This window comes from Cyprinus carpio, chromosome A10 (assembly GCF_018340385.1).
Source record: "Cyprinus carpio isolate SPL01 chromosome A10, ASM1834038v1, whole genome shotgun sequence".
Lineage (NCBI taxonomy): Eukaryota > Metazoa > Chordata > Actinopteri > Cypriniformes > Cyprinidae > Cyprinus > Cyprinus carpio.
The window spans coordinates 4,882,393-4,935,071 of record NC_056581.1 but is presented as its reverse complement, the minus strand read 5'-3'; the positions used below and the strand labels follow the sequence as shown (position 1 = coordinate 4,935,071).

The 52,679-nt window shown below is 37.7% G+C and overlaps 5 protein-coding genes across 10 annotated transcripts in view; all 5 read right to left on the bottom strand.

The window, feature by feature from the left end:
* The window catches only part of LOC109084164 (solute carrier family 35 member E4-like), a 6,144-nt gene extending 4,986 nt beyond the window's left edge, over positions 1 to 1,158 (bottom strand). The window contains exon 1 of one of the 2 annotated variants that reach the window (XM_042764825.1): positions 918 to 1,158. In XM_042764825.1, the coding sequence (XP_042620759.1) occupies positions 918 to 1,018 (101 nt within the window). In that variant the 5' untranslated portion in view covers positions 1,019 to 1,158. Of the gene's footprint in view, positions 1 to 910 lie in introns of both variants that reach the window. The other variant, XM_042764826.1, reaches the window with a different exon arrangement.
* Positions 1,159 to 2,214: 1,056 nt separating this feature from the next.
* Positions 2,215 to 18,977, bottom strand: LOC109071629 (oxysterol-binding protein 2-like). The gene is made up of 14 exons (XM_042764824.1): positions 18,380 to 18,977; positions 17,064 to 17,269; positions 10,673 to 10,923; positions 10,351 to 10,519; positions 9,265 to 9,388; positions 8,622 to 8,688; positions 8,379 to 8,507; positions 7,391 to 7,636; positions 7,141 to 7,261; positions 6,469 to 6,572; positions 5,338 to 5,433; positions 5,024 to 5,208; positions 4,516 to 4,736; positions 2,215 to 4,405 (listed from the first exon to the last, which is right to left on the bottom strand). Exons 1-14 carry the CDS (start codon positions 18,535 to 18,537, stop codon positions 4,263 to 4,265), a joined length of 2,220 nt encoding a protein of 739 aa, XP_042620758.1. The 5' UTR covers positions 18,538 to 18,977; the 3' UTR covers positions 2,215 to 4,262.
* A 2,913-nt stretch (positions 18,978 to 21,890) lies between these two features.
* Positions 21,891 to 29,763, bottom strand: LOC109061523 (RNA-binding protein EWS-like). 2 transcript variants are annotated; one of them, XM_042764821.1, is made up of 16 exons: positions 29,690 to 29,763; positions 28,760 to 28,796; positions 28,479 to 28,533; positions 28,213 to 28,351; positions 27,899 to 28,100; positions 27,501 to 27,814; positions 27,247 to 27,421; positions 24,688 to 24,725; positions 24,034 to 24,045; positions 23,807 to 23,922; positions 23,497 to 23,626; positions 23,298 to 23,417; positions 23,058 to 23,199; positions 22,877 to 22,974; positions 22,568 to 22,796; positions 21,891 to 22,482 (listed from the first exon to the last, which is right to left on the bottom strand). In XM_042764821.1, exons 1-16 carry the CDS (start codon positions 29,703 to 29,705, stop codon positions 22,443 to 22,445), a joined length of 1,863 nt encoding a protein of 620 aa, XP_042620755.1. In that variant the 5' UTR covers positions 29,706 to 29,763; the 3' UTR covers positions 21,891 to 22,442. The 2 variants fall into 2 exon arrangements, with proteins under 2 accessions (XP_042620755.1, XP_042620756.1); XM_042764822.1 differs by having other exon boundaries at positions 27,501 to 27,811.
* A 136-nt stretch (positions 29,764 to 29,899) lies between these two features.
* On the bottom strand, positions 29,900 to 47,372 carry LOC109061555 (V-type proton ATPase 116 kDa subunit a2-like). Of its 4 annotated transcripts, none has more exons than XM_042764818.1 (21): positions 47,155 to 47,371; positions 46,673 to 46,861; positions 44,916 to 44,994; positions 44,455 to 44,552; positions 42,758 to 42,895; positions 40,733 to 40,830; positions 40,488 to 40,614; positions 40,173 to 40,255; positions 38,939 to 39,032; positions 38,545 to 38,757; positions 37,686 to 37,836; positions 36,093 to 36,232; positions 35,780 to 35,937; positions 35,502 to 35,592; positions 35,256 to 35,374; positions 34,093 to 34,303; positions 33,843 to 33,980; positions 33,279 to 33,377; positions 33,077 to 33,194; positions 32,786 to 32,957; positions 29,952 to 30,910 (listed from the first exon to the last, which is right to left on the bottom strand). In XM_042764818.1, exons 2-21 carry the CDS (start codon positions 46,781 to 46,783, stop codon positions 30,808 to 30,810), a joined length of 2,541 nt encoding a protein of 846 aa, XP_042620752.1. In that variant the 5' UTR covers positions 46,784 to 46,861; positions 47,155 to 47,371; the 3' UTR covers positions 29,952 to 30,807. The 4 variants fall into 4 exon arrangements, with proteins under 4 accessions (XP_042620751.1, XP_042620754.1, XP_042620752.1 ...); XM_042764819.1 differs by having other exon boundaries at positions 29,953 to 30,910; positions 33,861 to 33,980; XM_042764817.1 differs by having other exon boundaries at positions 29,900 to 30,910; positions 33,077 to 33,377; positions 33,861 to 33,980; positions 47,155 to 47,372.
* Positions 47,373 to 49,123: 1,751 nt separating this feature from the next.
* LOC109102046 (NF-kappa-B inhibitor-like protein 1) lies at positions 49,124 to 52,032 on the bottom strand. Its single transcript, XM_042764823.1, has 4 exons — positions 51,474 to 52,032; positions 51,284 to 51,396; positions 51,034 to 51,139; positions 49,124 to 50,001 (listed from the first exon to the last, which is right to left on the bottom strand). The coding sequence occupies exons 1-4, from the start codon at positions 51,745 to 51,747 to the stop codon at positions 49,418 to 49,420; spliced, it is 1,077 nt and encodes a 358-aa protein (XP_042620757.1). The 5' UTR covers positions 51,748 to 52,032; the 3' UTR covers positions 49,124 to 49,417.
* Positions 52,033 to 52,679: the final 647 nt, after the last annotated feature.

The following is a 52,679-nucleotide window of genomic DNA, read 5'->3' as shown; positions in this document are numbered from 1 at the left end:
AAAACAATTATTGTGAGCAAATTATAACATTTTTCATTTTTGGGTAAACTATCCCTTAAACGAATCAGCGAATGAATCATTTGATTCAAAAGATTCGAGTCACTGGAATGAACCCCCTCCACACAGACCGTAGGGAAGTTTAACGAGCCAGCCGACCAATCAGAAATCGGCTTATGTCGCTCTGCCGGTTTTGGATTGGCCGCTCTTAGTTTATTCAAAATACGGTATCAAAATGGTTCGATGTAAGCAAATGCGAAACAAATCACGGACTTTGTTGGTTAAAGAGTCGGGATAGCGAGTCCCTCGAGGTTTTTGTTGCTGACTTCACTGCTGTCGGTGTGTTTTACCCTGACAGTCACAGCACAGCAAACGGTCGTCCATCATAGAGGCTCCGTGACGGGGTGCCCGTACCTGCGACGACTAACCAGCCCAGCTAAACTGACCAAAAACGACACAGATTTGATCCGTTTTAAGAGGCTTGCAAAGGCCAGCACACACTGAGACCGAACATGTGTGCATGTATGACGCTGTCGATGACGTCTACAGTCAACGCAGCTCCAGTGCATTTTCTTCCCCGAATGTAAATCTAATTTCCTTTGGGGTTGTTCAAGCCAAACCGTGTGCATAGTCTGTATATTCCGTGTTATAGTATTATCCGCTGGGTAATACGACTGTCGGATCATATGAAGGATGCACTTGTGTTGATCAGCACATCGCACGCTAATAGTCTCGTCCATTGAATCATGAGAGCAAAACGTTTCCTGATAACGCTCATGAATGACATTATCAGACATCACACGGGCGTTTAGCGGTCTAACAGAGGAAATAAACACATAATGGCGTATTAAACAGAGCAGATTTCAGCAGCACTATGTCCAGTGTGATCAAATGCATTGCCCTGGTCTCTTACCTTGTTCCCGCACGGCTGAAGCTGGACGCGTGTGTTATCTCCCGCGCGCAGATACCGTCGGTCCTGTCGGTGACCGGCCGCTTGTCGCCAGATCAGCTGTGCGATCATCCCCGCGAAGCGTCTGTTCGTTCACTGCGGCCGCTGAGAGGTGCTGCTGGCATCGCTTTTACAAAATATGCTTCAACATCTCTATATAACCATATTCGTTTTACTACTCCCTCATTTAGCCCAATGTAGCTTTTTTTTTGGATGGTTATTAAAGGAATAGTTCACTCAAAAAAAGAAAATTAGCTAAAATTGTACTCACCGTCAGGTCATCCAAGATGTAGATGGATGCTCTGCAGTGAATGGGTGCCGTCAGAATGAGAGTCCAAACAGCTGATAAAAACATCACAATGATCAACACCACTCCAGTCCACCAATTAACGACTTGTGAAGTGAAAAGCTGTGTGTTTGTAACAAATTCATCAAGACATTAACTTATAACAGTTGCTTTTGGCTCAAATAGGAGTCCTCTATTCATAATAACACTTGTTCCAGTGAAAATTTCATCTTGCCTGAATTAGGAGAAAAAAATATAGATCAAGCACTGTTTACAAGCAACAAGTCCAAAACAGTTTTAAACAAATATGTGGGTGGATTTTATGGTCTTTTTTTTATACTGAAGGAAGCAGATTCATATTTTGGCCAGAAGTGACAGATTAACATTAAAAAAGCCTTAATTGATTGTTTCTTTGATTTGTTTCTTACAAACACTTAGATTTTCATTTCACAAGTCATTGATTGATGGACTGGAGTGGTGTGTTTTATTGTGATGTATTTATCAGCTGTTTGGACTCTCATTCTGACGGCACCCATTCGCTGCAGAGGATCCATTGGTGAGCAAGGGATGTAATATTAAATTTCTCCAAATCTGTTCCGATGCAGAAACAAACTCATCTACATCTTGGGTGGCCTGAAGGTGAGTACATTTTCAGCACATTTTCATTTTGGAGTGAACTATTCCTTTAAATGCCTTTGAGCCCAGTTTGATGAGCAGTTTAACCTTAAGTGCTGTACAGGTAAAGTACGGGTGAAATCTGCCCTTCTGAACCAGTGGATCAGGATTGTTCAGTGTGCAACAATAGTACCATCATCAAAAAGAGGATTAAGTGAGAATATTGTCACATATTTACTTTATAGTGTTGATGTGGAATAAAACATCCAGACATTTTATCAATGTTAAATAAAAAATTATTTGAGTGCAACTACAGCTGAACATGTCTGTTTGTAAGATGAATGCAAAACATTGAGAGAAGATGATGTAAAAATAAATAATTAATTTACTTTCATATTCATGTAGATTGCAGCATATTTTTGTTGCCAGGGGACTAAATTGCTCCTGTAAGATTAAAACAGTACTGTGATGTGTTTTACCCACCATGTAGCTTAAAGCAACTCTACGTAGTTTTGTGTATTTTCGCGACTTTGGCGCCTCCTGCAGGCAAGTGAGAGGAATTCATTGTCGTAAAGATACCACTATCATAATTAGCCTACAGTAGAAGACTGTACATCTGCATTTGTTGCACCAAACTTAGATAATCAAGGGAAAGAAGCAAAAACCATTTACCCTATTAAATATCAGTGAAAGATGACTTGAAAGATTTTGAAACTGATATTTCAAGGTAAAAAAAATACTGCATAGAGTTGCTTTAAAGTGAGAAAGTATGATCCACAGCTAGTCCCAAGTACTTTGGTGCCAACTTCTGGCCATGATAAAAACTGAAAGGCTTCAAAATGAACAAACAGACCTGAACGAACCATTGATAAACCTTGAAATATTGCACATGTAATTATTGTCAATATCCTTCTTTTAAATATGATACATTCAGATAATTTTAACAACCAAGACTGCAAATTTACATCATTTTCTAGTGAAAAATTTAGAGAGATGAACTTCAACAAGAGTCCTTGGAATGCAGCATCCTGAAGCACTGAAACTTTCAGCATTACCACATCAGCATCATAATTATTCAATTTATCTAGTTAAAATAGTCAGCTTTTTAAGGTTTCATTATGTCTGGTTAATTTTTGCAGTGTTTCTGGAGCTGATCTCAAAACCATCTCTGAGAGCTTTTGGTTGAAAAACTCAAACAGACAGTAAATATCAGACAGTCCTTTACATTGTATACTGACATAGTTTTGATATGGTGTTCTCTCATTTTAAGTGTTCATAACAGTGGTCTGCTAATTTTCTGAATGTTTTAATGCCAAACATGAGCCTTCAAACTCATTTTGGTTACAGTTTACGGTCAGTATTCCAGACCACTGTTCCTTGCAGCACGAATGGAGTATGTAGTGTAAATATGCTTTAGCAGCTAATACTGGAAACTAGAAAGTATTGCCACCACAAAATGCTAGTTATTGACAATATAGTCAAGGCCAAAGGTTTGCAAAACACCCTAAAATGTAAACTGATACCTGTAAGTGTTAAACAAATATATGAGCATATCGGTTGAAGTGCATGCTTAATTTGCATAATCATTTCAAAAGTCACATGATGGAACAATGTGCAAGTATTATTAATTCATCTATTTAAATAAATAAATAAATGCTTGATAGCTTGATTTTTTTTAGCATGTTTGCAAACATTTAGCCAGGACTCTATATGGAGAATTTCCATTAAGCCGTAATTCATCACCTACACAATGACATTTACATTACAATTGTGCTAAATAACTAAACGGGCAGCTAGAAACGAATTCTCGCATTAAATATCTAAGCCTTGGAAATTATTATTTTGTAGAAGCAACATCAATTCACTGATCTGGATACTATCTAGGTTGTTTATGGAGCATGTTTGCACAATTGAAACTACACAACACCTCATCTATACTACAGCTCAATGGAGGAACACAGTCTTGAGGGCATTCGGTCTCCAAACTGCAAAAGTAGCATGTGCTTTGAATGTCTGTTATCACACAATGGTGTATAATTCATGGATATCATACAGTTGACCTGAAACAGTTAAAAACCAGGGTATAAATCAGCTTTGAGGAAGACTCTTTTCCCTGGTGAAGTGTTACATTCCCCAGATCATCGTCTGTCACTGTCACATTTATAAAGTGCCTCCATCTATTGTGCTTAGAACTGTTTTGCATGCAATGTGAATTATGCCTGCTACAGTACAGGTGTCTCAATGCCCCCATGAATGCACACCAAATTAAGATGCATATATGAACACATATGGGTGCCTTGGAATCTGCATATTCCACATCTTTGAAACTCCTTGGAATGGGAAACACTGGAAAGCAGCTTTCCTAAAACAGAATGACTTGGAATTGCGAGCTGGTCCTGGTATGGAAGAGAGGCTTCAAAAGATGGCAGGGCAATGACTCCAGTCCTGTCTGTCTTTGGCTTCCCAGTAGCCTCCTTTATACACGTAGCTGCTCTCCCCTGTCTCTGTATCAGTCCTTTTCTCAAACCATAAGGGCTGGTAGCTCTCGGTCTCCTTACCTGTCAAATCCAGGACAAAACATCTTCAGTGAGATACTCTGCTACTGTTTGTACTGTTTACTGCCTATTAGGTATATGAAACGATATGAGTGTGTGAGGCTGTGTCTTACCCTCTTCTAGTGCGAGGTTGGCCTGCGCCTCTCTCTTCCTCCTCTCCAGTCTCTGACGCTCCTCCAGACGCTGTTTCTCAGCGTTCGCTTCGTCCCACAAGCCCGCCTCCATCAGCCGTTGGTCGGGCCGGAAGCGGCTGTCAGTAGGGGCCACGCCATCCTCCGGCTCATTCAGAGTCAAAGCCAAAGAAGAGAAGTAATGCATGTTCTCTGCATTTTCACTGGAATTACAGAAGAAAAAAGACAGAGTAGAAATTTTCCAAAAAAAATTTAAAGATACATATATCAGGGCTTGAATTTAAATTGTTTACTTAAACCTCCATCCAACAGGCTTTACAGTGAATGCAGTGCATTGAGCCATTTTCACAGCACAAATGCTCCCAAATATATTTTGAGGTTGCACAGACTAAATTTCCAGAGCATATGGTCGCAATGTCGAGCCTTATATAAATAATAGAAATATGATATAGACAGACAGACATAGATAGATAGATAGATAGATTCTTACGGCAGAGGGTATTTCTTCCACATTAGTTTTGGCGGTAGAGTCTGATAGACAGTTTTCTGTTTTCCTTCAGATCCTCCACAGCCGTGGCTGCTCTCTATGATCTTTGCACTTTCCATTTTATCATCCCACGTTCCAGAGAGAATATAGTGGGTGCAGGCTTCACCATCCATCACAACACCTGTCACCTGTGTACAGGAGGACACACAGCACTGCCTCTTCAGGTTACACTCATTACCCAGCAGAGGGCAGCAGCACACAGCCTCACATTTCACATGCTGGAAAACTGAATAAAGGTGATTGAGACACAGACTGACCTTGCGGGGAACATCCCTGGAGAAATAGCTGTATGGGGAGAATTTGAGGTGGCATTTGTCCTTGTTCCTGTGGTTCATGATTATAATGTCCCCAGACTGCATCAGGACAAAGAGTCATACGTTAATAACAATGACAGAGCTGCAGTGATGAAGAGCAGGTGTTTGGATTAGAGTTAAGTGACATGAAATGAACATTTATTAAGGAGGTTAATATGATCTATTTTGATTTCATGCCTTGATGGTCAATTAATTTTAACTGCATTCCCCACTGATTTAATCCAGAGCTGTAATAATTCTTTCCTGTTTCCTGTCAGTGGTGACTTTTCTCAAACAGATGGAGCGCTGAAGATGAGTAATGCCTCAACACGTGGGAGAACTCGAACCATACAGTTTACTCAAAAATGGAAATTCTGTCATCATTTAATCACCTTCATGTTAGTGCAAACCCATATGACTTTTTTTTCTTCTGTCAAATCTGATGTAACACATCAAATGTTTTTATTTAAGTACCACAATAAAGATTTTAGTAAATAATGATTTCAATTTCAACCAGTTTCTCAAATATATTTATCATACAGCCTCAAAAGTCTTGGAATTTAGCACCAAAACGAAACTTTTTTTTTTCCATTAATTGAAATAGAGCTGAAATAAAATAAAAATATTAAATGAAAAAGTTAAACTTAAAAAAAAATATTAATGTTGATGTGACAACTAACTGAAATAAGTTTACATTGAAGTAAACTAAAATTTAACTGAAAAAATAGCTAAATAGAAATAAAAAAGCACACTATGAAATAAACTTAAACTGAAATTAAAATGGTAACTAAAATATAAAATAAAAGCTAATTCAAATATAAATAAATATAAATATAATGATAATAAAATAACTCTGGTATACAAAGCACAAGCCTTTATATTGCTTTAATGACACCTTTATGTATATTTTTTGTGTCACTTTGGAGTTTGCCAGCACCTCTCCCCATACACATTTATTAAATAAATAACCAGGATATTCTTTAAAAAAAATTCTCCTTTTGTGCCATAAATTTAAAAGAGAGAATGTTATGTGTAATATGAACAGCTAACGAACAAAGAAAAAGGAGAGAAAAGAGAAAGAAGCCAGACACATACTTGATCTATCCATAGTTTGCCCACGATTATATTGTGCACAGTGGAGGTCACCTTACTCCACACATAATGATTCCCACTGGTGTGGAACTTCAGGTGAATGTGTCCTGCAGAGAGCAAAGAGAGGCATTGTGAGCAAACAACGGCAGGAGAAAGAGAAACGTACATGGAAATAAAAGCCAACAAGGTTGATTCGCTCAAAAAATATCTCAAAGCTGCAGGGAGATCTGCAATAAACATCAGTACAAAAGGTTCTATAAAAACAGAAACCATTTCACTAATGAAATTTTCCTTTGAAGTAACTTTTACCTGGAAGCAGCACATGTATACAGACACTACAGGTAACTAGTGTTGTTTTTAATACTAGCCTATGAGTTAAAAAAAAATGTTTTTTTTTTTTTTTACAAATTTTCTGATTTTATGTATTAAAACACTGGTCAGAAATCATGAGATAACATAATAATATATCTATCTATCTCTCTCTCTCTCTCTCTCTATCTATCTTTATATATAAAGTTTATATATTCTAAACTTTGTTCTAGTCAATCAATGTATACTTAATTTATCACTAGAAATTGGTCATTGGTCTAAAGGGAGCCATGACTGATGGATTTCGTTTCTGTGTCTGTGAGTAATGATGTGAATGTGCTCTAAAGGTGACTCATGATGAATCACCTAGTGGCATGATAGAGATGTATTTGCCACGAAATTTGCTGTCGATGGTGATCTCCTGCCACAGGGTCCAGCCTCGCTGTGATATCACATGGTGGGCAGCTGCCGGAGGATGATGACTTATCTGAGAGAGAGGGTGAGAAAGAGCTGATCAATGTGTCACACAATCACTGACAACATTTAATGCATTAACTATAAATAAGTAAGTAAAATATGTTACATATATATTATTTTATACATGTTAATATTTTACCTGTTCACAGATGGAGCGGTAGCCATACTCCTCCACGCGGTCCAGCTCATAGGTCTCTCCCAGCAGGGGGTTGAAGGGTTTCCCTGTGCGGTGGACGGTGGTTGAATAAGACGAGACGGAGAAGGCAGCCACCAGACACATCTGCTCCAGAGAGGAGTCACAGTGTGCTGCCCGGTCCAGGAGCTCGCTGTATTCAAGATCCTCTGTCAAGCGCTGCAGCATCGATAACGGCTCGTTGAAGTTCACCTGGAAGTGAGGATTCAGACACACACAGATATATCTTAAGATTCGGATAAAGAAGATTCTGAGATTTTAAAGGGTCACCCAAAAATTAAAATGTGCTGAGAAAAGCTATGTGGTTATCAAAATGTATAAATAAGCCGTTTCAACATAAAAACTGTAACTTCTGTCCAAAGTACCAGTACATAATCCATAATAACACTTCCTCCAGTGAAAAAGTCCATCCCCTGTTGTCATCTCACATCAAAATCCACCCACATATTAGAACTGTTTTGGACTGTTCTCACTTGCTTGATCTGTGCATATTTATCTCCTGGTTTAGATGAGAGAAAGCAATGTTGTGAATACAGGACTCGCTTTTTACCCAGAAGCAATGGTCTGAAGTTAAAAATATCTTGATGGATTTGGTCATTACAAACATGCAGCTTTTCACTTCACACTATGTTAACTGATGGACTGAAGTCGTGTGGATTACTTGTGATGTATTTATCAGCTGTTTTGACTCTCATGTTTGGACATTCTGATTGAATGCATTTGATGCATTGGTTAGATTTTTGTGTAATTGTTGTTTTCTGTTTGTCTGTTCTGATGAAGAAACAAACTTATCTACATCTTTGATGGTCTGAGGATGAGTACATTTTCAGCCAATCTTATTGTTTGGTCGAACAATTTCTTTAATTATAATCACTGGGCGTTATCTCCCACAGCTCATAACTCTATATAGCTCAAATTCTGAGGCTCCTCTCACAGGCATGGGGATCTTAGAGAGCTCCTTTCCAATGCAATTCTTCATGATGCTCCACAGGTTCAGGGAGTAGTTGGGCTTATCTGGGATGCGACGGCGCCTGCCCCTGCGCAAGTAGCTACCAGAACCGTCCTGTACACAGAGAAAACAGTATAGTGAGCAAAATTAAACATAATCAATATTAACATTATTTGGCATGTGTGGTTCTGTTTGGATAAGTTATGAATAAACACAGCCCAAACTCACATTGTCATCCTGGCTCCAATTACTGGATAAACTTCCACTGGTCACATTCTGATTACTGCTCAAGTGTCTGAGACACACACACACATACAGAAACACACGTAAGGGCTGAAATATCAAATTGCTTCTTACTGTAAATATGTAATGTACTCACAAGCCACACTAGGGGAGGATCATTCATTATTCAGGCATAGAGTAGATAAAAACAATTTGTTCTGCGCAATATTCACAATAAAATTATTCCACTTAGCATCCACTTATTTTGACTAAGAAGTGCCCACAGGAAGAGACTAAATAACTTACATGAAACCCACAATTAATTTCACTTTTAAGCACCACTTAAGGGAAGGTACATCGAAAATCAAGGACACCTAAAAATTATTCAAATAATTGTGCAGCAATCTCAGCACATTAATTATTATTAAGAAAAGTAGCTTAAAAAAAATAGTGTAAATTGAAAAGACTTAGGTCAGCCTAAGTGAGCTAGTAATAACTGGGCACTCTGACTCCCAGAAGCTGAGTACGGACAATCAATCGAATCTGAGCTTGTTACTTTATCAAGCTCTTGTCATTAAATGCATATGTGATATCTGAGCTTGTGACTAAAAGCCAGTTGTTATAAGAAATTATCTTTATATATATAAACCTGTGTTGTGAGTGATCGTCTGCAGGCACTGTGATGAAGGCAGGAGAATCTTCCATGGCATCAAAGAACTCTATGTCTTCATTCTCTTCACTGGATTCTCCCTCCAGGGTTCCCTCTGCACCTTCTGAAGATCAACACATGGAAAGTCTGGATTTAATGATGGGTCAGCATTATCAGAAACCTGTTTTTAAATAAAACTGAGTGTTACATTTTAAGCCTAGCCTGTAATAACATACAGAAAGCATGGATTTACATACTTTGTTATGGTGCTTGCATTGTAAAGCCAGTAAAACTAATATAATTCTCAAAATAAAATAATTCATACATTTAAATTTTAATTTTACTTAATACATTTTAATAATAAAGGGCAAGTAACAATAACACTAGAGTTCAAGAGTTTGTGTTCAGTAAGAATTTTTCATGTTTTCAGGAAGTCTCTTATGCTCACCAGTTTATTGAATTTATCTGATAATAAATACAGTAAAGACAGTAATATTGTGAAATGCTACTTTGATTTAAAATAATTGTTTCTATTTCATTATCTTTTAAAATGTAATTTATTCCTGTGAGTTAAAACTGAGTTTTCAGCATCATTACTCCACTCTTCAGTGTCACATGATCCTTCAGAAATCATTCTAATATGTTGAATGGCTGCTCAATAAACATTTCTAATTATCATCAGTGTTGAAAACAGTTGTACTGTCTAACATTTTTGTGGAAACAAATACTTTTTTTCAGGTTTCTTGGATAAATAGAATTTATTTGAAATTGAATTTTGGTTTATTATTAAAAATATCTTTCCTGTCATTTTGATCAATTTAATACATGCTTGCTAAATAAAACTATTTTCTTTAAAAAACAACAACTTTTGAATGGTAGTGTACATTAAAGCTATTGTATAAATCTTTTAATATAGTTCACATGTGCCAAAAGAACAAATTTTAAGGTGTTTTTATGGTACTTTTTTCCTTTTTAAAGCATGACAGCTCTGTGTACAGCTGTTTGGACATTCAGCAAAACATTGCATTTTGTGCTCCACAGACAAAAAAAAAAAAAAAAAAAAAAAAAACAATCAAAAAGCCTCACTATCGTGTGTGCTGGGCGATTCTCTCCAGGCTCTCTCCAGACTGTTGTGCTGTTTGGCTAGCTGCTCAATAGTCTCCTCCAGGTGGTGGCGCTGTTCCCGCTCATACTGCAGTGCGCGCTGCCACCTCCGGCTGTGTGCCTCCGCTAGATCCACAAAGTCCTGACAGGCCTGTTCCAAAAACCAGCCCAATCATTCACATTCATCATTCATTTTCTGGTACAGATTCAGCCTTTTTTTTTTAAAGATAAAATCTGTATTTTTTATGCTAAAATGTCCGTTTTAATATGCAGAGTCAACTGTAAGTAAGCCACTGAAACTCACATTGATCATAGCATTAGAAGTGATGCGGAGGAGAGTGGCTCGCTCGTTAACGGACTTCAGTTTATCTGCGCCGTCGGTGGGGGCCCGCAGGTCCTCCAGTTCACTGAGGGAGCGCTGGAGGGCGGCGCCGTGCTTCCCGATGAGCTCGTTGCAGGTGCTGAGGTCTTCAAGCTTGCTGGCCAGAGTCTTGAGCGCCCCTTGGATCAGAGCACGATCCGGCTGGGCTAGTGCACCCTCATCACCAGAGTCATCTGCAGAAAGTTAAATGGAGAGATAGATGCCAAATGAGAAGACATACGTAAGATGAATGATGATCAGCTGACTTTCCTGCAGATTCCTGCAGATTTGCTTTATTCAACATTAAGAAGATCAGGCCCTTTCTTTCAGAACATGCTGCACAACTTCTTGTTCAAGCTCTTGTTCTGTCAAGGCTGGACTATTGCAACGCTCTCTTGGCAGGTCTTCCAGCCACTCCTAACAAACCTTTACAATTAATCCAGAACGCTGCATCAAGATTAATTTTTAACGAGCCGGAAAGAATACACGTCACACCTCTGTTCATCAATTTGCACTGGCTACCAATAGCTGCTCGCATAAAATTCAAGGCATTAATGTTTGACTACAAAACCACCACTGGCTCTGCACCCTTTACCTAAATTCATTACTTCAGACTTATGTGGCCTCTAGAAGCTTGCGTTCTGCAAGTGAACGTCACTTTATCGTGCCATCTCAAAGAAGCACAATATCACTTCTCACTTACTGTATGGAGGAAAAACCAACAAAACATTGATGATACCTCTTTCCAAAGACGTTCCAGTAGCTGAACTTTATGGGATATGAAAGAGTGCAAATAATTGAATGTATATCCAGTACAGCCTCATTTCCATTTGGGTCAATTGAAATATGTTGTGTACTCCGAAAAAGGCACATTGACAGCATGTGACATGCTCTCGATCACCACAGAAAATAACTGAACACATCCAGCCCTCAGCGCATATCTAATTTTATTTTAATACTGTGCGAATTATATGAGTGATATTATAAGGATGTATTTGTTTAAAAATGTGTTGATTGCCATTTATGTTATATTGTCATTGCACTAAAGCTAAAAGAAATTACTATAATATTATGTGAAAAACATTATTACATTAATTCACATTTATTTGTATAGCTTTTAAATCACTACTGGTCCAAAGCATCTTTTTTCTTTTCATATGCTATTTTCTAAGGTAGTGATTATCAACCTTTTTGACTCGAAGGCCCCCCAATGTCCAACACAATATTTGAAGGCCCTCTAAATAATACTAACAGAACCATAAAATCTATAAATTATTATTAACAAAGAATGGGAGTGTCTATATAGGTACGTTCATTAACCACATTTCATTTTATGATTCCAGAAGTTTCAAGAACCACAGTTTTAGGAGGTTTGTGGAAATATTTGTTGCTATAGATCACTATTTATTGTGATAAGGATTATGAAAATATATTTGTGTAAGTTTTAATTTGTCAAAATAATTATTGTTAATTATGATCATCATTTTTATTAATAATATTAATAATAATGAATATTTCTTTTTTGAATGTTGTCTTTATAATAATATTTTTATCACAAATATAGAGTAGCTGTATTTTTGGAAAGGGTGTCCTAGCAAGGGGATCATCATATTTGGGGGTCCTTGGCATTCAAAAGTTTTGAAACCCCTGCTACAGACTTCCAACGTAAGCAAATTTCTGAATGTGCACTTTTTATTTGTCAAACTGAATTCAAAATAAATACCTGTGGTAATCAAAAGAATGGTGCATTCCTTCAAATAAGTGAAGTTAATATGTGTTATGATGTTCTGCAGCCAACAAATTTACAGCAGCGCTGCAGGCTGAACTAAAATAACTTTATAAATAGCACAGACGCACACAGTGCTGGAGGGGTCTGACGTGACAGCTGAGAACTAAAACTGTCCTTTTGTGGAGGTCTTTTCAATTGCAAGCATATTTTTCAGCCAGGCTTTAAATGGATGCTGAAAAATGACCACAGAGATGGACAGAAGCTGTAATGGGAGGAGATGGCCATTGGAGAAAGAGAGAGAGAGAGATAACATGCTCAAACAGATCCGGAATTCATTATAGAGCTGAAGGACATCACAATAGAATGTGGGCAATAGGTGACGGAATGAGCGAGTGTGAAAGAGACGCGTCATAATAACCAGCAACCCATTCAAAACACCAGATTTCTGTGAATGAACACCGTTACCATGGAAACAAGGTCCCGCAATTGGGAGGATGGCTATTTTTAGAAGCTACAAGGAGAATGAAAAAAAAACACAGGCTAATGCATCTCGGTTTGCCTGCTCTTACACAACATGACCATCACTCGCTGGAAAATAGATGAGAACAGGCTGTAGATTGCATCTTGTGTACCGAAAGACATTTTTGGAAGCACTTGCTTGTATGAGCCTGAGGCGGCTACACGAGGAGACATGCTGGCACACTATTAACTGAAACTCACTCAATCTGTATATCAGAGACTGGAGATAAAAGGGTAGAAAAGTGACCTTTAAATGACCTGCTGCACCCTGATCAGATCATCAGCTGACCCTGTCTGTGTCATGTGTGAAATATGTTATATCTGAAAAAAATAAAACGCATCACAGTTCCAACAAAAATATGAAGCAGCACAACCATTTTCAACATTGATAATAATAAGAAATGTTTCTTGAGCAGCAAATCAGCATATCAGAATGATTTCTGAAGGATCATGTGACACTGAAGACTGGAGGAATGATGCTGAAAATTCATCTTTGATCACAGGAATAAATTACATTTACAATATATTCAAATTTAAATGTTAAATTGCACTAATAATTCTCATTCTCATGTCTTTCCTGTATTTTTAATCAAATAGATCAAATAAATGCCGCCTAGGTGAGCATATGACAAAATGATAAAACACTTAAACATTGTTTGCATAATTAATAATAAATAATAATTGATAATACTTCAATAATAATGTATTAATATATGCTTAACAGTTAGACATTGCCCCTAAAACAGACACAAAAATTAATTTGCAACCATTTACATAGCAACTTTTCATAATTTATCACTGCATGATAATAATAATAATAATAATAATAATAATAATAATTTCTTTTTTGTTTTCATTGTAGTATTATGATTATTTATTGTGGCTAAAAAAGCATATAAATTAATGTATATACATTTTTTTTTTCATTGTAATATTAATTATCATGTAGCATTACTGTTATTTATGTTTAATTACATCATTTTTATATAGTCTTACTATTATTTATTTTGTCGATCAGAAAAAAAGTCCATTCACTATAATAAAATAATGCCTGCTTTTGCAACATACTACTGTATATACTTACTTTAACTACTTTTTTACATTTGTTAGAACTTTTTGCAAGTAAGATTTTTTTACAGTGAGGATCAATTCAAGCCAAACCCATCAGCTGCAAAGATTACACGATCACTGAGATGCCAGCTTCAGTCTTTCCACCCAAACTGTATCTAAGCTAAAGCGTCTTCAACCTAATCCGAGCAAAAGACTGCAATTTTCTGCTTGCCAAGAAAACAATTGGTGAAAAGTGGATTAGCGTGGATCTCTAGAGAGCAGAATCAAAGAGGAGAGAATGAGAACTCCTCCAGTCTGGTGACCCACATACAGCTACTGTGTGCCTGTGTCTCCTGCCAACATCATCACAGAGCCCCATCTGCAGACAGAGCGAGTCTTGAAGGTGGGATTAAAATAGAGAGAACAAGAGAGGCTCGCTCAACCTCGGCAGGCGCAAGAGGAAAAGCACCAGCGCTCTTCTTCCTCTGACCCTGCTGGAGATACACGAGTGACTCATCTCTGAATAACCACACCTAAACTAACAGCAGATCGCAGAACAGGGAAGATTCCATGTGTGGAGACAAACATAAAAACAAGCGACGGTTAAATTCAATCCAATTTGTCCCATCGGCCTGCTAACTTTGTATCACAGATAATCTGCTCTGCACTGAGTAGTGTTTCTCACACTTATAACACAACTTATGGACCACACTCAAAGAAACCTAAACGTGGAATTTGCTAGCAACCACCTAAAAACACCCTGACAACCAAACACAGGCTCAGAAAATGTTAAAATGTAGCATATTGTTATTAAACATGTAGCATATTATCCAACATTCCAATCCTGAGACTAAGCTGTAAGCACTAAATGTATTTGGCCCATAAAAGAGTAAGTGACCACATGCAAATATAAACAAGTTCTATTAAATGTGAATGGATTGCTAGAGCAGCAAGAATATAATAATACACTTATTCCCTCTCATAACTGAGCTATAAATAGCTACTGCATACAGAACTTTGAAATCAAGGCTGAAATTAAAGCTGATTTGGTATGTACAATCAGACTCATAATACTAAAATAAAACACAGGCTAAAAGCATCTATGAAGTCTGAATTTATTTCCCACAAAGACAAAAGACAAATGCTTTTGCATAAATGGCAATCAAACATATGTATTCATAATGTTTCTTACCTTTTCTCAACAGGATCGAATCATTAATAAATACAAAGCGAGCAAAGCTTATTTAGTGAAGATGATGTTAAAATGTAGCGTCTCCTCCTCAGTCACCTTCCCAGCTTCCCTCCCATCCCTCTCGCTCCTGTTTTCCTTCTCACCCTCCCTCTTTCCCCTCACATTCTCCAAAATGCACAGTGGGCGGAGCTTATATGCTCGTCACTCCATTCAGCAGCACATGATATCATCCGAATGGGAAGGTGTGCAGTGTGCAAATTAATAACGTTTGGTATCAAACTGTACAAGAAAAGAGACTCATGTAAATGCAGTAATACAGAAGGAGTGTAAAATTATCTGTACAATTAAAATATCAAATATGTTGATATATTTTAGCTACAAGACAGTAATGTGTTTTTTCAAGCTACCAGGACTGAGTTTGGTTAAGAAATAACAAAATCCTGAGACGTGAAATAAAAAATAAGACGTGCATTGGATTATTTATTTTCAAGTATCGGTAGAGAAACAATGAAATGTGTTTATTAAATGTAACAAAAAAAAAACACATTTTATGCATAATATTTATGATAAAATAATAATTACTTTGCATATAATTTGCGTGTTTATAAATATATATAAAAATAAAATCATGAACAATGCTACCCCCTAGTGGCATTTGTTTAAACAATGCAATGCTTTTTTTCCCCTTTTCATTTTAGAAAGGGTCTTTTTTCTGAATAAACAGGGGAATTCCTGTTGTTTATTATTTTTATATATATATATATATATATATATATATATATATATATATATATATATATATATATATATATATATATATATATATATATATAAATATATATATATATATATATCTATCTGTTCTATCTTATATATATATATATATAAATATAAATATAAATATATATATATATATATTTAATTTTTCGAAATTGAGATTTATACATCATCTGAAATCTGAATAAATAAGCTTTCCATTGATTTATGGTTTATTAGGATCAGACAATATTTGAGATACAATTATTTTAAAAATCTGGAATCTGAGGGTGCAAAAAAATCTAAATACTGAGAAAATCACCTTTGAAGTTGTCCAAATGAATCCTTATATGCATATTACTAATCAAAAAATAAGTTTTGATATATTTACAGTAGGAAATTTACAAAATATCTTCCATGGGACATGATCTTTACTTAATATCCTAATGATTTCTGGCATAAAATAAAAATCTATAATTTTGACCCATGCAATGTTTTTTTGGCTTTTGCTAAAAATTTACCCCAGTGACTTAAGACTGGTTTTGTGGTCCAGGGTCACATATATTATTCAAGACATTGGAACAAATGTTTTAAGTAGGATATCATTTTACTGTACATTCATGTTCTCCGCCTTTACATGTGAGATCAGATTAAACTGGTTGGTAAATCTGCAATAAATAATATGGAACATGCACTGATTTAAGAGCTTTTAAGAAAGAAAAGGAAATTCCTGTTTAGTTCTAGTACAATGCAATAAAAGGTACGAGAAGGTAAAAATGCAGACCTGTTTAAAAATAATGTATATGGTTGAGATAAATGTATTATTAAAGCCTGAATATCAAGACAGCTTACTTAATAACAAACACGTCGACATCACTTATCATTCTTTATTATGACCATTATACTGTAAATGATAGTAATGTCTATCTAGTGAGTTATCTAGTGAGCAAACATTTTAAACAAATCTATCATATATTTTATTACATTCATTCAAAGTACCCCACCCCACCCCCCACCCCCCAACTACAGCTCTGCACACCAGCTGCATTCTGGGATACTTTTGATTGGCACTGTGACCCGTCACTCACCTGAATGGGGCATCATTTGAGTGGCGTTTGCTTTGGCCTGCTGAAGAGCAGAAACCCAGCGCTGACACTCCCCCTCTGAATACGCCTTCAGGTGGTAGCTCCGCCCCCCACTCGTCAGCACAAAGTGACAGGTGTCACCCACCTCTATGTGCACCGTCGCCAAGGTAATCGTGCCTCGGCAGGTGTGTGCCATTTCTGCTTGAGTCCTACAGACAAGTTTACATATACACATGGGTTTAAGAAGCACAGATCCACAGGATCACAAACATCTGGAGATGCTCAAAATCCACCAGCAGTCTTGTCAATAGTTAATGCACATTTTCTGTGCAAATACTTATGAGTGAATTTATAATTGAGAGTAATTATTGTACTAAAGATCATTTTTATGTTATTATTATGAGTGAATTTACTTTTATGAGTGATTGACCCTGCATCGGGTCATATTTTCATCTCATTTGCAATAACCTAGCATTCTACCATATTTATTTACATTTTATTGGTACCCTCCTCACTAGATCTCAGCACTGAAAAATGCCGGTCAAATACATCAAGCAGGCCGCAATAAAATGTCTGCAGGACTTCTGAGTCCAAGAGTGCTGAATCAGAGCATCATTAATATCAAATCCATACTAAATCCACACTGCAGCATAGCAAGCTAACATTGACAGCTGCAAAGATTTAAAGGCCTCTGAAGGGTACAAGAGCAATTATCACGTGAGAGTAATAACCTTAAAATATTTAAAATAGAACATACAAAACACACATTAAAATCAGGCCTTATTATTTCAGGGAAACAGAGTGCCCCAAAGGTCTGTAATGAAATCAAGGCAAATGTATAACACTGAGCATTTAACTTCTTTATACAGACTGAACTGAAGCACACCAGGTTTTACACAAATGCAGCTAAAAAGACATTCATGTTTGTTTGTTTTCACTCAAAACAGAAAAAATGTTCCAGAAATATAAATACACTTTATACCATATGCATATTAAATAGTGTTTCTCACTAAGGCCCTTGAAGAAGGGTGCAAACTTGATCTACTAGGCTAGATGCCTCAGATGTCCCCATTAACGTTACTAATTATAAACAGGAGAGGCATTGTTGCAGCATGGATAGCTAAGAAATGACCAGTGCTTAAATATGTCAGCGGTGCCCACACGAGCAAGAAGCCTTTTAATTAAAACTTCTGAGCAACTCCTATTCCAAATAAGGTCAAATAATGTGCCGCGGGTGAAAAGGGTGACACAGCAAAGTCACGCGCACCGAGAGACCCCAGCGCTCCTCGTGCGCATCAAACCGAACGCACTGCGCGTACCTGTAGTACGACAGGAGGCCGTTGCTCAGGACGAACCACCGGCGCTGGTAACCCTTCAGGTAGTTAGTCCATTTAAAGAGCCATCCTTTATAAGTGTCCGGCCCGGGACCCTGCACACCTGAAGGAGACGGAAGGGTCCGCACCACCAGCTCGGTCATGTCGCTGCTGTCTGCCTCACCGATGCCCTCCTCCCATTAACCGCGCGCGTCCCTTCGCATGAATGCAACACGTTTAGGGCACGAGCGAGGAGTCAAATTTGCGGTCACCGCGAGGAGAGGCGGCGCTTCTGCGGGACGCGCTGGAAGACCGATGCTGCTGAGGGGAACACAGTGTGTGACGTAGATGCATCGCGGACGCACAGATCGCTCAGAATCTGCCTTATGACGTAAAGACATTAGAGAGGAGGACGGATGCGAGGATGCACAGGCTTCTAAGAGCTGAAGTATGCATCCCGAGATAAGCTTGGCTTGAATGCAGCAGGGCTGCATCCGATATCGAACAGATTCTTGGTCCTTGCTTTATGGCATTTGGTGCTGCAAAGTCATGCTGCGTTCTCCCTCTCCGCTTTATATTTGTATTTCTGAACTGATGTCTTCAAACCAGTGCGATGTACTATCCACGAGAGGGCGCCACCGTTAACAATGAACTCGTTTCGTTACTTCTGTGGAAAACAGGAGGTGAATTTTCAAGGATCTTTTATATAGAATTACTCGAGTAACCAAAAAACAGCTAAAACACCATACAATTAGCTCACTAACCATGAAGTCATATTGTGTGAAGAACATGAAGAAAATTCAAATGTTATTCAAGTGTTCACTGCCTACATCACTTTCATTTAAAGAAATGACGTTCCGCTCGCCCTCATCCATAATGGCAGTAGATTTTTAAATAATAATTAAAAAGAAAACAAGTAGAACAGAAATAGCATCGAGAGTTCTAGTGTTAGAGGGTCAAGCGTAAATTATTAAATCTTATTTAAAATAAACTTGATTCATAATCTATAAAAATACCTACTGTATGAGACCAGGCCTAGATAACAAATGGACTGCCCCACTGACAGTGTCAAAAATGAACTTCTTTTAATTGTAAAATTATAGAGCAGTATTTGCCTGAAATTGATTTTAAGGGGCATTTGAGAGCATTATGTTGGCCCTTCAGGACTGAGTTTGGTGACCCCTGCTCTAGTAGATGCTCTTATGGAAAAGCAGAAACACACTTGTTACAAAGCACTGCATTACTTTCCATTTCTCTTCACGATCCACTGAGAAAAAGATTTGTGTATTTGCTAAGTTTTACCAAATAAAAGCAAATTCAATACAGTGATGAGAGCCAGGGCCCGTATTCATAAAGAATCTTTATGCAAAAAGTAGCTCCTAGTGACAAAATTCTAAGAAAATTCTTAGAAATGTGGGCGTTTATTCTTAAAATTAAAGAAAAAATCCTAGTAAAGAAAAAAGTAATTCAGAAAGCATCTTAACCCTTAAAAGAGGTCTTAATGTCAAACTTGTTAGGAGCACGGACGAGGAATTTTAAGAGGCTTAAGAGTTTCTTTAGCAGAGGAGAAAATGGCAGAAAGACGAAGAGGGAGAAGAAATGTGTTGCAGACAATGGATGACAGGGAGTTAATAAGACGCTATAGATTAGATCGTGCAGGGATCGTGTTTGTGACTGATCTTATTAGAGACATGCTAACATCTCTGACACAGCGCAGAAATGCCATAGTGCCAGAACTGAAAGTAATCAATTTGGCAACTGGGAAAATGCAACAATGCAGTAGTGATGATTTGGGTCTGTCACAACCTTCTGTAAGCAGAGTGATCACACAAACAATTACAGCACTTTCAGAACCTCTTATTGTGTCGCAGTTCATTACTTGTTTCTGAGTGACCTAAGATGTTGAACACGGTTTGGGCTACTTGGGACAAGTACCCCCCCCCCCCCGCCCCCCCCCCCCCCCCCCCCCCCCCCCCCCCCCCCCCCCCCTCCCCCCCCCCCCCCCCCCCCCCCCCCCCCCCCCCCCCCCCCCCCCCCCCCCCCCCCCCCCCCCCCCCCAATATAGTGGACCACATGTACAGTATACATATAATTGTTTGAGATAAGTTTGCCAGCGGTTTAAAAAAAGTGTTATAGCACTCACCTGTGCGTGATGACTCCTGCTTGTGTGCTGCAATTTCCTCTCTGGTATTTGATTGCAGCACATACCAGCGTTTCTCGCAGTCTTCACTGGTGCGCACAAGCAGGGGGATGAACCGTTAATAGTTTGTGCTATACGCTCCCATGTCTGCTTCTTGTCCCGTGCTGTGACACCCGGCCCAAATTTTCCTTTAAGAATGGCCTTGTGTTCATCCACTAACTGGGCTAACAGTAAACACTGCTCCTCTGTCCAGTTGTGCTTTCTCGCCCTTCTTGGTTTTGATTCCATGTTTGATACATTAAAACCAACATTCAAACCACCACTTAAATAGACAGCAATCAGTGTAACTGGAATGAGTGGAACAATTTTTTATCATTCTAAGCCAATCAAATACCTTAAAGGAAATTAAAAGCATGGTAAATAAAATAAAAAAGGATTTATATACACACATATAATGTGTGTGTGTGAGAGAGAGAGAGAGAGAGAGAGAGAGAGAGAGAGAGAGAGAGAGGTCAAATAGGAAAAATTATGCATGTAAATACAAAGTGAAGGATTGGAATAGACCCTATACTTAAAATCACTCTTTTTTCCTTCTTGGAACACCAGCCAATCACAGTCTTCAAAAGACTGTGTCATACATAGCAACGGGGTCAACCCCGCCTCCTCACTAAGATTAAAGTTTTTGTCTTTTCCTTACTCAGAGTTGCTCTCAGATCGGTCCCGAATCGCTCTTAAGCTAAGACTCCTACGGAAAAGTTTTTAAGCTAAATTAAGAGTTTTCTGAGAGGATTCTTAGAATCTTTATGAATACGGGCCCAGGTGCGGATTCTTGCTCTGCTCTTCAATGTTTCCAAAGAGTCTGCTGTCCTTAGCAAGTAACATAACACAAATCTTACTGGTTGGCCAGTTTTCATCACAGTACGATGGAAAAGATTATATCATGTCTCCATTAAAAAAAAAAAAAAAATTCTGCCTTGTTGACGGAATGCTAATGTTTGTGTCCATCTGAACAGCATTAACACTCGCATTAAAATGTTTGTCACACCAAATAAAAAAATGCACTAAAGAAGCGAGGTTATTGCTTTAGCATTGAGGCCAAACGTCACTGGTTCCTGTGTGTGACGTGACCGCTAGAACATGTGCAACGGAGAACAACCTCCTGAAGGAAAAGTTTTCTGTGAATTCACACATTTAGGTCTGTTCACACAAAAGCTCCTCATAAGACTCTTTTTCACCATATAAAGTGTTAACAACTTCTTTGTACTTTTAAAAGCTCAACCACAGCCACAAGATGCTCAAAAAAAGTCTCTTTTTGATCAACACCAGGAATAAAAAAGAAATAAATAAATAACAGCATAGAACATGAACGAAAGCAAGTAAAAAAAAATTCCAGAAGTTTATTTTTTAGGTGAATTCTTGTAACACTGTTTGAAATGACATAAGGGGCTGAACAGCATCAGCTATTTACATTACTCAGTCAAACTGAAGATGCTACACTGTTTAGGTGAAGTGATGACAGTAAATGCAGAAAACAAGTACATGGCATAAGTATTTACAGCCATGCATTTAAAACACCCACAAAATGTTTTTGTTTAGTTTTTTTTTTACACGGAAAGCAGAGTAAAGGGGGTAAGGAAATAAAAAAGAAAACCTCACATTGTTCCACAAATATATTTCTGACAAATCCAAATGGCACACTGAACACCCTGCATTTACATGTGCATCTGGTTTCAATTACATTTCTGGACCAGAAAAGCAAGCACAAAACACAAAAGTAAAAAAAAAATAAAGAAAATAAAACATTCACTGAGGACTAACGGCAAAGCAGTAACGAGTTCCATACTAACCATTTATAAATATGGAATTGCAACTTTAAAATCATGTGAAAAACAAACAGGTGTGGGGAGATGTTGACCAGCGAGGCATCCCTCAATATGGTCTTTCTCTCCGTTCCTGACGATGGTCTCCCCTGCAAAAAAAATAAAAAAAAATCATTCATTTCTGTTCCTTTTTGTGGCTACAAAACCTTCACACTTCCACAGAAACATACTCACTTCATATCCATTTTGCCAGGTGGTCCCATTCCTCGCCCCCTTCTTCCCATGTCATCCATAGGAGGCCCGCCACGACCCCTTCCTCCAAAGCCGCCTCTGTCCATGCCACGCCCTCCTCTAAAACCTCCACGATCCACACCTCTGCCTCCACGGAATCCACCGGGTCCCCCACGGTCCATTCCACGGCCGCCACGCATCCCACCCGGTCCACCACGCCCACGGTCGCCACCTGAACCCCAAAAGACAGTTAGTGAATACTAGCAATGCAAATATCTGAAGCACCGTTGTTTGAATACAAAAGACAGTAACCTGGAGGAGGGAAGGGAGGAGGTCCAAAGCCTTCAGGTTTGGGTGCCTTGCACTGGTTACACTCCATTCTCCAGGCAAAGTTTTGGTTTCCACATCCCCTAGAAAAACAAAGACTCAGATCAGAGGCTGAAGGCAATACACGGAATATTGAGCAACACTGCGCTACTACTGAAAAACATACGCATTTGGACACTGCCAATCTCCTGCCCTCTGTTGCATGTTTCCTCCAGTAGGTCCTCCGCGGCCCATTCCCCGGGGACCTCCACGTGGCATGAATCCTCCTCGATCACCACCTCTGCCCATACCACCACGACCCATCATTCCTGCAGGAAAAGAGCCAATTCCAACTTAATGGTTAGACATTTCAGTAAAGAAAAACAGAAACTTAAAGAGGTTTTCTGTTGCTTCCAAATCAGTGTACCTCCTCGTCCCATCATGCCACCTCGGTCTCCTCTCATTGGCATGCCCCCTCGCATCATTCCCATCATGGGCTTGCGTCGGGCCATGGATACCTTCAGCTTCTTCCCCTGGAAATCTTTTCCTAATTGGAAAACATTATCTTGAGAACTCGTGATGAAAGGACAGACACTGTGGAATGATTTCAGTTAAGTTCAACACACCATCAAACCACTCGACTGCTGCCTTTGCAGATGGAGGCTCTTCGTAGGATAAGGTGGCATCACCTTTAGGTTTCCCAGTATCTTTATCTGTATATATGTTGACAGCAGGCAGGCCCGTCCGTTTGTTTATTTAGAAAGAAAAATGAAACCATATTCAATCATAACTTTCACGAAATTCAGGACCATTTGACGCATGTTGTAACCCAACCCTTTACATGTTTCAGTATTAGACCAATAGTTACATGGATAAACAACAAGCCATCCATCTTTCCGAAGCCATTTCATCTTACTGAAAAAGACCATCAAGTACCCTAATGATTCCACTGTGCTTGAAAAAGTCAGCAACTTCATCTAAGGTAGCGTTCTCAGTCAGCCCAGTGATGTAGATAGTGCTGTTTTCAGAGTCATCCTGCTCCTCTGGACGTCCTGCAGAGAACAGACAGTGTTAAAAGCAGAAGTTGTTGATAAAAATAGATTAAAAGGACAAATAATAATAATAATAATAAAAAAAAAAAAAAAAAAAAAATCCAAACTTACCCGTGTCACCATCTGTTTCAGGTGTTCATCAAGTAGGACACCAGGAGAGAAAGAAAGTGAGAAATAAGTTAGTTTACAAGCTGAGCTTCTCAAGCACCGACAAAATTATACTACCATTTTTTGGTCAAGACTGCCCCGGCACACTCTTTCTGACCATTCAAAGACATAAAATGACAAAATACCATCATGCTGTTGAACCAAGAATGGTTTGATTATTGTGAAAAAGTATTAAGAGGAAACTATTCCGAAACTACCTAGTTTTTATTCCAGTGTGCCTTAAATAGAAAACTAGATTTGCAAAAACCCTTGAAAACCAAGGACCCAAATTGGACTCCATACCTGATATCATATAAAATTGAATAAAATAGTAAAACACTGAAACGGTGATACTATACATGGCTGGGTCGGCCAGTTACCATTAACTCCTGATTATAAGGGCAAAGGTAACCTTTCATTGGAGTCCACACTCAGGATTTTTAACCAATAAAAATAGATGTGAATACCATTCCTCTACAAACCAATGGAAAAAGTTGAAAACTCTTAATTCTAGCCGGCAATGTAGTTCTGCAAGGCATTAATTATTTCCCTTCTGAAAAACACCCATAAAAGGTAGAGAATTCTAGTGTATGGTCTTGTGATTCTCATTAAACTTACCACCAGGCTTAATGAAGCCACCTCTGTCTCCAGCGATGCTGGGGGGAATAAGCGAAGATATGAAGGCGATATCCCTTAAAACAGCCACTTCGGTACCACAAAAAGGGTAATGGGGGCATTTTTCACAGTTCTAACTGACTCAACCCTCAACAAGCTCCCATTATAAAACAATATTGCTGAGAGTAACACTCAGCTGGGGTGTTGTAGCATTACAATGTCTGTGCACTGCGCCTGACTTGCTGGACTTACAATTGTAAGACATTAGTGGCTGAACAGTATTGGGGTTGTATAGAGCAGAAGTGAGGGTTGATCTTTATTACTACTGTAGGTGGAAAACCCCAGCAATTTGTACACTGTAACTGAGATGTAATTGTTTCAGACACAGCCCTGCTACCAACGCTAAATGAAAATGAGATTATGCAATATTTCAAACAAATTCATTCTTCACTAAGGATCTAATCGCATGTTGGTGGCAGCTGAACCAAAATAAAGGAGTAGCATGTGTGTGGCTGTATCTGAAACAATCTGCTTACATAAAGCTGGTACATGCATTTTAGTCAAATAAAAAAGAAAAAGCAGGTAAACCATAACACCACTTTTCTCTTTACAGAAATGTTTCTGATATAATTACACATCACACAAAAAAAGCTATCAAAACACTTTTATAAAAAGCGTAAACTTGTATGTTTAGGTCATTATTACAGTTTTTCTTTGGTTGTGAAACAAGATTTTCTCATTCCTGTGGGAAAAACACTTTTGGAACACCTCTTGACACCACCAACTTTAAGTCCCCATTTCAAAAGGCTGCCGGCCCAGACTCAGAACTGAGTAGTGGTACTGTAAAAGTATTGATGTGTTTACATGGCTCTCACTTTGTTACCTGTAGCGTATAAATGCGACAAAGCATGTTAAAGAAAAGGTTTCATAATGCACAAGACAATTGCAATCCAAATGTGTTACAAATAAAGAAAACATACCCTTTTTTAATAGGGAAAGTGAATGCAGTGTATTTTAACTGCTTGGAGCTTACCTTCATAACCAAAATACTTGACTTTAAAAGTAGTATTGCACAAGCTCAGTTAAATAAGTCTAGTAATACAACATATTTTAATATGCAGTGCAGGGGACACGTGCAAGATAATAACGAAGGGGCAAGCAGTTCTGTTGTAACAGTTTTGTGTCAAGCACCACTGCATTCACTTTCATATTTATTTTGTGTTAGCTTCCTGCTTTTGGCACTATTGCAAGTCTCTTTGGGAACCAATATCGTTTATTATAAAACAATGGTAATTTTATGCAATACTACACCTACAAGAAACATTTTCTAAACCTGCACTGATATTTATGGTCAATGCTTGTAAATGTTACCCATTTTAACACCTTTGTGTCTTTCTAAAATAACCAAAAATTGCACTTACAATTGAGAGTAAATGAGTAAAAGACTTAATGAGACTAATTAAAAATAATTCTATCTGCAGATCTGTGATTTGCAGGCAGACCTACAGAATCCCATTTGGAGTGATTTATCCACCTTTTGGATTTATCCTAAAGAATCACTCTATGCACTGACAATCTTATTACAGCCATTTGGAGCACAGATGTAATGAACTGTGCCTTCCCACGGTTTAATTATTTAGCTTTGTACTCTATCATCTTAGTTAGGGATACACCAAAATGAGCCGAAAATATACGGCTTGCCGCACCGGCCGGCAGTGTTCAGTGTGCAGGTTTCACTCTCCCTCTATCCGTCATCACTGTGCTCATGTACCACTCATGCTCACTGGAAAAGCAAAGTCCTATCGACGTGCCGGCAGGAAATTTCTATGTAGTAAACTTGTTCCTGTTTGCAATAGGACTACTGTGCTGTAGCATGGTGCAATACAGCTGTTCTGGGAAACACTGGTAAAGGACGCTACCCTCTCATTCACTGATCTGCTCCCCGATATGTTCTGCTCAATAAAATAATCAATAACATTTCAATAAAAGTGTGGTTGTTTCAATGGCTTGTTTTTTTTAAATCTGGTATCATTTAAAAAGTCTAACAAAATTACTTTATATTATTTAATAAATGCATTAAAATAATAATAAAAGCATTTTTCGGTTTTCAGCCAAGTGCATCCAGAATTTTTGGTTTTGGCCCAGAATGTTCATTTCGGTGCATCCCTAAACTTAATAAATCCTGCTTGTGAATTAAGATCCCTCAAATATATTTAATGATAAAGGGAATATGAGAGACTGAAATTATTATATAACTTTTCCCAATCATCTTACCTTAGGCCATAATGAGGCAGAGCTGAGAGCAGCAGCACTTTAGGATTTGAAATCAGTTTGGCATCTCTTCAAAACAATTGCGTGGATTTATCATCAAACTAAATTTTTAAAAGCTTCGATACTCAAGATTCTGATACATTAATTCAAACACAATTTTTGATAACAAAAAAAGTGCAATTTCTGTTGATCTAAGCATATAGAGCAGCTCTCAGCCCTGTATGGCTTCTTTCAGCTCCTGTCTGAGGGAAAGAAAGGTGGTGAGGTGAGACTGCACAAACGCACACTTACCCCATGCCTCCACGGCTCATGCCCCCTCGCATGCCACCACCTCCTCGCATCATCCCCCGGTCAAACCCACCCCGGCCACGCCCGCGGTTCTCCCCCCCTCCCATTCCTCGGCCCTCTCCAGGGCCAGAGTAACCACCTCCGCCCATGCCGTTTTGATGGTCCTGTCTGTAATTACCTGTGAAAGAAAATGATCTCACTAAAGCTTTCACATTTGGATACGATAGTCTCTGCCAAATCACTAGCAGCAGACTTACCATACTGGTTGGGTGGTTTATAGTCTGTCTGGGCATAGCCTCCTCCAGTACTGCCCTGCTGTCCGTATTGGCTAGCAGGGGGCTGTCCATAAGACCCAGAAGGTGGTGCGTAGCTGGTAGGCGGAGCCTGTTGCTGCTGGGAAGGAGTTTGTTGATATCCTCCCTGCTGGCTGTAGGAGCTCTGCTGTCCGTAGCTTCCTTGTTGGCCCTGGTATCCTCCCTGCTGCTGCTGAGAATAGGAGTTTTGCTGAGGCTGCTGGGAATACGAGCTCTGCTCATATCCAGAGGCCTGCTGGCTGCCAGAACTGTAGCTGTAAGGACACAAATTACAATTAGAGACCAACTCAAATATATTGTCAATCTTTAGAGGGCTACGAAGAACAGAGTAAGCCCAATACCTAGGGGGTGCAGCAGAAGCAGGCTGTTGTCCGTATCCAGGATATGCAGACTGGGCACCGTAACTGGCCTGCCCACCATAAGAGGCCTGGCTATTGCTGGTCGATGAGGCGGCAGCTGTGGAGGAATCGTAGCTGCTGGCTCCATATCCCTGCACAGGCTGACTGTAACCCTGCGGAGCGGCCGGAGTGGCATTATAACCACCTACAAAGAGTAAAAATAAAGTTACTGAATAAACACGGACCTTGGAGATACTGGAGAAATTGACTTTGGTTTGAATTCCACAAAAATGGATTAAAGGTAAAAAATAACATACCACTGGCAGGTGGTTGCTGTCCATAGGATGATCCATATGCCTGCTGGCCGTAGCTGCTCGAGGAGCTGCCGGTCTGGGAGTAGGTCGAGTCAGCTGGTTGGCTGTATGAACCGTAGCCTTGCTGTTGACCATACGACTGCTACACAACAAGAAGCAAGCATATATAGTAAGTCACTTGCATCAGACTGCACCATTAACAGCTATGGTTTCGTAATCATCTCGACAAAAAGCATTGAAAAAAGAAAAGAATTTAGGATGACGTTTACCTGAGTGCCCTGTGCATAACCCTGTTGAGAGGGCTGGGCCGCATAGGAGCTGTACCTGATAATATAAGATGGTTATCTCAGTTTATTCATGATAAACACACACAACTGTTACATACAGGATTGCCTCATATTTTGACCAGCACATTTCCAAGACTAAACATGAATGCTCCAGGTGTCCATTATTAGTGAATAAGGATAAACCTTCTTTATAAAGACCGCAAAAAAACAACAAAAAAAACCATGAGGAGTTATCATAGGAACCCTGTATCTGTTATACATACCCCTGTTGGCTTCCAGCCTGTCCGAAACTGCTGTAATCTGCGAGAAAAACACAAACATTTATTTAAAATATCAATTTCATTCACAAAAACAACGACTTTGAGTAACAGTCAAATAAACGTACGGTCATATACACTTTAAACGCTTATCTTGGCTCATTCAAAACACAAACGAATAATGTAAGAAAGAAAATATAGTAAACAAGTATATATATATATATATATATATATATATATATATATATATATATATATATATATATATATATATATATATATACACACACATACATATAGTAGTGTATGAATGTGTGATAGGTTTCAATGAGCAAGCGCCACACAAATAAACACGACAAAAATGAAAGAAGAACCGTTTTGATTCTAGTGACTCGTATTGTACTGATGTTGAAACAGAGGCATTTTGTGATTGATAATTACAGTATTATGAATAGCAGCGGATTATTACGATACAGCACATCTGAACATCATTGATAACAGACATACGAGCTGAGCTTCCGCGCTAATAACAATTAACCCGCCTTTCAGCTCGAGCGTTGCCAAGCAACAGACCGGCGCGCGTAAATTGGTGCTCAAAATGAAATAAGCTGGGTATAAAATAATTAAGGTAAACCCGTGTGCTATCAGCTAAAGAGGTGACTTGGCTGTGTGTGAAGCTAAGCAAAATGTAACGTAAAGTGCCGCAGTTTTCGACCCCCTCCCCCATTTTCACACACAGACAAACGGAACCGGTTCGAACCACACCGGCGAACTCGATAACATAAACATTTAACAGATCCATCGCCTTTCATGAAACATATAACTTAGTCTACATAACTATAACTGGCAAAAATATATATATATCCACGTTTATACATTCATAAAAAATCTCTTATGTGCTATTAAACGGCACAAAAGATTTAACGGCGCTCTTACCTGCAGGAGACGCCATTTCGTGTGCCGTTAGTTACGCAAACTGCGCATGCGTGGATGACACTCTTCAGGCGCTACCATTTAATCAAACGGGGGTGGACATTTATTGCAAACGTTATAATTTCGTGAGTATTTTGGGTATGAAATCCTATTTATTTGTCTGAACATTAACTTTTGATGCACTGTGATTGGCAAAGCACATCATACAGGAAAGAAGTTTAATATAGCGAAGTTAAATATGGGTTCGTCGTTAGGATGGATTCGTCCAGAGTGACCTACTTGACAGAATCCTTTATAAAAGAAATGATGTATGAAAGAAATGGTCTTAATTATATCACAATAAGCACAACTCTGCACTATTCGTATAATAATAGATTGTTTATAAGCGACTGAAACACAAATGTAAATTTACAGGAGTGTTGATGAAAAACACACTGCAAACAAAATTGTACACCCGTGAGCATCAGTTCTTAAACCATAAACACGTGTATTGGAAAACCGAAATATTTCTTTTTAAATATGAATAAAGTATTGTCTTAGAATTAATTTTGAACGAAACAATAAAAAACAATGCTACCCTGGAAACCTGCTTTACACGCTAAATGTTGTAAATGATGCTTTAATATCACATTGTAAATTATATTTGTTATTTGGCATTGTTCACTGCACAGTGTAGGATTCCCCACACCATAGTTTACCTGCAAAGGCTTTTCTTTTCTTTCTAAGACCTAGCTAAAGCAAGCAGAAGTACATTTCATTGAAGCATACAAAACTGTTCATTGAAAAATAGTTATGGCACTTTGAAAGTCGATATGACCGCGAATGCTTATGAAGGTGCAGTACCAAATACAAGTTATATCTCTTAAAATAAATATAATAGCAGGACTTTGTTGACAATCCTCAAATGGCAGCACATGATGGAACCACAACTGATAATCCTGCACCTGAAACATCTGATATGGACTGCTGCAGACCGGCTGTCAGGTTAGCGCACTGATTCGGCCGGGAACACATTCTACGGTGCAAGAAGCTTTTCCTAGTCAACAGCTGGGTCGTTGTCCCGTGCCCGGAGGTCAGTGGGTCATGATAAGCTACAGTGTCCTGTTCAAAGTGTTGTGCGGTCAGAGTAACCCATCTTGCTCAAAGACAGAGGGCAGCAGGGAGAAGTCAAAGGGGGCAAATTTGACTCCCGTTCCACTGTAGAATTTGTTCTGAAATTCCACCCTGCAAAACGTTAAAAGGAATCTATAAATAGAAGGTAGAGCAATACAGATTTCTTTATAACATAATATTACAAAATATTTTAAATGTAACTGAAACTATTAATATTAACTTAAAATTAGGGCTGCACAATAATGCTTAAATCATAAATATTTTGCAATAAAATATAATCACGATTATTGTAACTTAATTTTTTTTCCCATTTCATCAGAATTTTTGCACTTTCACATCAAAGATGATGTCAACTCTTACAGATTTAACAGCACAGACGACCGTGTGAAAGAAAAACAAGCTGTATTATACTTTCATTCAAGAAGAACATCTCAGTGGAGATTACTTACATGTTTGCCAGTGTTTTTAGCTCATTACAGCTTTTTCTCTAATGTAGACGGCACATGTAGGCCTGATTGCCAGGTTGAGAAGATTAAGTAAACCACTGTGAAAAAAATGTATCAATGAAGTGTGCCGCACTAGTCCTCAAAGGTGAAGCCATCACGTTTCGATCACCCCCAGGAGGCTGGTCCCATAGACAGTAAAAGAAATGGACACAGCGTCCCCGTTGGATTCAACGGAGACGAGTGAAGTCAATTAGAAGCACGCACTTCCTGAGGGTCGAGCGTACTGCGCAGACTCAAACTGAGCTTGATGACGTAAATGTCACGTGAGCAACCTGTCTGACAATTGTAAGTCTTCTAATCGCTGTGCCAAGAGAAATCTGAATCACCCACCGAATCTTGCAGACGTTGTTGAATAATTTTGTCCCGTGTCTTTTCTGGACCCTCTATGGGCTTCTCCCTTGACTTCATGCCTCCACGTCCCCCCGATAGCCTCATAGACAGTAAAAGATTGCCTGCGAGCTTCTCCTCCTGTCCATACGGTAATTTCTCTACTGTGCGACAGAGAGTCGCAGGTTATGACGCAATCATTAGCCTATTTTTACAAAAACTGCTTCTACGGGGCCATAACGTAAGATACAAGGTAGTGGGGCCTTTTATACATTTTCGTGTTTCTTTAGAAATAATGAATGGACAAATGGAGTCTTTAAACGCCTCAGATGTAAAGTTATTCGCTGTCAAAGTGACGCCAAAATGAATGGGAGTCAATGGGATGCTAACAGTGTTAGTTTTTTAAAATGAGTTTGGTTTATAACTACATAACTAACTAAAACCAAACTTATTTTAAAAACTAACACCCTTACTTACATCAGCGTGATAAAATCGACATCAGATGACAAAAACCATGTTTGAAAACAAAATATTTTAAGTGAAATTTAATTATTAAGTTTGTTTCACATCCCATTATATTACATGGAGAGGGCGGGGTTTATGGCCTATACTGGGACCAGCCTCCTGGGGACGATCGAAACGCCATGGCTTCACTTTTGAGGACTAGTGCGGCACACTTGGGCAGGTCGTGGCTCCACTTCGCTCTCTACTGCGCAGACTCTGGTCCCAAATCAGCGCAATAAGGCCGCGCCCTATTGGGACAATGGCGGCTTCACTTTTCTTCAATGGAAGTGAATGAAGGTGCGTCGTCCATCTTTTTTACAGTCTATGGTATCAATTTAAGGGAAAAGCTCTCGTTGGGGGATTTAAGCTCTTGACATCTGGCAACCGCATCCATTAGCGCTCGTAGACGCTTGTTACCAATGCAAGATAATGCAAAAGCCTATTTAAAATGAAATGTTTTCAGGATAAACATAGCAGGAAAATATTGCAGATAAATCGAGCGAAGCAAAAACTGTGATCAAGATTAAAATATGATTCATCGTGCAGCCCTAATTCCAATTTAATATAAAAAAATTTCTCTGGAGTCTCTTCTAGAAGACTTTTTAAATGAAATCCCATTTCTGATAATTAAACCTGGCTGTGTGCTCACCAGTGAAGACGCAGTGCATGGAGGAAAGCGGACAGGCCCTCCATGACCAGGAGGATGGAGATCGTGAGCAGAGCAAAGACACCGAACACAGGCACAAGGAAAAGCACGCCCAGTCTGGAGCTCATCCTCAGACCCAGACGCATCACCATCGCCCACAGCACCTCTGACAGCTCTGAAACACACACACATAACATATGCATAAACAGTCTAGAAAACAAATTCATATGGCCATGATGTAATGACACGTGTGGCTATTTTGATGCGTTTTTGTGAGTATAACCAGACACTCACGGGCGTGAGCGAGACTCAGGGCCCAGAGACGCAAATAGGAGGCCGTGTTGGAAATGCAGCCCAAGCAGTACTCTATGGTGTGAATTGCTTGATGCAGGAAGACGTCTCCGAAATGAAACTGCCAAAGAACAAACACGCTGTTAGAGCCATTTATACAAGAAAGTCTTAATAGTGACTGAATGTGAGATCGGTCAACTTTAACCTCCTGAGGCCCTCCTGAGTCGCTTAGTCCCTCCTCTTCATCATGGACTACAGACAGTGACAGATCTTCTTCACTCACACGCCGAACTCTCTCGTAGCCCTGCACACAAAGTAATATGTTGTAGCATCTTTGCACCTCTATAACCAGTCCATCACACATCAATACATCAGTATACACTTTGTTACACACATGTGCACATACATCTGAAGACTACTACATCTCACTAAAACATTTTATTAATCTTAGTTAATGTTAATACATTATACATCATTAAACTCATAAATTGTCTCTGTTTATATAATTTAATGGACCTGAGCTTACATTAACAAAGATTAATAAGTACTGTAACAAATATATTGCTCATTGTAAATGTTAGTTAATATATTCACTAATGGGACCTCACCTTACTATAAAGTGTTACCATATTTTAATGTGATCTACAGCCCTAATAATTTATTCTTTATTTTCTGTTGATTTAGTTGATTAGTATGAGCTAGTAGGACTACACAGAGCATGAATGTATCATGCAATTTCATGTGACATCAGATACGAACACATACATACACAAGAACACAGACACACCCTGTGGACCCCCAGGCTCTTCCCGCCATGATGCAGCCAGTAGAGGTACAGAGGTTTCCCGAATAACAGCACTGGCACCGACAGCAGAGCCACCACCACGAGAAACACCTGCAGTGCCATCTGTTACAAGAGGATCAAGACAAACACAGACATCAGGCAGATTGAAGGAAGTGCTCTCACACACACACACACACACACACACACACACACACACACACACACACACACACACCTGTCCAGGGTAAAGTGGTGCAGTGGCACTCTCCTGCATTAGGAACATGTTGATAAAGTGGATGAGAATGCTTGGAGCCAGCTGTGAGTCTCGCACTGTGAACGCCAGCCATTTGTAAAAGATCATGAAGACCAAGTACCCAAAGAGACAAAGTAGAAAGAGCAGCTCAGGAAGAAAGAGAAGATAGATCTTAAACTTCTGTCGGAAGTGCCTATAAATTCATAGAGAGGAAAAGAGCAAAGGCAGAAGTTAGAAAGTTTAAGAGCAAAGAGGACTGAATGCAGAGAGTATCTGAATAATGACGGATGTTTGGGTATGTGTTTCTTACTGTTAATCATGATTAATCTCATGATTTCTGACCAGTCTTTTTAAAGCAGAACGAAAAATTAATAATATGTAAATTCAGCAAATGTTAAAAATTATTGCATTAAACATATTTAATTTATAAACAAATAAGTAAATGACAATTTTATTTATAACATTTTATTTACATTAAATTATCTTTAAACAAATGTATAAATATATATAAATTAAAGTTTGACAGAATACATTGATTACATATTTTTACCCCATTGCTATTATAGTTATAGGATATAAAACCATAAAAAATGAAATAAAATAAATGTTGATGGAAATAATATAAAATGTAAAAAAGTGAAGAAGAAATAAAATATTTTGTATCAGCTAGTTGCCAAGGCAACGTTTCTCATTTTACATCTCAATTTAGTTTAACGTGATGTACTAAAATAACTCAAACTGAAATTATTTTTCAGTTTTTTTTTTTCAGAAATATTTGAAAATAATAAAACTGACAAAAACACAATTTCAATTCACTAAAATTGCAAATAAAATTTAAATGAATGGAAAATATACAAATAAAAACTAATCTGAAATATCAATAGAAACACAACAAACTTTAAAATACAATGAAAAAGAACGGAAAATATAAAAATGAAACTAATTCAAAATATCAATAAAAACTATACTATTAAAAATAAAAAAAAACTATAACAGCATCTCAATAAAACTAAAATAACACTGCCCTGTGGTCCTCGAACCCATTTGAAAACCTTGTGCAAAATCACTTATTTGTGTAATAATTATTAATTGAACCTTTACCATTAGACGCATAACAAGACATAAATAAACCGAAGCTCACTCACAAGTGGTTGAAGACACTGAGCACCACCCCAAAGCTCATGTGGATGACTCCGATGATCACAGACATCTTCATCTTGTAGGAGTTGAGGAAAGTCAGGCGATTCACGGCCATGTTCCAGATCTACAGGTCAATCAAACACGACAAATTAGAGCCCTGAAACCAGTGTCAGTGGCTTATGTATTATTTCAGCATGTGGCTTCCACCCACAGAAGGGTGCTTCATAAATCTTCAGAGAGTGTGTACTCACTGGATCAATGCCCAGTGGATAAGGTCCAGAGAAAACACCGGAAACATTGGGATTCAAGGTGAGTAAAGCATTTGTCTGTAGAGTTTCATTTCTGTGCCAGAGTAAGGAAAGCATGCAATGATTTGTATGATTATTGTACATGGATCCTTAAATGAATTATAAATGGAAATATCAGTTTGGATTATTATTTTTTTTTTTTTTAGTGCCACTCTTCCTGCTGCAAGCTGGTGGCGCTATATGAGTGCTTGGGCCCCTAAAAAGTGTGTTTTGTGTCTTACGTCCACTCCTGCTTGGTGAACATGGCCTTGACACTCCAGGCTGAGCCAAAGATGTTGAGGGATTTGGAGAAGCAGTCATTATAAATGAGTCCAGTGTATATGGAGAATAATCCCATCATCAGTATGATGTACCGACCATCAAAAAAGGTTGTCCAGATCTGAACAGAGACAAACATTTATTTATAAACAACAAGTTGTACTGGCATCGCCTGTATTATTACAACAGCTCAATGCATGTTAGCACGGGTGCTAAACAATAGACAAAAGCTAATTGCAATTACTTTCAATAACGTAATTTAATAACAACTCTGACCTCATTTCCTGGTCGTCTCCGCTTGTGGTCCTTCTCAGTCAACACCATCCACAAAGCAAAGAGCGTCATGACTGAACCATGACCAAGATCTCCAAACATCACCGCAAACAGAAAGGGAAAGGTAATAATGGTATAAGGAGCTGTGAGGGAAGGAAAGAAAAATCATTAACAATCTGAAAATCATTCATATTAAGCAGTACAACCATTTTCAATATTGATAATAATAATGCATCACAGGAATAAATTACATGAAAACATATTCAAATAGAAACTTTTAAATTGTAATAATATTTCACAATATATGTTTTCACTGTATTTTTAAATGGTAGTGTATGGCCAATGGCGAACCATATGGAGCCTGAGAGCCACTGTCAGTTTATGCATTTACTGAAAAGAATGGCAGGAACATTCTTCAAGTTATCTTTTTTTGTGCTCCACAGATGAAAGTCTTACAGTTTTGGAACAATATGTGGGTGAGCAAATGATGGCAGAATTTTCATTTTTGGGTGAACTGTTGTTTTACTTCCCAGTGAAAGCCATGTAGCTTCTCAATTAAGGCCCCGATATACTTCAAAGGAAATCAAAGAACAAACTGATATGAGGTCATTTCGAACAAAATCAGGCAGAAATGAAGTTCGTTTTGAGTTCGAAACAGCTGACCAAAGCTAACTTTCTGGGGGAGTTCGTTTGGCTCCTGAACACCTTTGAGTTTCTATTGTTGTGAAACTCCACCTTCTTTGACGTGCGATTTTTTTTTCCCGGTTCGTTCCTCATTCAACGGAGGTCAGGCAAGAGAACAACATCTCTTATCACTAGCAATATAAATACACTGGAGTGTCGAATAGCTGAGCTGGCACAGATGTATCCGCACCTGTACGATGGCTCGCGGAGAGACTTTAAAGATTCAGAGAAAGCATTAATTACTAGAAAGAAATTGCGAGGAAGCTTGGTGTCGACGACCTGCAGTTATGCAAAAAGTGACGCAGAGAAACATCCAAGACAAGTTTTCCAAAGCCATGAACAGAATGAAAGGAAAGCGTAAAGATATAAGGTAGCAAGTACCAAATAAATGTTACACCATACTGCTGCTGCTGCTGTTCTTTCAAGAAGCGGATTTAAAGGGTGTGCAATAAATGAAATGCCAAACGAACATACAATAATAAACCTTTGCTTTGTGTAAATCATGACACCACATAAAATATAAAAAGGTATAACAATTTATCCAGTTTAATAAAATAAACGAACACTAATAAAATAAAGTAACAAACTGACTCCAATATTTTTTTTCCACATCATGCTAAAGTTTTACAGATATTCTGACCGTTGGTGCCCGTCTCACACCTAGATTGCCTACACTTCATCATTTCATCGTTGTTGTGTTTAGGGGATACGCGTGAGATTCGCGACGCATGTTTACATTAATCTACACCCCGCCTCCAGCAGCGGGGGGTGATGGAAAGTTCAGAAACAGTATACCGTCGCTCAGTCTTTTCAAACTTCTTTTTACCCCCAAACGAAGAACAAAAACGAACTTCATTTGAAGTATACCGGGGCCTTTACGGTTGTATATAATGGTTGGTGTTCTGCACTCACCCGGGCTGGCCTCCCTGTAGTCGCCCACTCCATACGCTTCCACTATACTCTGGAAGCCTGAGGTAAACTTGTTGCTCCTCAAAAGTGTCGGCGGAGTGTCACTGCTTGGGATACGGTTCACGAAGGAAGGGACGGTGGCATCACCTTTTCTCTATTAAAGACAATTAAAGGAATAAATCCAAAAATTTAAATTTGCTCAAAGAATTCACTCACCCTCAGGCCATTTCTTTATTGGAGCAGATTTGAAAAAATGTAGCATTACATCACAGTGGGTTATCTGTGGATAATTGTGATGTATTTATTAGCTGTTTGGACTCTCATTCTGACGGCACCCATTCACTGCAGAGGATCCATTGATGAACAAGTGATATAATATTACATTTCTCCAAATATGTTCTGATGAAGAAAGAAATTCTTCTACAACTTAGATGGCCTGAGGCCAAGTACACTGTCAGCAAAATTTCATTTTTGGGTGGACTATTCTTTTTAAAGATGCTACACTTATTAAGGGGGAAGTCGTGGCTTAGTGGTTAGAGAGTTTAACTCCTAACCCTAAGGTTGTGGGTTTGAGTCTCGGGCCTGCAATACCACGACTGAGGTGCTCTTGAGCAAGGCACCGAACCCCCAACTGCTCCCTGGGTGCCGCAGCATAAATGGCTGCCCACTGCTCTCTGTGTGTGTTCACAGTGTGTGTGTGCACTTTGGATGGGTTCAATGCAGAGCACGAATTCTGAGTATGGGTCACCATATTGGCTGTATGTCATGTCACGTCACTTATCTCAGATTGTGTAATTGTCTAATCATTAAAACATCTGAATTGCTTCTCATATGTCAACAGGTTGAGAAATATTTTACTCACTGAGCCCTCCTCCAGCGCCCGCCTCAGGTTCGCCAGGTCGCTGACTGGACACCACACTTCAGCGATGAGACACTTGTTGGTGACGTCGAAGCTGCAGAGGTTAAGGATGTGATAGATGGCTTTCATCTTCTTCACTTGCAGCACCCATGAGTGCGCTGACTCAGACGCCTTGTGCAAGACCTGCTTCAAGTAATCCTCAGTGCGGTGCAAAACCTAATGCGCAAAGATCACTTCATTAATGCTTTAATTATGAAATAGCAGGATCAAATAATTATGCCAATCCTCCAGTAAATGTGATAACGTCAGCATTATTTTGCAGAGGACAAACCAACAGCATCCAATAATCAAACCCCCAAGGAGACCCTGAAGACAGCCGGGAAAGCAGAAGACGTACGTTTTGTAAGTCATGGATGCGTGTCCTCAAGCTGTCCATCACATCGGCCCTCTCCTCATCTGTTTCAGGGTGGGGGTAGAGATGACAGTGGTAACTGTGAAAATCATAAAGCAAAATCCCATGTGCTGGAGACAGACTTAGGGACAGAACACGTATTCCATCTGCAAAATACTTTCGTTTTTCTAAAATTGCCATAAGATGCCATACAATCGAGAGTCAAGTTAAAAACAGCTACATTTTTGGTTCATTGACAAATTGGGTCAGTGTTCATGAAGCAGAAAAGATCGTGGACATAATTTAAAAACACATGTGCCAAATACTTAGAACCTGGCTTGATATGGTTTTGAAAAACATTTATTATTTGTCAAGAAAAGTTTTTAATTAAATTAAGTGAACTTAAAATTTAATTAAAAGTAAAATACACCTAAAAATGTCAAATATTATTATTTATTTATTCAAAAATAATTCAAAATTTACATTCTGGAGGACTGATATGATAATTTACAACCTGAAATAAAATTACAATTATCTGATATTTAAAAATAAAAATAAAAATCACATAAAAATTATCTGATATTTAAAGAGACTTTTGACCCGTTTTCTTATGCATGTTGTTTGCAAAACATCACTTGTTTTTTAACAGACAAAAGCTTTTGAAATATAAACAAACAAATAAGATTTGTTTTTTTCTTTTTCTAAGAAACAATAATGAAAGATTATGCCAAACAACAGGCATTTTTCTTCATTATAATATCAGGACAGTTGAATCACCATAAAATTTCAGACTCAATGCCACAAAAAAATATAAAAATTAATTTTAATTCAGAAATTTAAAACCTGTTCATCAAAGTGTATTGAATTCACTATATGAGTTTAATTTTAATATAATTTCGAAGAAAATTAATAAATCCTCACAAAGAATAATTTCGACAATGCTTAAATTTTTTTAATTGCATTATTTTTTTAAATAATTACTTAAATTTAACTACTAAATTAAAATTAATTGTTTAATTGACAGGCCTAGCATGTTAAGTATCATGTTAAATATTATATTAATGTCAAGTTAAATATAAATGTGAAAAAAATAGACCCAAAAAGGTGCATTCTTGCATTCAAACTTACATTGTGCCTGATTTATGTGTACAAAGACCGACAACTAACAAATAGTGCAGAAAATATGCACAAACATGAATGTGTCTGAATGAACCCAGTCTACATCAAGGCCTTCACTCACCAGTCACAAATTTTTTGAACCTTCTGTCCAATCTGGTCGCCCCAAAAGGAGATGAGGAATACTACATTCTTACTGATCTCCCCCTGAAGCACATAAAGACGAGACAGAGCCTCCGTTAACACACAGAATCATCACTCTGAATACATTAGCAGACTGTAGCTGCGGCAGACGGGTATGATCTAAAACTGTGAAACAAACACAGAGGCATGTTCACACCATGCAGCATATTCTGTTAAACCAAGCCATTTGAATATAACTACAGCCATTAAAAAGCACTTTGTTGGTGGATCTCATTTACACACAGAGTGTGCATACCCTGTCAAGATCAGCCAGGCTCTCGTCCACTTCTGCGTAGCTGAGGATGGTGTAACCTTTACAGACCCGCCAGAGCATGCGCTCAAACGCCTCCACCTTCACCCGCTGAATCAACCCTGAGATGAACCTGAAACACAAACATCACACGCACGTAAAACACAAGGATGTAGACTGAGACACACTGATCTGTTTATAAGATGTAAGATCTCCGCTGTGTGTAGAGTGAGAGGGTCTTTGTGACTCACCCGAGTTTGGCGCCCAGTCTCTGCATGCTGGTGCAGCCTGTCACTGATTCAGTCTCCAGAGACGGGAACTCCTCATACTGAGGGCCCAGGGCTTCATGCTAAACACACATCCACATTCACAAATCAATTAAGATTTAACAAATATCTGAGAGCTACAGATAGTAGTCATCTCTCTAAAACAGAAGGTTTATTTTAACATTACTTACTAAAATGTGACCCTGGACCACAAAACCACTCTTAAGTGTCAATTTTTCAAAATTATTATGCTTTCCATTGATGTATGGTTTGTTAGGATAGGACAATATTTGGCCAAGATACACCTATTTAAAAATCTGGAATTTGAGGGTACAAAAAATTTTAATAATGAGAAAAAAGTTGTCCAAATGAAGTTCTTAGCAATGCATATTACTAAATAAAAATAAAGTTTTGATATATTTACGTTAGGAAATTTACAAAAATCTTCATGGAACATGATCTTTACTTAATATCCTAATGATTTTTGCCATTAAAAAAAAAATCTACAATTTTGACAAATTACAAATACCCCAGCGACTTAAGACTGCTTTTGTGGTCCAGGGTCACAAATGTGATTAACGAATATACAAGCTAAATCAATTAATCAGCCGAAATTTGGCCATTATTAGTATTAGCTGATAAATGTGTCTGACTGATTTAATAAAAAAAAATAATAATAATAATGATTGTGTTCATTCCAAAATGTAATAATTCAACTTTTATCCAAAGCGACTTACAGTATCAAAAATTGCAAAAGATAATATATATATATTTTTTAAAATGTTAATGTATTTGTACATATCTAAATTAAAATAAGAACAATAAAATGTATAAGAAAAATAAAATAAAATAAAATGAAAAATAAAAATTATTTTTAATTTTACAAATATTTTAAAGATTTAAATTGTATTAGATCGTATTTTATTGCATTTTTCAAATATTACAGAAAATATTGTATAAAATAAATCATTTTAGTTACTTATTAAAAATGTGTTAAAAAATAAAAAAAATAGTGCAACTCACACTTTCAATAAACTGTATTATACATTAATTAAAATAAAATTGCTTATTTACTTTAAATATGTCAGCATTTTTTGTTCAAGTCATTTGTTTTTAAATTGTATTATATTTAGGGCTGTCAAATGTTAATCACGATTAATCACATCCAAAATAAAAGTTTTGTTTACATAATATATGTGTGTATACTGTGTATATTTATTATGTATATATAAATACACACACATGCATGTATATATTTAAGAAGAATATGTTATGTTTATATATTAAATATATTTATATATATAATATGAAATATAAGAATATAATTATATAAATGTATATACATGTAAATATTTTCTAAATATATAATTTATGTGTGTGTATTTATATATACATAATAAATATACCCTGTAAACATACATATATTATGTAAACAAAACTTTTATTTTGGATGTGATTAATCGTGATTAATATTTGACAGCCCTAAATATAATACAATTTAAAAACAAATTTTGTAAAATATAAAAGGAATCATTATTTTACACAATGTGTTAAAATAATAAAGTTCCAAATTTACAATTTAGTTCTATTTTAGAAATTTCTGTTCAGCTCATAGCTTTTAAATTGTACTATATCAAATATTTAAGAAAATACTGTGTCAAATATGTCATTTATAATTATTTATTAAAAGAATTTTGGCAATTTTACATTTCAGATATTTATAAGATATCTGGCATGATAATTTATGTATAATGGAACCGCCACTGATAAGCCCTTACATTTTTACATTAAAGAAAGCTAACTGTGGCAAATAAGACAAATATAGGATTTGATCCAAGCTGCTCTGGTCACAGTAAATTAGGCTTGTATGTTTCTCCATCATAAACATCACAAATGTCATGTGACTCTCAGAGTACCGAAGCTTTGCTGTGTCTGCTCACGATACTCTCACAATGACAGTAGTTTAAGTCACTAAACCTGTCACAGTAATGCTGGTGAATGGAGGCTCACCCTGGAGCGGCTGTGCATGAACGTGCGTGTGATTCTCAGCATGTGTGTGTACTCCGTCAGTTCCAGCTGGTTCCGCTGGAGCTTCTCTTTATTCCTGGCCACCTCGCTGAGCTCCACCTCCAGCCTCTGCAGTTGCTCCTGACAACAGCCATGACCTTCCATCAGTGATGTTAAAATCACACTTACACATTCAATATTTACAAATGCCTTCAAAACGAGACACACACCAGTCAATGAAACTCAGCACATAATTACCAAAAACAATACTTAACACATTAAAAACGCCATGCGGTATCACGAGTACCTTGAAGCACACAGCAGAAAGCCACACAAGCTTTCTCTCCCACACTGTACACAATCAATCACTCTAGCCAACTCAACACGGTCAATTACCAGCACTGGGTCTTGACGCTGAGAACTGGAGCTCTCATGTACAATCAATTACCAGAAACCACAGAGCACATGGCCATTAAGCCAAAAATATACACACTGTAATTGAATAAAACCGCATGGGAGGGAAATTTCTTCTCGTTTAAGGGTCTATAATCTTCAATACCCTTTACACACAAACATCTGTAATACTTGCTGTAATTTTTCAAGGAGCATCACATTAGGGAAACTTACACTCACAATAAAAAGGTGCAAAATGTTGGTTAAATTTGCACCAACAATAAAAATGTATACCTTCAATAGTGTAGCGATGTCTAAATTTAAAGCCAAATTTAACTTTTGAAAACTGATTGGAGAAATGTTTTGCCCTTAAGTGAAATTGCACGGATTCATATTGAAATGATTAGATTTCGTCTATGAAATTTCGTAAAGCAACAGTTAACAGTACTCTGCTGCTCTACATTGACTGTTATTGTTGCAGAAAAGGTCCACTGTCAATTATCAATAATGTAGCGATGTATGAAGCGCAACTCACACAGAAATCTCTTTCAAATCAGGCAGCTTTCTGCTGCTCAACACGGCAAATTCGTGTGAAAAACCTATGAAATCTGTGCAGGGAAATGTTTTGTCCTTGTGCACAATTAACAAATGCATGAATTCTTACTCAAATGACTGTATTTTGTCATGATATTTTGCAGAGCTATGGTAAATGTGAACGCAACTTTACAGAGTCGCATTAACACAATTTCGTTAAAATTTCAATAGTCAGTAGACCTTATGTAGCCTTCCCGGTCTTCTGACATTTATTATGACATCTGCTTTGCACATTACCATGCACAATAACTTTCGTTAACTCTACACTAAGTACATCCACTTCAGCAGCAAATTACTCCTCAACAGTGATGCCATAGCTACCGTAAAAACAGAAGTTCAAAGACAACATTCTGGATCTGGCTGCACACTTGTTTCTCAGATGCATGAGGTTTATAGTGTTGCAATTATGAACTTAAACCCACAGAAAAATCTTTTGAAATTCGTGGATGTTGCCAGTGAAAATCCTCTAAAACACAGTAAATGTAACTTTCTCTATAACACTGAGTGTCTTGAGTGATTTCCAGTGGATGGTGCTCTGAGTGCTTGTTAAGCTGTTTCTAGAAGGTTGCTATGTTATGCTAAAATGATCATATTTAATTTTGCTTAAAGAGAACTCAGAACTGGGACACTGTTTATGTGAGCTAGAAAAAGCCTGTTTGGCACATTGACCTTGTCTACTAAAGCAGCTAATATCAGTACATCTCAGCACCTACCATGATCTCCAAGACATTTTTGGGTGCAGGAGCAGCAGGAGGGATTTCAGCCTCTGGCACTGCAAGATTAGCCTTCCTGATTTCCCTCAGCAGATACCCTACAGGTGATCAAACAATGATATTGAGTTTTAAACACTGATTCAAGAGCACACAGAAACAGTCACGGTTGTATTAGATAAGCATAACAATGCAATCACATCAAATTCAGAACAAAGTCTGTTCTAATGTACAAAAATTGTCTGTTCTGTGCTTTGATCTGTTGATTCTAATGGCCTGTGCAACACACTTTTAAGGCTAAGACAGAAATATATAGCAAAAAAAGATTTTTTTCCCCTTGTTTCATAAAAAATACAGAAAAATAATAGTACCATTAAAGACAGATTTTGAATTTCAAATATCCTCAGCAGGAGAGGATGAGACTTGACCTAAAATCTACAGAGTGTTTAATAAAGCTCTCTTACCCAGAATCCTCTCCATCTCCTCACATCTCTTGATCTCACTGACGAAGCGGCGCTGGAAGGAGCTCACACTGGGGTTGAGCTGGAACAGGTCATCAGATTATGACTTATATGTTTGACACAACAACATATTACAATCTAGAGGCAACAATACAAGGCTTTGACCAATACATTAATCAAATGATATTTGGTCATTGTTGAGATTTCAGCATTGCATAATAATCGGGTCTGCTTGGGTTAATTTCCTCATGTAAAATCCAACATAAAATCATCATAAAACTGGTTTACATGACTCATGCACACTATTTCAAGTCTTCTGAAGTCATATGATAATATTGTCTTCCACTCCAGTGAGCTGTTGACCAACCAGATCCAGATCAGTGAGCTGAACCTGAGAACAGGATCAGATAGATGTGTGAACGAATCATTCAGACCAGTTTTAAACCGCATCAGTCAATTAGTTGAAAAGATCAGACTGGAGAGAATGATTACTTCAGATATTAGACAAGATTAGCTAAGATGTTCACTGCATAATATCTTACATGTTGGAATGTTCCTCACACAAAGCTATCAGAAGATTAATATGTATTTTATTTATTTATTTATTTATTTTTTACATATATTTATCTACAGAGGAAAACAGTTTAGAACAAGGAGATACGTAAATAATAATAATAATAAAAACAAGTTATTAGACAATCAAAATCGAAACTTTAGGTTAATATTCATACAAATGCATAAGAGAAAGTGTATATCTTAGGACCAGTGTTATTTTAGCATTGTTTACTTAATATTTTTATTAGCTTTTATTTTTTATATTATATTTTGCAATTTTAGTATAAGTTTTACTCATTTTGTTATGTGAATTTTCAATATTTAAAATCTTTCTAAATAATTTTGGTTTATATTAATTTCTGTTTTGGTGTAATTTTGTAGTTGGACATAAACTTTTATTATTATTATTATTATTTCAGTGAGTTGTCAGTGCAACATTTCTAATTTTCATTAATGCTTTTCAACTTATATTTTTATTTTATTTTATTTTATTTTATTCTACCTTTACTTAAGTTTATAATGATTTTTAATAGTATTAGTTAACAATAACCTCATTGCTTAGGACCAGTGACTGGTCACCATTATGCATTCGTTTAAAATGTAACTGATAGGCTAAATAAGCTGCATGCATAATAAAAGAATATGCAAAATTTCATTTTTTGAAAAAGAAAAAAAAATCTCAGATTTGTTTTGTCAACTACGATTACTGACCCCAACCTAACAGTAGGTCACACATTATGTGACCAACACATGGCATGAAGTTGTTAATGAGTGTCAAACATCCTCAGGGTGAATAGAAAACATAGGCTTTTAAGCAGACTTGCTCTATTTGTTTGTTTTTAGCAAGCAATTGATCCAGCTCAGTGTTAAGCAGGACATTAACCAGGCTGACATACATCAGCCTCCCTGTGTGACCAGGCCAAAATGTGCACAATTCAACACAGATTTCATTAAATCCGTTTCACACCTATAAGCGACACTTTCCTTGCAGCAAAGCAGCATGGGTTGCCAAGTAATGCCGATAATTTACGGTCAATTTATTCCAATCTGTCTGTTCTGAGAATTCAGACTGTGGCTCAAAATCTACAGAGACAGCATTTTTTGGGGCATCAGGTGCACGCAGCACCGCTGATTCGGAACGCACCAGAAAGGCTGTCTAGGCAGCTCACTAGGATTTGATACACACCCGATGAGTCCAGACTTACATCTCGAAATTCGACCAGCCCCATCTCTCCGAGTTCGCTGATGCAGTCGTACGCGGAGCCGGACTGCAGGAACAGCTGCGCCAAACACATCTCCTCACTCCGAAAGCTCATCTCCTCTCTCCTCTCGGCCACCTGGATCACTCAATCCGCCTCTGGCCTTGCGATTCACTTCAATACAGCACAACCAACCTGGCGCGAGCGTCAAGCGTTCAACACAAAAATTAAATCTCAGTGCATTTCTGATTAAGATAATGGTCGTTAGCGCGCATTCTGAATTACTAAAGACTGTGATGTCTGATTGAGCCGGAATGAGATTAAACTGTGCCGAAGATCATTAACCTGCAAATGCTATTTTTAGCAACCTAGGGAATATTCTTATCATTATCATGCAAATACTACAAATTAAACTGCATGTGTAACATTAATGCAACACAGTGTCTTATCTAGCTGGCTGGACAAAAATAATCGATAGGCGTCTGTACCTTTAATTGCTGTCTTGCCATTGAAACAACAGAAATCATGTAAGAGATTAAAGGCGACTGAAGGGAGGTTGCCAAACAAACAACTAAACGCTATCCAGCCGTAATAACGTACGTATACAACGAAGTCTTGGTGTTTAAATAGATCGCATTATAGAAAGATCACTCCCGTAAAGCGCAAACCCTGCCGGTGTACAGATTGCGCCCATGGGTTGCCAGGTACTATACTAGCAAATCCCCTTCTTATATTTAACACGTTTTAAACTTAGAAAAATATTTGAAAAAAAAAAGAAGCTTAAAGTTTAAAAAATCAAAACATAGCATAAACATATGATATATGTCAGTGTATGATAATGTGCATTTATGATAGACTACCGACGACTTAGCAAAATAGTTCTCTTACAGAACACATTCACTTCACATTTTTTTTCACTTTCTGAAATTGGCTTCCTTGTCCATAGAGTGATTTAAAAATTAAGTAAATAAATATAAAGAAATTAATATAAATTAAATTAATGTATACAAATAAACAAAAATTTATTTTTTACAAATTTCATTGTACATTTGTCAACAGTTCAAGATGTATTTAATATTTTTTTTTTTTTTTTGCTTTAGCCCTTTTAAATAATAAAGGCTTTTCAACTTTTGCATCCTACTGAGTGCCTGGACCTGGATTTTTTTTTCAAAATCTTTTTCAATTTTTTATTTAGTATGTTAAATCACTCCATCTTTCATTAAGTGCGATTATATTTAATACAATTATAATGACTTAATTATGAAATGCCACTATAATTTCAAATAACAAGAACTGTTATTATACAAATCCATAACGAACCCATGGCTTGCAAATATTTTATCTGCTTAAGATCCACTCAGTAATTTTTGTATATGTTGCAGAAATAAAATACATAAAATAAAGGTTTATTTAAAATGATATATGATTGCTATAAAATTGAGTTAGAAAAAATGATGTGACAGATCTAATAACAATAATATATCCTAAATCCTAAATGTCTTCATTGCTAAGAAAACAAGTTTGTCTGGTAAGTGTTTTTCTCCAATCTGGCAACCACATCATCATCATCTAATATATTCTGTGCAATATTCTTCCAGACCAGGGGCAGGCCATCTGCCTGTCCTTTGTGTAAATGCCTGAAAATTAGAAGATTTATAGGGCGAAACAAAGCTTTGTTAACGGTTCTCAAATAATAAACACCAACTCACAGTTAAATATAATGTTTTCAGCAGATACAATCAGATTGTAATGGTCCTGATGTGACAGTGACGTCATATAACCCACTAGCTTCCACCTCACATGGGAGTACATTTATATAGTGCACCATAGATCGACTAACTTTGGTTTCAGTTAAATATTCTTCTCAAAGCAAATGCAGATACTCAGAAAAAGCCAAACTGTCATGAAAAAGAGCATCCAAAAGTAACGTTTCTCTATACTACATGCAGTATGTGCAAAATGCCTGACAGGATTAATGAATGTGGCCCTTAATCACTTAATAAGAATACAAAAAAAATAACAATAGAAATAATATTTTATAAAGGTGCATATGAAGATGATTAATTCACCATGTTTAATTAAAATCTCAGCAGTTATTTAGGTCATAATGATTCAGCTTACAAAACAGCTTGAAAACCCATCATCAAGTGGAGCATGAGAGTATCATGAACGTTAAAATGAATTTCAACCAGGGGTCCATGAAGATGCTCAAAAAAGATACATAAAACTTAAAGTAGAAATAGACACATTAGTAGTAAATATAAATACTAGTAGAAACCATCTGATAATTATTATATGCAATATGTTGATAATACGTAAAAAAGTTAAAACAAAAGGAGAGCAAAACCTCTGATTTATATAGGGCCGACTGCAACTACAGCAAAGAAAATATCAGAGAAGAGAGATTTAAGGTAAATTGAGATATCCCCAAAAAAAACTTCACGTTTTAACAGTCTCGATTTTTAAATTAAACTTTAATAATGTACCAAATAAGTTTACAGTTTCCTTTAAAAAATTGGCATGTACCTGAAATACTAAATAAATAAGTTCATTTCCGATTATCATCAGCTATTGTTGGCACTTTATTTTGTCCCTGTCCCTCTTTTATTTAATAAAGCAACTATGCCATTATGCTGAGAAAGAATGTATTTTTTATTTGATTGTTCAAAGGGTGTTCTAATCACATGCCAGCTGGAAAAGGAAAGTGACTGAAAGTGGTTTAGTGAGGCGCTCAGATCTGTGAAGTCCAGGTCATCGGAGGGTTTGTGCGAGTCTGTTGAGCTCCTGTGAGAGGCCAGTGACGGTGTCGAGGATCTTCTGTCTATCAGACTCCAGCAGACGGCCTCCACAGCGCTGGACAAACTTGTCTGGGTGCCAGAGGGCCTGCTGGCGACGGAGCAGCTTCCGAAAAACAGTCGAATCAAATCGATCCGCACCATGCAACATAACGCCCACCATTTCCTCCAGCGAGCCGCGGGGAGCGGGCCAAGGGATGTCGTCGTATCCCAGCAGTTCTTCAGGCGCTTTGCTCGAGGAGCTGTGAAACGTGGCGGCACAGCGCTCCTCATAGCGCCTCTTCCTCCCCAGCCGCGTCTCCTCCTCCTTACGAGCCGCACGCTGCAGGTACTCCTCATGCTCCCGCTCCAGACTGGCTCTCAGCTCCCTCCGACTCCTCTCATCCTCCTCCGGCTCCTTCCGCCGCTTCGACTTCTTCTGACCCGAAGAACTGGCTTCCCTCTGTTCTTTGGCCCGTTGCTTGGCAAAATACTCCCGTCTGATCTGATCCGCCCAGTCTCCGAAGTCTACCTCGTCTTTATCATCCCATAAAAAGTCATCTGGAGCAAACAGGACATATTCATACAATATACAGTAGCCTCAGCTTTGGACGGTACACCTACAGAGCAGTCCGTTCACTGACACTCACTTTATTGAACTACATAATGATCAATGGCACTCATTTAGGGAAAAAAATAAAATAATTATATATATATATATATATATATATATATATATATATATATATATGTGTGTAATTAATTAAATAGTTAAAAATGTTGCTAATATTTTATACTTTTACTAAAAAATACATTAAAATGCAATTTATACACACATTGACTGTAATAAATGATACAAATTCTGTAATAAATGATATCTCAGATTTTAATATAGATTATTTTATATATAGGATTATATATAATGAGGGCAAAAATATCAGGGAGAAGAAAAAAGCTTCACTTTTAAAAAAAGCTTCAAAATTGTTTATTACTGTTTCTTAGAAAAACAATTATTAAAACTGCTTCACTGCTTATTAATATTTGAAAATCTTCGGTCTACAAAATGTTATGTAGTGCAATGAAAAAAAAAAAAAAAACAGGAAGTATATCATCGAGAGGACCACTTGTAGACCTTTGTGACTTCATTTCAGCAGGATGTAAAATGTCAAGCAGTGTGAATCTGCAGAAACTTAATAACTGTAACAGTAAGTTTGTGTTTAGTTTGAGCAAACTCTTGAGTTTTGAGAAGGTGGGTTGGTTTTAAGCGGGTTTCGTCATCATGGTAACTTACACTATGCCTCCGGAGCAGGTTTAATTCTGAGTTAGGGATCACAAACCAAAGCTGGACCAATCAGCTCTGAGCAAAGTAACATATCTAACTCAATAACCTGAGTTGATAGAGAATGTTAATACTGAGCATTGTGCAACGGCTGGGTTTGTTAACTCAAAACTTACTCTGCAACTATTCAGTGTGTTCATCTCACTTCGTGGCCACTGAATCATCCATGTATGATTTCACAATGGACTATAATGTTTTGAATAACCAGCTATTCCAAAACTATAATAATAATAGTGCAGAATGTTCAAGCTTACCATCATACTGTCCGAATGTCTCAAAAAACTCATCCTGGCATTCTCCCAGCAGCTTCTCTCTCCACTGTTGCTCGGGATCAACACAGGATTCATTTATGACCTTCCCCTGTTTCAGTTAAATTAATATGAAACATATCATGAATTTCAAGATGCATAACTAATCATGACAGCACTACCGGTTTAAAATGTTCCCAATATAACCAAATAATGATTAGTTTAATAGTTTAGAGAGAGTGTATTTTCCCAGCACCTGCTCGGGCTTCATCCACTGGAGCAGGTCATCAGGAGTCACTCCTGCTTTATTAGACATATCCACGGCTTCTGGACAGTTTTTTCGTAATGGCACCACCAGATCATCATAAGCTGAGATGAATAAGGTGATCAGTATTAAAAACAGTTTAATCAGGGGAAGAGTTTGATGATGTTACACGGTCTCGTACCTCTTTTGCCATGTTTGAGGGCTCTTTTTGCGGCCAGGTGTAGCGGCGTGTCTCCATTTCTGTCGGTTTGAAGGGGGTCTGCTCCATGTTTCAGCAGCAGTCTGAGAACTGCATCATCCCCGTGTGAACATGCAATGTGTAGGGGGCTTCTGTGCTTCTTCCCCTGAGTGAAATTCAGCTCCAGATCCTTGTGTTTACGAAGGAACGACTTTAACTTCATCAGGCTCCCCTCTTCCACATAGCGCAGAACTCTTCTCTGTTTTCTTTTCACCATCGGGACTCGTTAGATGACATGCAGATATTAAATTCTAGACTTATGTATACATTTTAATGCCCCATTTGTTCATGAGAAGTACTTTCAATGGTTTAAACACGGACATAAACAGACGCTACACAACACCACTGCAGTACGTCTGCGAAATAATTCCGTATTTGACGCGCAGGTTTGCAGCGGATCTGCAGGTGTCGCTGTTCGCCGACAAATCTCAAATTGTCAGCACTAAAAATAGCTTGAATTAATTTAGTTTAATGCAGTTTGTATCTCCCGAACAACATACTAAATATTTCTGCATTACCTTGAGGCCAGAGTCTCTCTCTGCCATTTACTAGAGCAAAGAGTCTGGTTGTGTTCTCAATGGCACACTTACTTACTGCATACTGCTTAGTGCCTAGTACACAGTGCATACTGCCTACTATTTTCTAAGAATAGTATGTGAAACAGTATACAGTGGAGATCAATATTAGAGAACAACTTACAATTTCCTATTTCAAGGTCCCTGCTTAGTCCTGTTTGAAGTCGTCCTAACAGAAGAAGAAGGGATATTTCATAAATGAATGGTATTCTGAAGCAGAGTGTATAAAATTTAAATGAATTTTTTTTTTTTAAATTTAAATTTAAAAAAAAAAAACTTCAAAATTAGAGAACACTCACAGATACCTCCCAGTTATTGGTGTTAATCTGGCACCTGATGCTGATTTTCTTATTTATATAACAAACAAACCCTATTTAACTGGCAGCATTCCTCCAATTTTCACTGAGATTGTAAGATGGCGGGCCGCTCTAAGGTCACTGAAACCCTGTGACAGGAGGTTGTCCGGATGAAGGCCAAAGGGGTGACACTTTCAGCCATTGCAAAAGAAGTTGGTCGTTACAAATCTGTGATTTCTCGAATATTGCAGGTTTACAATGACACTAAATATATGCAG

Excerpts from the sequence above, each read along its gene's own strand:
- LOC109061523 (XM_042764821.1), bottom strand. Across the intron at positions 28,101-28,212 it reads ACAGCAACCACCTGCCAGTG|GTGGTTATAATGCCACTCCG; the intron begins GTATGTTATTTT and ends TACTCTTTGTAG. Across the intron at positions 22,975-23,057 it reads GATTGGCAGTGTCCAAATGC|GGGATGTGGAAACCAAAACT; the intron begins GTATGTTTTTCA and ends TTGTTTTTCTAG.
- LOC109071629 (XM_042764824.1), bottom strand. The coding sequence starts at position 18,537 with ATGACCGAGCTGGTGGTGCGGACCCTTCCGTCTCCTTCAGGTGTGCAG. Across the intron at positions 10,520-10,672 it reads CTTCTAATGCTATGATCAAT|GCCTGTCAGGACTTTGTGGA; the intron begins GTGAGTTTCAGT and ends TTTTTGGAACAG. Across the intron at positions 5,209-5,337 it reads CCAGGGATGTTCCCCGCAAG|GTGACAGGTGTTGTGATGGA; the intron begins GTCAGTCTGTGT and ends TCCTGTACACAG.
- LOC109102046 (XM_042764823.1), bottom strand. The coding sequence starts at position 51,747 with ATGGTGAAAAGAAAACAGAGAAGAGTTCTGCGCTATGTGGAAGAGGGG. Across the intron at positions 51,397-51,473 it reads CCTCAAACATGGCAAAAGAG|CTTATGATGATCTGGTGGTG; the intron begins GTACGAGACCGT and ends TATTCATCTCAG. Across the intron at positions 50,002-51,033 it reads GACATTCGGACAGTATGATG|ATGACTTTTTATGGGATGAT; the intron begins GTAAGCTTGAAC and ends TGTTTGCTCCAG.
- LOC109061555 (XM_042764817.1), bottom strand. The coding sequence starts at position 46,783 with ATGAGCTTTCGGAGTGAGGAGATGTGTTTGGCGCAGCTGTTCCTGCAG. Across the intron at positions 35,938-36,092 it reads GGAGACGACCAGGAAATGAG|ATCTGGACAACCTTTTTTGA; the intron begins GTCAGAGTTGTT and ends GTCTCTGTTCAG. Across the intron at positions 30,911-32,785 it reads CATGCACTGCGTCTTCACTG|GGTGGAATTTCAGAACAAAT; the intron begins GTGAGCACACAG and ends AACGTTTTGCAG.